The sequence below is a fragment of the Ambystoma mexicanum genome, chromosome 8 (assembly GCF_040938575.1).
Source record: "Ambystoma mexicanum isolate Mex_15411 chromosome 8, UKY_AmexF1_1, whole genome shotgun sequence".
Taxonomy (NCBI): Eukaryota; Metazoa; Chordata; class Amphibia; order Caudata; family Ambystomatidae; genus Ambystoma; species Ambystoma mexicanum.
The window spans coordinates 1,471,038,752-1,471,110,840 of record NC_090929.1 but is presented as its reverse complement, the minus strand read 5'-3'; positions in this window follow the sequence as shown (position 1 = coordinate 1,471,110,840).

The following is a 72,089-nucleotide window of genomic DNA, read 5'->3' as shown; positions in this document are numbered from 1 at the left end:
AGACCTCTCCGCAGCATTTGACCTGGTCGATCACTCTGTTTTATGCACACACCTATAAACTTCAGCTCACTTTTCCGTTGAGGCCATTACATGGATTAGATCTTTCCTCAACGGCAGAACCATGAGGGTTTTGTCACCTACAGCTGCAGCAGACCCCACACCTATCACCTGTGGTGTGCCACAGGGCTCTTGTGTCTCCCCCACTTTGTACAATATATTTACCAAGCCCCTTTTTGATGATTTGGATCATCTCGGTATCACCTACACGAATTACACAGGTGATACCCAGATCCTCCTTCCGCTTTCTGGAGATTATGGGAAGGATTTGGCCTTGGTGCATAGAGTGTCCATCATCATCCAGGCATGGATGGCCACACATAGACTATGCCTGAATGATGATAAAACTGAACTCATAATTCTAGGTACTACCACCAGCCTAAAGAAATTAGGCCCTGTCTATTGTTCTTTCATGATTGATGGCAATAGTATTAAAGTGGGACAAGAGGTCAAAACACTAGGCTTTTACTTGGACTCCATCTTCTCCTTCAACATACAGGTGAATTCCCTAGCCTCTTCCTCAGCTTACACGTGCAAACTGATCCGGGAAGCCAAACCCTTTCTGTCCGACATAGCTGTTTGACCCTCGCTAGAGCCCTCATGTCCCGCCTGGACTACTGTAACGCTCTCTATCTTGGGTCCTCCAAAGCCACTACCAGTAAACTGCAAACTCTCCAGAATAACGCTCTTAGAGCGGCACTGGGCATCTCCAGAAGAGAGCATATTACTGTATACTGCCAACAGAATAATTGGCTTTCTGGCAAAGACAAAATCCCCCTAAAAACTGCCTCACTCACCCACAAATCCCTCAATAACGCTGCCCCCATCTATCTGATCGACAGATTCCATAGACACACTTCCCTGAGACCCACAATAACAGCATATAAATACTGCCTTTCTTTCCCCAATTTTAAACGTTCCACTATAGGGGGTAACAGTTTCCCAGTGAAAGCAGCTAAACTGTGGAACTCTTTACCGCCAACCCTCAGAGTGGACTTTCCCTATCAGAACTTCCTATCTAAGGTCATTTTATGGTTGAAAACGTAGGCTTCCCAACACAGCCAGGCACCTAGTCTTTCATACTCCTGCATACTGTACTGCCGATTGCCTATACTTATTGCTGCCTACTTGTATATGTGTACTGCCTATTACCTGTACTTATTGCTGCCTACTTGTATATATGTATATATTCCTGATATTACTGTGTGTTATATATTCTTGCTGTTGTAACTAAGCCTCGCAATCTCATGTAAATGTTGCACACTGTTACCTGAGGGTATGCTCGCGCATTACAAATAAAACAAACAAACAAACAAACAAACAAACTGCAGCTCCTCCGCCTTTGCTCTGTCCCTGCTCCCACTTTGTGCTGTCCCTCCTACCTCACTTGAGCTGTCGCTCCATCCTGTTTGCACTGTTGCTCATTCCCACATGTGCTGGTGCTCCCTCTCCAATGCACTGTCACTCATTCCCATGTGCACTTTTTCTCCTTTCCCATTGCACTGTCGCTCCTTCCCGTCACACTGTTGCTCCATCCCCGTCACACTGTCCCCCCTGCCCCCTTTTACTGTTGCTCTTTCTCCTTGCACCATTGTTCCTTCCTCCTTGTGCTTTCTCTCCTTCCCCATTGCACTGTAGCTTCTTCCCCATTGCACTGTTGCGCCTTCCCCCTTGTGCTGTCTCTCCTTCTCCACTTGCTCTGTCGCTCCTTCCCCCTTGTGCTGTCACTCCTTCCCCTCTTTCTCTCTCACTCCTTGCCCCCTTTCTCTGTAATTTCTTCCCCGTTGCTCTGTCTCTCCTGCTCCTTGCTCTATCACTCCTTCCCCTTGCTCTATCACTCCATCCCTCTTGCACTGTTGTTCTTTCCCCCGTGCGCTGTTGCTCCTTCCCTCCTTGCTCTGTTGCTCCTTCCCCCCTTGTGCTGTCACCAGTTCGCCTAGTGTTTTTGTTCCTTCCCCTATTTGCGCTGTCACTCTTCCCCCCCACCCCTCATTTGCACAGCCACTCCTTCTTTCAAATGTTGTATAATGTTCCTGTGTACTGTTGCTGGCATAACTTTCATTGATTGAATTTTTTTATTCTCCTTTGTATTGTCATTTATTGCCTATTCTTCCCTCCACAGTGCTTCCCTCAATCTCTCCCATGCTGTCGTTTCATCTTTGTGTGCTGTCAATCCTTATTCCTTCACTCCGTGCTACATTTAAAATGCAATAAACAACCACAAATGCCAAAACTACTAGCTTTCCCAACGCTTGTGTACTTGTGCAGCTGGCTGATGTGCTCTCATTACCCTTGATAACTTTAGAAGAGCGAACAGTTATTTGTCCACTAACCGAATAATATCTGACAAGCCATGCCTTCATTCTGAAACAGTGACCGGACAGTGTGTAATGTAGATGGAACAGTAGGTTGTGGCCATTTCCTTTGCTGAATAGATGTTTCAGTATTGTTGGTAGGTATTGTGTAGGGGACCGAGCTCTGAGTGGGCACGGTTCTTAGGAATTGTAGTCCAACACATCTGCTGGGGCCCTGCCCTTATTTCCCTTGGTTGCAGGGGGTTTTCTGCCACCAGGTACTCATTATATCCACAGATTGCCTAGTGTACCCATGAGTAGTAATGTTAAGCAACATGAACATTTGTTTACAATTCACCTATTCTGCAAATGTGGCCAGGTAGTGCATATAGCCAGTATAATCCAGAGGGGATAGTTCAAGAGAGCTTTAGTCTAAAACATCTGGAGAGGACCAGGTTGCTAGTTCTCTGAATTTAACTTGCTATTGCACCTCCAATGTACAGTAATGTTTATCATTATCAACTGTTGTGACCTTTTACTCAGAGACAGAGATGTAGAGAACAGTGTTGTTTTTGATATTTATGAATATTGATTCAACAAGACTGCATAAATAAATAAAAACATAAATGAGTCTGCATTCATCAGTGAGGTGTCCCATCTGGGGGGGGGGGGCCTCTGTGGTGTGTCAGGGAGAGTTTTGGGAGTTTTAATGAATGATTTGTGTTAACCGAAGGTGATGACAGAAGGGTGTGCATGACTTAGGCAGTATGAAGGTCGAAGGGGTGTGGACGTACATAATTGGGGAATCAACGCTGGCTATGCATGTCAATGGAGCATTCCTAAGAATTAATCCATCTTGTTTATAAAGTGCTTGTTGAGATCGCTGATTAATCTTGCTTGAACAGAGAACAGAATCAAGGCCTATTTTGTGGTCCAACTCATCAAAGCAGACTTTTATGAACTGTTCTTGATGGGCCTCATTACGACCTTGGCGGAGGACCATGGCGCTATTAGCACCATGGTCCATGCCGCTAAGGTCCCAACTCCGCCATGGTGGATGGCGGAATTACCGCCCCATTCCAAGGTGAGTCGGGCCGTAATTCCCCATTCACCAATGGCCCCTTCCCCATTCCCATTTTTGCCCCATAGGGCATAATGGGAATGGGGAAGGCGATAATTACGGCACCGTAAATTACGGTTGCCGTAATTATCGCCAAGGTCCCTTGGCGGCATGGTTTTTAACGCCTGCAAAAAGCAGGCGTTAAAAACACCATCCTGCAAAGGGACCTCGGAATCAGGCGTTAAGGGTCGGCGCCGTTTACGGCGCCGTTAACCCCTTAACGCCTGACTCGTAATGAGGCCCGATGTGTTTAAATAAGTGTTTGCACAGAATGCCAAGCATCTCAACCAGGGAAAGTTTGTAGATGGTAACAATGGCCTGCTCACCCTCTGGGGCTCAGAATGGGCAGCCAGGCAATGGGTTACTTATGCTCTTCTGCCTTGAAGCCATGGGATGGAAACAAGTGATCTTGCCTGTCATGGGGAGAAACCAGGGAATCGTACCTAAAGAGGGGATAACACGGGCGCCAAAGTTCAGTACACAGAGTTTCATGTGTAATCTCATTTTCGGTTGTGATTACCAACATTCTGACAGGTCAGGTTTCATTGTGATAGGGAATTGTGATAATGCAATTACCACTAGTGGTAATGTTGTTACAGCCTGCGCTAGTTTTACCACCAGCGTTAAACCATCAAGTGATTTTACAGTAACAGTATGTCTGTGATTTTCTGTCAATGGCCATATTTAAATTCCAGCAGTAATATTATCACTTCTTCCAGTAGGAGGCCTTATGGAAAAAAAGATGGACAGAATTCAGAACGTTTAGGAGGAAGAAATTACCAATCTAGCGGCAACAAATACACATGATAAAGCAGACAATAGATTTAAAATGTAAGTGTAGAAAATGTAATTAAAAGGAAATAGACTGATGCTAAATAATGTAATAATACTCACCCCATCCACTCTCTGATTGAGGTGGCCAGGGCCCTCATGTTTGTCATGGGGACAAAACAGAGATCCTCATAGTTGGCACTACAGATACGCTCAATAAGCTCCCACCACAATACAAAACCTTTACCATAGATAACTCCACCATCACAGTCTCAGCAGCGGTAAAAACCCTAGGAGAGTAACCTTGACTCTTCACTGTGCATGTCACGCCAGGTTAATGCTATAGCCTCCTCCACCGCACTCACCACTAAGGTGATCAATGCTGTTAAGCCCTTCCTCTCTACCAAAAACTGCCTAGCCATAGCCAGAGCCACAGTAGGGACTAAACTAGACTACTGCAATGCACTTCTCTGGGCACCTCGGCTAAAAACCTCAACAAACTTCAAATCACGCAGAATAATGCTCTCAGGGCAGCCCTGAGGATTCCCAAAAGGGAACACATCTCACATGCCAGGAAACATGCACATTGGTTACCGGTAAAAGAACGCATACATTCCCAAAACACTGGCCATCACACAGAGGTGCCTATCCTCCGATGCCCCACCCTACCTAGCAGAAAGCATCACCCGCAACCCTTCCAACAGACCCATTAGATCTCACCTGACTAACCAGATCTACGTGCCGGCCTTCAAGAAAACCAAAGCTGGTGGGTCTAGCTTTCAACACATAGCACCCAAAAACTGGAACGCAATACCCACAACACTAAGAAATGAAAATTCCTACACTGCATTCCGCAAAATGCTGAAAACCATACTATTCTGCTAGATTCAACCTATACGTTGTAGCTACGCTGTTCAACTGTAGTTATGAACAGCAGCTCGACCTACATAAACAAATGCATGCTGCCAACACCAAGCCTGTGGCTCCTTTCCAGTTTTCACAGGGGCAGCTGCATCCTGGCTAGTGCTAAATCCAAAAACGATCAAATCCCAGAATGCATCCTCAGAGCAGCTCACACCCACTCCAATTCAGTGGTGTGTTTCCAGAGATTATGTTCAAGAAATGATACTGATATACGGGCCACACTCTGTCCACTTGAAGACTCGTCCAACATGAATATATAAAAAACAATCAACTGGGAGCCCCCTCGTCTCTTTCTCTGCTGGTGCTTCAAAGCAACTTTGGTATGCCTTGGCATGTACTAAGGAACCAAATAAACAATTTAATGGAATCATTAAGACTTGTTGCTTCTACAATATCTTTCTAGGCAGTTTCCTACATTCCCTGCATCTTCCAAAAGGAAGATTGCTGCTGCTGCTGCTGCTGCAATTATAAATACAAAATAGGATTATGTCCTTTACCTTCATCAACGTCTGTCACAAAAGCACCTGTCATGCCTAGAAGTAGTTCAGGGCTCTATGGACCTCATTAAAAGTTTGACAGTAACTCAGCAGTAGTTTCACTGAATTACCACACAGCACAATTGTATTACCATCAATTCCACAGTGTCAATGACACATTTTTCTTCCCTTTGTGTTGCCACTTCTAGGGTCACAACCATCATCTCCACCCGTTGTCTCAGAGACTCACTCCCCTGAATATCTCATAACTAACGTCCTAATTAGATAGCCTTGTACGTGTACCGTATATCTTGTATTACTCTTAATTCAGACTTTCCCTCTCCTGAGGTCCTAAGAGCCCCTCATGGTGCCACGTCAGGAGTGTCAAGTTCCCTGAGTTAAATTCTGAGAGGTATACAGATGTCTTTAGACCTGCTACGAGCAGGTAGCGATGTTGCGTATCTTGTTTCCCAATCTTCACAGTATGACATTCATCCCAATCAGTGTTTTAATGTTGGGACCGGCACCTTACCCCAACCTCTCGCTTTCAATGATGGCAGCACCACCAACGTCATCCATAGTAATCTACTTTAAAGAATCCCCACTCTCTCGAGGACAGCTAGCAACCAAGTCATAGGTGTGTCCGGTTCTTGCTGATCCATCATCTTCCCCATGGCCTACGCTATTTGTTTCCATAGATTATTCACATCTTGCACTGCCACGCCATGTGCATAAAGTCTGCATTCTGTTGATGACACTTAACACATTTGGAGGCCCTATTGGGATAATACTTATGGAACTGTGCCGGGGTATAATACATTCGCTGTACATTTTTCAATTGGGTCAACCTATACCCATTATTCATGGATAGTTTCCTTGTCTGAGTACATGCCGTCAGCCACTGCCTATCAGTGTTTTGTACTCCCTAGAGCACATTGCCACTTTTCCCTATCTCTATCTTCTGTGTTTACCCTCAACTGCTTAATCATCTTTTAGTCTGGAGTGCCTAGGAGGGCCTGTGATATACTGTGCAATCGGGGTTGGCACTGGTTCCCCCGGTAAACAAGGCCATACTGTCTGTATCTCCTGTCTCAACCTGTAATATAAGAGAACAGTGATGGCTTTACATGGTCCCCATTCCTTCAGCTCTTCTATCACTAAAAACCTTCCTTCCGGGAACAAATCTTTCATTCTATTAAGGCCCAATCCCTTGAAGTGTGCTCTAAATATCTTCCCCTTTGTCACAATTATTCCACATGCCCCATAAATTGAGAACTCAGGGGTGTATAGCCGGTCTCCCCCAATAATCATTGCCATCTTATCCCATGCGAAGCATGTGGCTTCAACCGGTTGTATTTCATTTTGGGTAGTATGAGAGAAGCCCCAAAGGATCACCCTGAGAAGTTCTGGGTGGATTGTGGTCTTTTTTATCCCCACATGTGGCATTTAAACCGTGGGAGCCCACCCCATACTGCATATTGAACCTGTGCCGCAGATAACAAATATACATATCAGGGAACACCAGTCCTCCCCTTTCATACAGCTTAGTTAGTATGTCATACGAAACCTATGAAAAATATATAAAAGTTTGGGAACCAGTAAAATCTTGGTCAACAAGAGCCTGGCTGCCTGCACAATAGGGAGAAGTATCAATGCATCCACCTCGTGCTATATTTGCTCCAAAGTCTTTACATCATTTTCAGCATAGAGAATCTAGATATCCATAGCTACCAACACGCCCAAATATCTAATCCCCTGGGGGCACCATCTAAAGTCTGCCATTATGTCTTCCCCCGTGACAGCAGCCGTCAATGGCAGTACTTCAGACTTATCCCAGTTAACTTTCAACCCCAAGAATTTCCTGAATTCTTGTACATCCTGTACAAGAGGGAGCAAGTTGTTCTTGGGGTCCTTAACATAGAGCAACATATCGTCTGCATAGAGCGAGACAATATTCACCCGAGTGTATAACTTTATGCCCCTTTGCGCATGCTGTTCCCCGATGTAACAGGTCAATGGCTCTATGGCCAGTTTAAAGAGAAGGGGCGAGAGGGGGCAGCCGCGTTGAGCTTATCGGGGGCTGGTCAGAAACATGGCCCTAGGGGAAGGCTATAGTAGTCATATCCTTTGTATATAGACGTTGCCTAACCCTGACCTATGCAAGACTTCAAATAGAAAAGGCTATTCAACTGAGTCTAACGCGTTCTCAGGGAGGCTACTTTAGCGGGTACTGACGTGTTAATATTATGTATGAGAGCAAAAAGTCTCCGTAAGTTATTCTGGGTTGGTCAATCTGGGATAAACATGACTTGGTCTGGGATATCTAACACCGGCATATGCAGTTGTAATCAGTTTGCAAGCAGTCAAGCCAACATTGTATTATTTGTATTTACCAGCGATAGTGGTTTGTATGAAGCACAGTTCTTTTGATCTTTCTGGGGCTTCAGTAAGACGGTCACAAGTGCAGGCCACGTATTCACTGGGAGTACACGCCTATCCAAGGCTGACTCATACATGCCCAATAGCTGAGGGACAAGGTTATCTGTGTGTGGGCTTCTTTATATCGTCTGCTGGTAGTGGGGTGTTAAATAATGTAGCCTGTTCAGGATCAAGCAACCCCAGGGCAATCTGGTCCAAAAAGGAACATAATTCAGTCATGTCTGCCTCAGACTGAGATGGAGAGAGGGATCTATAGTAGTACCGAAGTGTCTTGCTGATGTCCTCATCCTCTCTTACTTCCTCACCGATCTTTGACTTAACCTCAATAATATCCACTGGTTCCCGTTCTTAAAAGATGGCCCAAGCCAGAGTCCTGCTCAGCCAGTCCACCTCTCCATACGCTGCTGCCATTGCTTCCCTTGCTATGTATTTAGCCTCTATAGCAGCTAAACCTACAAATTCCCACCTTGCCTCCTGGAGCCCTTGAGCTATCACATCCCTGCCAACTTCTGTTTGCCTGTTCTCCAACTTTTTTATTTCATCTTCCAGAGTTCTGAGGCTAGCTCACTGAGCTTTCAGGACCCCTCCATTCCTTGACATACAGCTACCTCTAATACACACTTTAAAGGTCTCCCACACTACCCCCAGGTCTTGGACTGAGCTTACATTATCCAAGAAAAAATTGTACTGTACTGTTTTATCCCAAAAGGTTGGGTCCTCTGGTCCTCGATTCTTAAACCGCCAGCGTTTGAGCCTAGATCGTGGGACCCCACTAAATGTAACCACAACTGGGGAGTGATCAGACAGCATTCTTGGAAGTATCTGCACATCCTCTGCATGCTGAGCCACATCAGGGGTACCCTTGATGTAGTCTATCCTGTATACAGAGTCGTATACACTTGAATAGTATGTATAGTCCCTCTCCAGTGGGTGTTTAAATCTCCATACCTCTACCAGCCTGTGATATTCAGCAATGCTTCTCCATGTCCCAACTGCCTTGTGGAGCTTCACTTGGGTAATTCTATCCGATATCAAGAGTGTGAGAGAAATTAAAATCCCCCACCCACAGTAGCTCGTACTCTTCAAATGTATGCAGATGAGCAGAGCAATCTAGAAAGAAACCTGGCAAGTCCATATCCGGTGCATATATATTTAGAAGTTCTACTCTTTCTTCACGCATTTCCCCCACAATAATGTTATGTTATTGGGCATTATGTATGCAGCTAGGCCGATTTTCATGGGGTGTAGATGTGTTCTTAAGACTGTTAAGGTGGTCATGGATGTGTATAAGTATGTGTGCAGCTACGCCAATTTAATCGAGGGATATAGCTGCACTCTATCGTTTGTTGGTGCAAAGGGAAGAGTTAGCATGTTGTTTTGTTTCAGTGTTTGTGTGGATTCGAGGGGGTCTCTGTTCCTGACAAGTTTCACGTTCCTGTCGAGGGGATGGTATCTCCGTTTGGGTTTGGCTTCTTGGCTAGGTCCTCCCTGTGTTTTGTTGGGTCGGCAAATGCTTATTGTGGTGTCTGTTGGATGATGACTGCCAGTTCTGGCCTAAATCATATCGTTTTAATATAGGTGCTGGAGAGGCCCTCAGTCGGTGGTTCTGCTAGATACATTTCCAGATAGCTAGGATTAGCAACGATATAAGTGCGAGTAGGCCCTCAGTATGATGGTTTTCTCAAAGATTTCCAGATGAGTATGAACTGCCAGGATGGGTATCTCCTGGACCGATGGGGAGCCTAAAATATCGACCATCCCTATCTGTTAGCAAATCATGCAATTTAAAGCCCAGAGAGGCATGGATATATGTGGCCACCCCACTGGAGCTTGATGACAATGAGGTGACATGTCTATGTACCCCCATCCCTGTGCCCTGTGGTATATTTCAACCCACTAGTCCAGGCCCTCCAACATTCCTGTGCGCTGCTTGCATCAGGAACATCAGAATGGCCACCGGAAAGCATGCTGCTCGCTAAAAACCACCCAGAAGTGTGCAGTAAAAATCTGAAAAATAGGCCGCCATCCACTTTTGCCTATCTCAGTGGTAACACAGGAGACCACTGCCAACACCCATCATTTGGCTGCCCAAAAAGCAAGGCTAATTGCAAAAGAAACACAGAGCTGTGCGAAAATCCGTTTTTCTTGGTTGTCAAATTTGCAAAAATCATGGCTCACAAACCATCCAAAAGATCGAACCTCCTTGGGGGGTGTTAAACATCATTGTACTTCAAGAATCCACATAAATACAATATCCACAGAAGTACACTTATCAGAAGAAAATCCACATTGAAGATCACTTGCTTGGAAAATTACGTTGAAAATGGGCGCAATACCGTTACTCACCTCTGTCAGAAGCTGGCGATTTCTAAAACCTGTCATGTGTAAAGTTGTACATTGAACTCAAAGTATGCCAAAGAAAGACTTGCTATCAGAAGCCTAAGATGTAGATAGAATTCAAAAATATATTTTAAAGATGTATTTGTTAAAAATGTAATTTATATTTTAGGACAAGACAATTTCAGACATTGTGTTTAAAAGTTAAAGTTAGCCACACTGAGCTTCAAAGACATTCCACACCTTCTCCCAAACAAAGGAATCTTTTCCCCTGTGCTCTGCTGAGTATCTGACAGGCAAGTGTGAAAGGAATTGGGAGGGGCACTCTTGCATGTTGCTCTGAGTGTAGACAAAGGACTCCCAAGAGCTGAATGAAAATGCTAATTCGGGTGTGACTGACACCACTGCCCTGGCATGTGACTCTTTGACTCAGCCAAGCCTTAGAGGCGGGCCAGACTGAAAATGTGGATTTGAAACTAAAGTAACTGTATGTTTTGGGAAAAGACTTATAAAATATTGTGCCGAACTGACAAAAATATGAAACTTAGAGATTATTAAAATGAAAAATTCGCTCACAGTTTAAAACTAATCTGGAATCTGTGCGACATTCAGAGACTGAACCACGAAAAAGTTCATATTCTAGCAATTGTGATTATGTTAGGAACATGAAAAATTACAGGAATATGCCCAGAGGGTATGTGTACGCAGGTGTAAAATATTGTACAGATCCGAAAATGTGTAACCAACCAAAAGCGCGAAAAACTGTCATTGGTGAACCAAAACTCGTAGGAACATGAGACTTTGACAGAAGCGTACCTTATGTAATCTGTAATGTAAATATGCATTATCAATAAGTTTGTGATATTGTAAATATGTTTTTTAGGAAAAGCAGATTTTCTGGTTAGACACAAAGGGGAGATTTTTTCTGGACCATAAACACTGTGTCACTCTGACACATGATGACACCTCATCACACACTGTTCCTTTCTCAAATCAGGAGAGGGGGAATTCTCTGACCTATCAGATCCTTAGAGGGTTGGGCATTGTATAATCAGCCTCCCCACCCCTTTGGAAGATGGATAATTAGGGACTGTTGAGGACCTCGAGACACACACTTTCACTCATCACTGATCTACCAGCGAAGCGCTCTGCAGGAAGAACCCATCTCCAGAACCATACTCCAAAACCCTGAAGCAGAGGCCTAACCCAAAAAACTGAACCCTTTTCATCAGGCCTTTAAAATCTAGCAACCTGATTTAACCCCTAAACTTCCACTGGGCCTAACCTAAACCATTCAACAGCCGGGCTGAGCTGTTTGCTGCTTCTGGCTTAGAGCTCTTGCTAGAACCCAAGATCCAGATCAGTCCAGGAGAGCTGTAACCCAGAACCTGTCAGAACCAGTCCAAGAGGCCGTGCAGACCCAAGTGCCTTGCTGAGAACAGAACCAAGCGCCTGAGACCTGACCGGTGGTGAGCGAATCCCAGCCAAACCCTTGACCAGATCTTTGACAGGCCCATTCCATTCCAAAGCCATAGCAGTGAGTATTTAGTATAGAACTGTCCATAGGCATCTCTTACTTTAAAGTAATCCTATTCAATCCATTTCAACCTATCCAGAATTGCATTATAGAATCTTGTGTCCATCCTGAATCCTTCTCATTATACAGTCTGTGATAATTGTGGTGATAATCATCTGTGCGCTGATATTTTTCTGAAGAAAGTCAAGTGTCCTGGCACACAAAAGTCAGAGCGGAAGGCGTCCTGTTCTGGTGGCTGTCCCATTGGGTATCTTGCACTTTCATAGCCCCTTAGTATAAGTCCATCTTGGTTCCTAATCTTTAAAGCACATCTTTCATTTTGAAATCTTGATTCTTTTCTAAGAAAATCTACCTTGACTAAAACCTCTGTAACTTTTGAACCGTACGTCCTAGAAACAAAATTGAAATGTCATTTTGAAGCTAATATCCTCAGATTTCAAACATTTCCTTATAGTTCTTCCATAATCGCATTTCTTACACACGGAAAAGTTGCCACGAATTTGCATTTGGCTCAATTTCACTCCATATAAAATAGCTATTTCTTGATTTCAACTTCTGAATTTCGTTTTCCATCTGCTAACCATTCAACAATAATTGCTAGTGTTGACCTGAACCAATCCAAATCCACTCTTACTAGTTCTGAATCTCATTTAAAAAATTTAAATCATTTTAGCATTTTTCCCATCCAATTCAAACCACAATTCAAAGCAATTGACCTGTTTAAAATCATTACTGTTCTCTTTAAGCTTGCTGGGGGGAAGTGGGATTGAAACTGCAATTGTTGATTGTTATTCCTGACACCTGTGTGCCCCCATTCCATCTCTTCATATTGCATAGTGAGGGGAGTGAGTAGTCACAGCGGAAAGAGTGATAACATTGTCTTTGATTGAAGTCATGTCAAGTTTTATTTCTGTGTTGCATTTGTTCCTATCATTGCAATTTCTTGAACACATACAAAGTATTCTCTGCTTCATTGTCTTCCTATTCCTACTCCTAATTGATTAAAGAGATTGTTGATATTGTGAAATTACCCATTGCTGATCATTGCATAATTATTCATAATTTTGATATAAAGTTTGATATATATATTGTTCAATCCTTCAAATACATCTTTTAATTTGCAAAACAAACCTCCTTCTTTGTTCAGTGAGACCGGGGGGATTCAAAGAGAGGGTTGTTATATAAGGGTACATCATCCAGAATTAAAAGAACTTTTGACATAAAAATATATAAATAAGGGTTTCCATTGGGGATCCCATACTAGGCATTGACTTAGTTGGAGTGCTGGATTGAAATCACTTACAGCCCTAGGCACTTTGTCATATTGTCCCAAGTGAGTCGCCGTTGCATGAGTAACAGTATTTGATGTCTTTTCGCGTAGTTGATGATCTGACAAAATATTTTATTATTTGTGAACCCCATGATATTCCATGTCAGGGTCTCTATATTAGCATGCCTTGTTCCGATATCCCCCTCCCAATGATTCTCTGGTTTACCTTTCCTCCCCTTACATTGTGATCGTCCTCCTGAAGGTCTGTGACATCTTTTTTTCACCTTCCTGCTAACTGTGTGCTCTGTGCTTAAACATTTAAACAATCCCATTCACTTCCCTCCCGCCTCCCATGTCTGAAATTGCAACATACCTGCTACATTTCCCATCCTATAATCCAAACTGTTAACCCCCAAATTGCAGTTAATGCTCTCGGGTTCTGTGCTCACATACTGTCGATCCACATCTTGGCTATGGCTAAACATCATTCGACTTCCCCACCTTACACCCCCAATGGAGATGTTACTAACTCCACCTGGCATAGAGATGACCATCATGAATCCTTTTCAATAAGTCTTTCTATCACATTCAGCGAGGGGGACAATTGTTGGGACCTTGTGGGACCAATCACTTCTCTCACAAATTTCTTTGCTGCCCTTGGATTGGTGAAGAAAATCCGTTTTCCAGCTTGCACAACTCATAATTTCCCTGGGTATAGCATGGCATAGTGCACCCCTTTTTTTGCAGCACATTCTTAGTCTCTTGAAACATTTACCGCAGATCCTGAACTTAATAGCCAAAATCAGGAAAAGTCCTTAAAGTAGCCGATCTGTATTTTAATTCCGCCTTCTCTCTGTCAGCCTTTAGCAGGAGGTCCCTATCTCGGTAGAAAAAATGCAGGCAATGATAGAGTGCTCCAGTGCACCCGGGCAGGGGGCGGTCTAGGCACAAGTCAACGATGAGCGCTTTCCACAACAAAATCGGATGACACAACAGGATTAACTAGGACCTTAAGTAGCAGTTGTTTAATTACTCTCTCCATGTTGTCTATGGCAGTTGATTCTGCGACCACCATTATGCACAGTTATTACTGTGGGACCTTCCTTCCAGGTCATCGTTCTTAGCAGCCGCCTTTTTGACCAACTGTTGGAGCTGTGCAACTTCGCCCTGCAATTGCGTTATCTTGTCCTCACCCTCGCTGATTCTCTGTTCTGCCTCTGTCATTCGTTCACATAGTTTTTCTATTTGTACATCAGAGATATCAACTTTACAGGTTAATGTGTCGGTATTCTTCCCTAGCGTATCTGTATTACCTTTTTTTTTTGTATTTATTTATTGGTTATTTGCAATGCACACTATACAGCAAAATTGTGTTTCAAGATGCATCAAGAGAAGGGGGGGTATAACATTAAAACAAAAACGTCCTTAAACAATCTTAAAACATTCAGAACATGCAAGTGCTATAGCGTGAGAGCAGGTGAGAGGAAGGGGAAGAAAAGCAAACAAAAACATTCTGACTAGGTTGTGAGATGATTTAGAATGTGCAAAGGCTGAGCATGAAAAAGGGGGAAGAGGGAGAGGAAGAGAAGTGCACGAGGAGAGGAAGGTGAACAGACATGATGACAAAGATGCAACAGTAAATAGGCAGCAGCAAGGAGAGATAGTGCTGCACAGAAAGAATGCCAGCAATCAATACAGGAAATTACAGTTTACAACATTAAGTGAGCAGCAGCGAAAGTGAAGGGCTGCAGAGATAGAATACCAACAACCAAGGCAGGAAATTAAAGTATAAACATTAAGTGAGAAGCAGCGAATGGGAAGGGCTGCATAGATAGAATGCCGACAATACAGGAATTTACAGTATGCAACATTAGGTGAACAGCAGCAAAAGTGAAGGGCTGCAGAGATAGAATGCCAACAACCAAGTCAGGAAATTACAATATACAGCATTAAGTGACCAGCAGTGAAAGTGAAGGACTGCAGAGATAGAATGCCAACAACAAAGGCAGGAAATTCCAGCATAAACATTAAGTGAGCAGCAGCGAAAGTGAAAGGCTGCAGAGATAGAATGCCAACAACAAAGGCAGGACATTACAGCATAAACATTAAGTGAGCAGCAGCGAAAGTGAAGGGCTGCAGAGATAGAATGCCAACAATGCAGGAAATTACAGTACACAACATTAGGTGGGCGGCAGCGAGAATGATAGGGCTGCAGAGATAGAATGTCAACAACACTGCAAGAATTGTAGTAAATGCGCCAAACCATGCCCTGCATTGAGGTACATCAGATGAAGGATCAAGGAATAGGCCTTGGAAGGAATAGCAGAAAAGTACATTGGAAAGTAGGTGGCTGCCGGTAGCAACAGAGAACAGAGTCATAAATTAGTGGTAGGAAGTTGTTGTAGGGAACCAGGAGCGGCAAAAAGGAGAAAAGAAGCAGGCTGGGAAAGCAGGGCACGCAGTCACTGCAAGTGCAATGCACTGCGCTTACCTAGAGAACATAGAGTCTGATGCAGCTAGTGGCCAAGGCACAGGACTTGCAGGACATCAAGCAGGCTGTCGGAGACATGAAGGGGGGGGCAGCAAGGAAGTAGGGGTCAGCGGCACGGCACACCGGCCACGGCTGGACAGGCCAGACAACAGTGAACAGAGGCCTTGTGCGTGGTCCTTAGGCGAGGGACTGGCTTCGCTGGCCACTATTCAGGTTGGCTTTGGAAAAAGGTGAAAGCAGCCAATCTGAAAATGTGTGGGGCGGGCTCTGTGTACCACATACAAAGCCAGCCAGAGCTGGAAATGGTGGTGGCCATCTGAGTGTAGAAGAAGGCATCAAGGGAAACAGTTGAAGCCCAAAGGTTTTACCTGGTGAGTGGATCGTTGCATCACTTGGGTACTTCAGGCAAGGCAGGAGATGAATAAAGGCAGCCTTGTGACCACAGGCCAGCGCAAAGGAAAGAGGCCAGACAGCAGTGCACTGAGACCTTGTATGTGGGCCAGGGGCCGGCTTCGCCAGCCGGCTCTTCTGGTTGGCTTTGGAAAAAAGGTGAAATCAGCCAATTGGTGATTGTGTGGGGCGGGCTCCATGTACCACGCACAAGCCCAGCCAGAGCTGGAAATGGTGGTTGCCATTTTAATGTAAAAGGTATCTAGGAAACCAATTGAAGCCCAAAGGCTTACCTGGTGAGTGGATCGTGGCTTCACTCAAGTACATCAGGCAAGGCAGGAGATGAAAAAAGGCAGCCTTGTGACCACAGGCCTGCGCGAAAGAAAGAGGACAGACAGGAGTGCACAGAGGCCTTGTGCGTGGGCCTTAGGCCAGTGGCCGGCTTCGCCTGATGGCTCTTCGGGTTGGCTTTGGATTGCATGGGGCAGACTCCATGTACCACGCACAAAGCCAGCCAGAGCTGGAAATGGCGGTGGCCATTTTAATGTAGAAGAAGGCATAAAGGAAAGCAATTGAAGCCCAAATGGCTTACCTGGTGAGTGGATTGTGACATCACTTTAGTACGTCAGGCAAGGCAGGAGATGAAATAAGGCAGCCTAGTTTGTTTGTTTGTTTATTAATTTGTAAGGCGCACCGAACCCGAAGGTAACTGGGCACAATGAGTAAAAGAATACTTTAAGCTTTGGTTACACAATGAGAACAGGTAAACAGAAGTAATACTATAGGAGGGGGTACAGCAGGATTATACAGTGGGTAACACATAATGGATGACATCAGCATACAAAAAGAAGTAAATAGAGCAATATCAAATATCATTGGATCGCAACCAGTTCAAGGTATTGTGTCTAAAACTGGAGAAGGATTGGTCTGCTCTCAGTGATAGTGGTAGGGCTTTCCAGAATTGGGCAGCATGCACTGGGAAGCTATTACCTCCCGATTTCTTTAGCTTAAACCTGGGTATGTTCAGGCAAAAGGAGTTAGCTGCTCTAGAAGGGTGGTTGGAGGTTTTTCTAACTATTCTCTCCATTTTGTATAGGGGTGCCGCATTGTTAAGGCACTTGAAAGAAAGTGAAACTGTTTTGAGCAGAATTCTGTGATTTGTCTTCAGCCAGTGGTGTTCTCTTCTAAGTTCTGATATGTGTTCTCTATTGGGTAAATTCAGTGCAGTTCTTAGTGCGTTGTTCTGTAGGATTTGGATTTTGTCTAAAATATACTTGTTGGCACCTAGATATAGGGCGTTACAATAATCCAATTTTGATAGTATCAGTGCGTTGGCAAGGATGATACAAAGGCTATTGTAAATATATTGTACATGGTAGGCGATACACATGATCCTTGTGGAACGCCGCATGTGGTCTGGATAGGGTCTGCAGATGCTGATGGGGAGAAAACTCGCATGGTTCTATTGTTTAAGAATGATTGGACCCATGCTATTGCCTCCTTTGAGAAGTGGGCAGACGAGGCGAGGTGTTTACAAAGGGATTCATGTTCCACCAAGTCAAAGGTGGCCAACAGGTCGAGGAGGAGTAGCAAGGCAGTTTTCCCTTTGTCCTTGAGCTCATCAATTTGAGTTTTTAAGTCGATTAATGGCATCTCCATGCCATGTATGGCCTAAAGCCGGATTGGCGGGAGCCTAGTAGATGGTTAGTTTCAAGGTATTTCTGTATTTGCAGGTATGCTACTTCATCAATGATTTTAAGGAGTAAAGGCACCGTTGTGATGGCCCTATAGTTCGTTGGGATGGAAGGGTATAGTGTCTTTTTTTTTATAAGACCCATGATTCTTTAAAATTAGTTGGGCCAGTATTAGTTGCGAAGGAAGCATTAATTTTGAAATGAACGGCCCTAGGTCTCTAGCTGCGTCTTTGATTATTTTGGCGGGACAGTTGTCACCATGGCAGTTTGAGGGTTTCAAGGAGGAGAGCATTTTTTCGGTTTCAAGGATGGACACGTTAGAGAATCTGAATGGTTCTGATGAGCTGGGGAATACAATGGGACTTGTAGATTGTAACTTGTGATTGTGTAGGGAGGCTTTTTTGTTGCCAATCTTATTTTGGAGTAGTGTTATTTTGTTTGCTAAGGCATTCTATATGCTAGTGCACCATGGTTTGTCCTTGGGCACGTTGTCAGTGGGAGGAATGGGGGATTCCATTTCTCGTAGAATCAAAAATATTTCCATGGTATTGGAACTGGCATTGGTAATTCTTTCATTATAGAGGTCTTTTTTGGTACACAGTACATATTATTTCCTTTTTATAGTTATTTGCAAAGTTGGTCAGGTGTAACTTGTTTTCATAAGAGGGGGTGTGTCGCCATAAGGTTTCCAGTTTTCTTTTTAGTGATCTAAGGGCTTAAGTTGTGGAGTGAACCAGGCATTGAGATGTGCAAGCTGTTTGCTTCTATGCATTTTGATAGGTGCAATAATGTATAAGGCTTGGTAAGATATGTGGTAGTAACCTATCCACTGTGAAACATTTTTTTGCTCCTGGTGGGAAGGGGGGGTGCCATAACTTTATCTTTGGGCAGCAGTCAGCTGGTTGCTAGGGTGAAGGCAATCAGGTGGTTGTCAGTCCATGGTTGCGGAGTTATAGAAGTGATAGTGGTTTCGCAATTCAGGTCAGCCACCCAGTCTAAGGTCCTTCCTTTGCCATGGGTCAGTATAGATATTCTTTGGGTCAGTCCTTGTTCTGAGAGCATATTGACCACAGGCCTGAAAACAGTGGGACATATTAGTAAACCATTGCACCATGACAAGCGCAGTTTGGCAAGTTATAAGAATCAAGGCAAAAATTGTCCTTGTCCAACAAAAGATGCATGTTCACTGCATTTTTGCACCAGGGCAAAGTTTGCCCTAATGCTAATACAATTCTGTATTATAAGTTGTTTTGCAGTTGAAATGGGAGTTAGGAGGTGAAATCTGTCCCCTCCTCATTCTTCCCACTCCGCCTGCAAAACCTCTTCATTTTAAGATTGCATGGCTCCATGCAGGCGTACGATGAACGGATTCCTATGAAATTCATTGGAAATGTCTGCAAAGACGTAATTTCCGCCAGAATTTACATTCTTAAGAAAAGATAGTGACAGTAAAGAATAAAAGTGATTTTGCCTGTTTTTACTATTTACTTTTGCACTCTGTTTTGCAAAAGTAGAACATTATATTCCTGGGATCGCACAGCACATAAGTGCTGTTATTTGCGGTCCCCTGCATGCAATTAGCATTTTTTTTTAAATGTGCCTGTAGAATACCAGTGTTCGCAAAACATGACTACTTTCCAAACATTCTGTACACTACAATTACAAAACCCTGTGAGCATTCAGTTACCAGTGAACATTATATTTAACAAACCTTTGATTTGTGTTAACACTTTGAAACCTAATGTACTTTAAAACATCATGTCCTTTACAATAGTTATAATTTGTAAACCATTACAAACAACAAAACAGATTAACAAAAAGCAGTAGGTTCAGCACTAGAGAGGCAGAGTAGTCCTCACCCTCTGCTCCTGTGATGCGGTGTAGCAGCATGGCATTGTAAACAATTAGTTTTGCATGTAGCTTACACTGTTGTAAAAAGCATGCTAACATCGTTTACGCTCATCTAAATGTGTTGTAAACTTCAAGTGAACATTCTGTTTGCAAAATGTTTACAAATGCTTTGTGAACTCTTAAAAAGTTCAGGTTACGCAATGGTTTACACATTTGGGAACATTAGTTAGTAATCATTTTAATTCATTGTTGCTATATGAAGTGTGAGCTACAGAAGCTCCCTCATTCATTCATACGTTTATATATTTATTCATCTATGTTTAGGCAGTCATTCAGAGGTCAAAGCCTCTGAAAGAGCATTCTGACTTAGCTTATTTTATTACATCGGGTGATGGATAACTGAAAGAATCCCTAAGCCTACATTAATTTTGCACAAACAATGTTTGCAGATGTGTGCTTGCATTAGCGAAAATGTAATTTGCATTAGCACTATTGCAATTGCACATGCAGAAGCAGTGTTTGCAAAGGTGGAAAAAGTATTTGTGCTCTGAAATTTTTTCAGTAAGCCAGCACTAGATGTTCTTTTCTACTGGTCACTAAGTACTAACACAACACTACTTTACATCTTCCTACCTGCTACTTCCAGACCATTCCCATGCTTCACTACTGATCACTTCCATTCAGTTCCCTTTTTTGTTTTATTTTTTTTTTAGTTTTCTAGTCTTAAAAACCGACTTCCATCTCACTGTTGCCATGCACACCTGGGTAAATGTATTATACATTTTAAAAAATTACTCAAACTATAGAAATATGGATAGACTATAGAAGAACAGGGAACCAAATTACAATTATTCTGATGTCTAAAGCCCTGGATATCAGCCAAGGCAAACCTATTAAAATTCCACTGGTGGGATGAGAACTTGAAAAGGGCCCGGTTAGTGGCTAGTTTCAATATTCAGAACAATTTGATGACAACTGTAATAATTGACCTGTTGAAGAACAGAACGCCTGCTTGATCTGAGAAGATGTGGGTGGAAAGAGCAGTCTCTATTGGGATGCATATTGTGCTGATATAGTGTAATGAATTGAGGAATGGCTGGCTGAGGAGACCAACCTGGCAATTGTGTTAATGGTCATTATAAATGGGAGACACAGTAGAGATCTCCTGAAGAAGGTTTGTGTCAACTACCTAGAGGCGTACTACTAAAAGTGTGAACTTTTTGAAAAATGTTTGGCTAAATTAAAGATTGTCCGGCTGAAACTGTTGTGCTATGATTTTTGGTTTTTCTTAGTGAGTTGTAGAGTTGTTGATGAATCCACATGTGCTCTGTAATAAACCCTTAGATGGAATATAGCTTTCTGCTGAGAGTAGCCCATCAGCAATGGTGTGTATGCACCCTTTGCATCCTTTTTTCACATTGTTTGTCGTTCTCATGGGCCATCAGTGAAGGGGCTAGATAAGGGAGGGCTGTGTGATGCAATGATACCATGGGCCAAAAACAAATATATGGGGTCCTTGCTTAAAAAAAAAAAAAAAAACATTAAAAAAAAATATATATATATATATATATATATATATATATATATATATATATATATTTATAGGGGTCCTGCCTCCCTCCTCCAACTCCCTCTACAGTCATCCTCTTCCCCTATCCACACTACATATGGTACAGGGCAGAGAAAGTGCTATATTTCCCATGTGTAAGGCCAGAGCAGTGAAACTAGACTTCCATATTCTATTGGAATGATGTCATAAAAGGAGGATACCCCATTTACAAATATCTTTTTGTATAATGGCTTTATAAATAAGCTATACACAACAAATATCCTAATTAAAAGAAGCATGTGTATCTTCCAATGTGTGATGATCTGTTGAGAGAATCATACATAGTTAAACCCCAGCACACAACGGGACTTAGACGGAACCAACCCCTTACGCCCATCATATTTGCACTTAGACAATCAGATTCTATCACACATTTTCAGCTCTCATTGGTTCTTCAGGTGAGGTAATCATTTAGGGTTCCGCAATGTAACACATCAACACTTATTCAATCATCTCAAATATCACTGCTCCTTGAAAGGGGGTAGTCATTTAGGGATCTTCCACAGAGCACAGTATACACACTAAAGATTCCCAAACCCTACGCTCAACCCAAAATCTCCCCCAAGCATACTGATGTGTACATATCTCTACTACAATATCGCCAAAAAAGAATGGCCCATGTCCACCGTTTACCACTAAACCCATAATGCTGGTTTAATTCACTTTTCTACCTTCTAGATCAAGCATATCTGGGGCAAGTGCTTACATGGTTCTTTTTATCGTATGCTATGTGATGTTATGTTAAAGGTTCTTATTCCATGCACTGCTGCCACCTGGGTGGTCTCTTGGCACCCTGGCTGATCTGTAAAGCAAAGGGGGAGGCGGGTAAGTTAGTAGGACCAAGTGAGAAAAAAGAGCAAGAGAGCTGTGATGTGCTGTTGGCCGCTTCAGTTGGAGGCCAATGAGTTGGTCTCTGGCCCAGAACTAGGTCCTTGCTTATGTGATGCCAGTGCTATTGAAATCCCTATGCATTTGTTTTGATTTTGCATAAGATTTCAGGACCTCCGAAGGAGGTTCTTGTCACCACTCTTCTGGAAGTTGTGTTTTTCCCATTGCAGAGTAGAATGTTTTACCTATATCTGTACTGAATAGTGGATACACATTTAACGGTGGCTTTGGGAATATTTGTGTACAATGTTTCAATAGGGGGTTTATGCTAGGTTTGCTCTTTGTTGACAATAACATTTATTTAGACCTTATTGTGTTTTCAAAATCCATCTTTTTAGTTTGTTAGTCATTGAACTGACTGATAGAATTTGCCTGTGTCTTTTTTCAAGCTCAATTATTTTGTATGTTCTTCTTTAAATATATTTATTTTAATTACTTGTGGCAGTGTATTATTTTTTCTTTCTTAGCGCATTGTCCTTTAATCACTGTAAGAATATGCATTGAACGATGTCTGTGTATGGTGTGTGGTGCTTGGTCGGATTGCACATCAATGTGTTTATAGGCCAAGTACTCAAACCTCTGACTGTGTAGGACGTAGCTTCTGCAGTTCTGCTACTGCCTTAATTCTGTTACCTTTTAGCTGGCAGTGTCGCCTTGCAACCTCCCACCGTAGACGCTGCTGAGAGTTCCAATACAGGCTTTGCGTCAAGTAACAAGAATTGTGTCTTTGCTGCATTGTGCCAGGATGTGTTCTCCACGCAACAGGTCTTCTCTGAATCCCCTGCGCTCCAAACAGATAGAGAGTGGAGAACAAAATGAGCTTAATACACATATGCATCCCCTTCTGCAGTAACCCCTACTGAAGTTCCCCTCACCAGGCCAAATTCACCCCTCGGTAAAATCTTGCTTTGCCCTTGTGTCAACACTGAGCCAAGTTAAGACATCATAAACGTACCAAAGAAAAAGAGGTGAATTCATAAAGTCACAAGAGCAGCTATGCTCCTCGCTGACGCGCGCTCCCATCTTCCCTCGCCTCCTCCCCCGTCAAACCACAAATGACGAGAAATCTAAGCAGGTGTGAACAGTGCATTGCTAATGCCAGCCAGATCATTGTCAGTACAAAGTAATATTTTAACAAGATGTAGTATTAAGAGTTCGTTTTGAAAATTGTATTGCCCCTGCCAAGTCTCTCCCAAGTCTCTTCTCAGTCTTGAACGACACCATTCCTTCTCACCATCTACCCTTTAAATAACTAGCTCCAACGCCGGGCAGGTCCCCCCTGGCTCCGGGAATCAGACTCTTAAGCCATCCAGGCTTGGCCACGCAGGCTCATAAATCAGATGCAAGTCGCAGCTGTTTAGCCTGTACTTAGCCCATCTACTTACCCGGATAAGCCCCTGTAAGCCTCTGCTCCTTCAGAGCCAACCTGGTGACTGCAAGTGATCCAGGTTCTCCTCCTTCTCAGAAGTACCCCCAAGAATCCCTAGTGAGGGGCATTCCTGAGTCCCAATATTCCTTCCCACTTATGGCACACCGCGAGGGAGCGACGCTGTTTCCTTTTACGCAGCTGACTCGTCCAAAGGGGCATATAAGAGAATTTTCCTATGACTGGTAAACATGTGACCGCGGGACACAGTTCCCATCGGGATCTGTTTTTTACTGGGTATCACATTCTGCCCAATAGGCTGTCTAAAACTATTTGGGCTGCTATCGTCCTATTTCTGTTTTTTTTTCCACCTCTCTCTCTCTTTAATGTGGGCAGATTAACTACCTGTAGGAAAAACGCACACAGCTCTCTCATTTTATATATATAGCCAATTCATGGAGTCAAACATTTTGAGTGTTCTAAACAGGTGTTGATACATAAAAAGGGTAATTACGAAGAGTTCTCGTGCAGCTGGAAGCGATAAGCTACAGTAGCCCCTTAGGCGGAGGAAATTAGGTCCGAGGAGGGGGTGGCGGGAGTTGTATGGGTCACTATTTTTATGCTTACATTTTTATGTAATTCTACTGCGTGACACTTTGGTGGTCACTTTAAGTCATTTGTAAATAGCACAGAGAGGACCGGTCACGCTTGCCCTTACATGTCAGCAGTCCTGCCAGTGCTATTTTGATTGTTTTCAGCATGGGCATAAATACAACATGGACATCCGGTCGCTCCCGAGTTTCCATACTGTTTAACATTTAATCATGAAACTGATCATAAATGCTGGCCACAATCTCTGTGCATGGTGGATGGCATATCCATCAATCCCTATGCATTACGCATGCTCTTTGCTAAATTCAGAGGGGTTGGGGATGCTTGATTATTTCATGCATGGAGTGGATGGGGCGGGTCAAAGAAGTGTTTGAGCTCTACCACCCGCCTGCATGTATGAAATGGTTCCATGTCATTTTGCCGATGATAATTAAGTTGAAATAATTTACTTTGAAGTAATGACTTCGAAAAATCACTTTGAATTTCTTTTTTTTTAAATGTGCCCCCCAGATCTCTCATTCCCCTACACTCCAAGCTGTAACCCTACTCCAGGGGCTGTAACCCTACTCCAAGCCCCTCCACACCCCTTTCGACCCCTTAACTCACAACTCCCTATATAATTGGAAGTGTTTTCGAAGTAATGACTTCAAAGTCAATTACTTTGACGCAATTATGTCGGAAAAACCACGGGATACCGTATGAAATTCATGACAAGTGCATGGACCATAAGTAAATTGCGGAAGCTGTCTCTGCCCTACATTTCTATCCACTCCCCACTATGACAAGCCTTGAAAATATCCCGTTTTTAAGGTGTCAAATTGGATTAGTACACCAGGGCAGAGAAGTGACAGGTCACATTGAGGCCAATGCAGGAAAACCCTGTTAGTAGCCATGGAATGATACAAGTGTTGCCAGTCATTCAGTATGCCAATCATTTGGCAGAAATGGACCTCCTTGCCTGCTTTCCCTCTTCTTGTGCCCCTCAAACTCCTCCTGTTCCCACTCACCTACTCCGCCACCTCATCAATTCATCTCTTAATGTGGCACTGGATAAAACAAAGCTGATGTCAGGCGTGCCATAGTTTCTTTCTTGCCAGCTGGGGATTAGACAGCTGCGGATGGGTCAGTGTCTGCACAGGACATGGAGGAGGCCAGGTGTCCTCAGCTGGGAGACAAAGGGTAGACGTTGAAGCCAGCACAGAGTGTTCAGCTGGTCTTAACAGCAACTTAACACAGTGTTCTTGCAATGTCACTGTCTCCATATGTACCTCAGAGGGTATACTGTCCCAGGAGGATAGCTCAGCAGCAACATGCTCGCCTTGGAAGCAAGACGACACGGAGCAACACAGGTTCGATCCCCAGGACCGTGCTTAGAAACCTCAATCTATTAAGCGCATTATAAATAACCTGTCATATCATATAATATCATACCATATCATATCATACTGACTCATCCAGGTGGTGTATGCTACTTCTCAACACCCTGCTGACAGAAAAATAGAACAGTGAGAAGCTTGTTCTGCCCGAAGGTGCCCTTGACTTTTCTCAACAAAATGGCTTCCGTTCATAGTCTAGGAGCGCATTTAGCTGTCAATAAACTACTGAACTTGTAAAACTGTTGGTAGCTCATTGGATCTACGGAAAGAGCTTTGTACTTTCAGAGGAGATCAGGTTCACAAACCTGTGATCACCAATAAACAGGGGTCGCTGTGTTCCTGGTGCAGGCTAATCAGCGCAACAAACCTTGGAAATAAGGATACAATCTCGCAGCGATTTCCCTATGGTCGGCTTCACCGGAATCAAAGAAGCACTCCACCGATCAAATTTACCAAAAGTAACACGCATATGTTTTCCCTTTCTCTCTACTCGGCAACAGCTGGGAACAGAGCTAAATATGATTAATTAGCACAGTAAAAATCATGGACACAATTAAGATTTATGTTAGTAGGAGGGTGGGAGCGATTGGGGGAGCGCAAAAAAATGAGGCCCGCCAGATTAGAACTTAATGCTTCTCCGTGCTAAGAGGCATAAACAAGCGGCTCATGCCAACTGCGCCCAAGCTGGCGGAAGGGGCTGCTTTACACCGCTGGAGATCATATGTTGAGCACAGAGCCATCTGAAAATTCATGGACATGATTTACTGCCGCGCGCTTGCCTGCCAGGCTGCAGGCATGCCAGCGCAGCCATTTATTTCAATACTGGCCACAAACAGGGCAGGCAAACATTGAAGAGAGATGGATGGGTGGCGGGCAGCTTTTTTATTATTATGTGGGGATGTGGAGACTTAACCTGTTAAAGTTTGAAAGAGATTCTTTTGTTTTTCATTCATTGCGCTATTTGGGATATTGAAAATTGACGTATCTCTTTACTTTGTCACATTTACTCTGCCAGACATCCATTTGTCTAAATTCACTTCGCCAGACATGTATTTAGTTATTGCAGAGGGAGATCCCCTGCACCCCCCTTTTGTTCCCCCTATATTCTTCACCCCAGCCACATTTTGAACACAAACCTAACCTTGCAATATCCATAGTCACATCCATTACCATCTTCACAACGTGAAGATGCAAACAAAGTAAAGGCATGACAAAGTAAATGCATGACAAAGTAAAGGCATGACAAAGTAAATGCATGACAAAGTAAATGCATGACAAAGTAAAGGCATGACAAAGTAAATGTATGACAGCATAAATGTCTGGCAAAGTGAATGTATGACTAAGTAAGTGTATGTGGCAAAGTAAAGGGGGGATACCCAAGTAAATGTCAGTATGGACACAAATGTAATCTCTGGTTTTTCCAAATTGGTGCAGCTAGCGATCCAGTGATGCCTGTGAGAATTGCTGTGTTAAGGAGGCACAGAGGATCACATGATTAATCAGGAAAAATACTCAATGATGGAGGACTCATGTGCACGTCAAAACCCAGCTTTATTCAAACAACAAATCTAAGCTCAGACAACATACAAGCATTTCCTCTTGTAGTTCTCGTATTCCAGACAATCATAAGCTAGTTTTGTTACATAATTACATCAGAAATGATGTCACATTACATTATAAATTCATGAAACCTACGGAGGATTAGGGTTGGTTACTAAGTCGAGCTACAAATAGAACATTTAAAGGTTAGAGGGGGGGCGTGGCTTGACGCCAACGAAGATGGCGGTGTAGCCTGGCAGCTCCGTCCCACCGATCATTAAATTCGGCATTTCCCCGCATATTCTCCCTCTTTACTTACCTTTTCTTCTCTGCGCCATGATTCGGACCACCCACGCGAACTGCTGAAGGAAATTCAGCTTTGCTCCACGTTCGTCTTCGCCGCGTTGCGAGCTCCAGCAATCCAGCTCCGGGGACCGCCGCAGCTGCCTTCCGTTATCCGCCTTCACTGAAGTAAGTGTCGGCGTCACGTGAACTGTGACGCGCCGGCTGCGGCCTGGTCGGCCCTCCCTCTCTTCTTTGCTTCAAAAGAGCCGCCTCTGGTGCCGGTGAGTAACTGCACTATAAGCACAGTTTCCCTTGAGGAAAAAAAGAAAAAAAAAAAAAAAGGATTAAGAAGTTCAGTACTGTTTAAGGAGAAACTCCACCACCATATGCCACAATATACAGAGACTGTCTAATTATAAACAATATTTCTGCAATACCCTTCCACACAAATAAGACCCAGAGCATCTCATTATCACAATTTCTGAGACTTTTGTGACTAAATAAAGGGAAAAAAAAAAAGAAACATTGAAAGGAACACTGTTTTACTTCGCAGGATCTCTACCACACCTTACCACTTGTGAGACACAACCCTTTCTATTTTTGCTCATATTTGGTCACTTTAAATATATGTGAACCATGCATTCAACATGTTGGAATACGCATGGAACTGGGTATAACTACAACTCTAAATAGAACCTTACTGTAACTGGATACCCATATTAACTGGAAGCTTCCTACCACTACAAGGCTTATAGCACTCTCAACTCACACCTAAGTTTACGCCTTATTATTCAACAGTGCTTCTATTAACCTCCTGCATCAGGAGTAGTACTACCTAAATAATATGGACGTAATAATTGTAAACTTCGGTACATAGAACCCCACGAAATTGCTATTTAAAGTCTCCATATATATGTGCTTACCATCACAAGCCCTTCTCAAAATAGCTTCTATTTGAAACGGAACCTACTATTGCTCTACATGTAACAACTTTCTGCAATTCTCTACCTTGCATCATTAATATTGCTAACCAAGCTCTTCTCAATTGCTCATATATCCATATTTTGCAGCCAATATCATGGCGGCCAACAAAAAAAACAATACTTCAACTACCAAAGAACCTAATACTCTCACCGCCAACCTCAAGAGACCCAAAAGTGACTCACCTCCTCCGTTGGGCATCTCGGACCCTGCTTTGGAAGCCATTTTGGCAGAGATTAGATCACTCAAACCCTTCATAGAGACTACAAATTTAAAATTACAACAGTTGGACGACAGATGGAGGGGTTTTGAGAATAGAATGGATGAGGTGGAGAAGAGAGTGGGTCTAGTAGAAGAAACTACATCTAAAGTAACACAACTGGAAAATGCAATAAAAGAACTTCAAAAACACAATGAAGATTTGGAAAATCGCAGCAGACGTAATAACCTCCGCATCTCAGGGCTGCCAGAGGGATCAGAGGGAACTAATACCATTGTCTTTTTGCAAACATTCTTAACAAAGCTACTTCACTTACCCCCTGATCTAACACTTAATATTCAACGTGCTCACAGAGTCGGCCAACTACCTACTTCCACCTCTCCTCGACCTTCGTCCAGAACAATGATCTTTTATCTTCTGGAATACTCCCAACTTCAGCTCATTATATCTGCAGCAAAGGAACGTAAATCCCTTATATGGAATGGCTCTAAGATTTTCATTTCACAGGATGTTGCTAAAAGCACGGCCCAGCGCAGGAAAGTATTCTTATCCTTTCGCCCAGCCTTGAAACAGCTCAATATACGTTATGGGCTATACCACCCTTGTTCTTTCAAAATAACATATGAAGGCCGTACCAGAATGTTTGAAGAACCAGCAGACCTAAAAGCATTTATACGATCCATCAATTCCGATAACATGGACACTACCTCGCCTGCAAGTACCTCCTCCTCTTTTGTTACATGAACGTTTTACTCCCTTTCTCTCCTTACTATTACAAATTTAATGCCATGATTATCTCCTATATATATGACGTGGGACGGGTGGCCTCGTGACGTCCATCTTCCATCCTGAGTCGCTCTACTTCCCTTTTGACGACTCAGCGGGTGACACCCTTCCCTACAAATTGAAACTCCCCCAGCCTCCTTTTTTTTCCCAGTCTGATCAGTGTTCTATTCCATATCTCCAAGCCATTAGGCAACCGTTTATGATCAGACACCCCAACCCTCATCCTATTACCTCATGTGTCTTCCTAATGTGTCCTTTTCTCATTAATTTGTATTCAAAATATTGTTCTTGGGCACTCATTATTTGCATCTATATGGTTCACAAATGCTATTTCAGACACTGTTCTAGAGCACCTAACATTTGCATGTATATGGTCTTATATTATCGCTATGCTATCATAACATTTAAACTGTTATTATGATTTTCAAATGTGTCACATGGAACATTAAAGGCTGCAATAATCCCATCAAAAGGTGTAAGGTCATCTCGCATCTCAACAAACTAAACCCCTCCATAGCTTGTATACAAGAAACACATTTATCTGTTAGAGAAACACTGAAACTGAAGTCCCGTTGGATCAAAGAAATCATTTCTAGTCCTGCTGTTGCTAAAAAAAATGGGGTAGCTATTTTAATCAGCAAGAAACTATCATACAAAGTTCTCGACCAAGGTGCGGACACAGATGGCAGATGGGTTTGGGCTAAACTAAATATAGATTCTACTGATGTTACCATTCTGAATATTTATGGCCCCACCAACCCAGATCCCAAGTTTTGGACCACCATCAAACATATGATACTTCAAAAAAACTTTACCAATTTAATTATGTGTGGAGATATGAATCAAGTCCTTGATCCTTTTCTGGATAGAAAATCTAGCTGCTTGTTCAAAAATAATAAAACACACAAATCCTTTTCAGGATGCTTAGCCGAAACTGGTCTTATTGATACATGGAGAATATCTCACCCTACTCAACTTGACTATACTTTCCACTCTTCCCCACATAATACTCTCTCTCGTCTTGACTATATTTTTTCCACTAAAAACCTTACAGGTACCATTATAGATTCCAAAATAGAAAATATAATTATTTCTGATCATGCCCCTGTTTGTACCTCTTTCAGTCTTTCTGATGTTCGGAAACCGTCATCTCGGTGGAAGCTTAACAATTTTCTTTTACAAGACCCTCAATTCATCCTATCCGTAGAGTCTTTTGTTCAACAATTCTATGCAGATAATCAAGACAGAGACACTTCGGTAGTGAATAATTGGGATGCCTTTAAAGCTGCCTTGAGAGGTCACATCATGGCTTACTCTGGAAAAATGAAAGCTCTACGCAAAAAACACTTAGATGACCTTTATTCTCAGCTAACTACAGCCGAACAACACTATTATAGTGTTTCCAACCCTACCAATCTCCACAAAGTATTGACTTTACGCTTCTCAATTAATAAAGAGATCACAAATCTTGCTGCAGGGACAATTCTTAAATACAAAACGAAAATATATCAAACATCCAACAAAGCTGGAAAAACACTGGCCTCTTACTTAAAAACCAAAAAGGAACAATTTTTCATATCCCACATTAAAGACTCTTCAGGCAATGTGCATCACCATCCCAAAGATATACTAAATTGTTTTAGAGACTTCTACACCAAACTATATACTCCCGAGAACTCCATTCCCCATAATAACATCACGTCCTTTTTTGATAATATTAATAGATCCTCCTACCCCCAAACTGATTTATCCTCTTTAGACTCTGTAATTACTCTTCCTGAGATTTCCAAAGCAATCAAAGGATTGGGTAAAAGCAAGGCTCCAGGTCCAGATGGCCTTTCCACAGAATTCTATGATAGGTTAGCTCAATCTCTCATACCCAAGCTTCAAAATCTATTTTCTTACTTTATATCCCAAGAAGCATCCTCAGGTTCCTTCTCAGAAGCTTTGCTTATTCTATTCCCCAAACCCGATAAGGACCCGTCATTACCAGGTAATTATCGGCCCATCTCTCTAATAAACGTAGAAAGTAAAATCTTTGCAAAAATCTTAGCCAACAGGATCGAATCCTCCCTTCCTTCTCTTGTCAAACCTGAACAAGTCGGCTATGTTAAAGGGCGCAACATCTCTTCCAATGCCAGACTCCTTCTAAATGCTATCCACCTATCTAATAAAAATAAAAAAGATAAACAGGGTGCAGCGGTTATAGCACTAGATGCTGAAAAAGCCTTTGACCGAGTCAGCTGGGACTTCATGTTCCAATCCCTCCGCTGGCACGGATACAGTGACAAGTTCATTTCTCTAGTCCGTTTACTTTACTCATCCCCAAAATCTTCAATATGTATTAATGGTCTTACCTCCCCATTTTTTTCCCTCAGCAGAGGTACTAGACAAGGTTGCCCCCTCTCACCTATTCTATACATCCTCTCCTTAGAACCGTTAATAGAACTAATCAGATCCAATAACAATATTCCAGGTATAGCAAGTGGCACATCCCACATTAAAATAGCTGCTTACGCTGATGACATCCTTATTCTCATCAAAAACCCCAAAACACACCTCCCATATTTACTTGAAGTACTATCCCAATTTAGCTCAGTTTCAGGGTACAAACTTAACAAAGATAAGTCAGAAATTATGCCCCTCAATCCCTACTGCTTTAAATATGACATAGACCCCTTTGGTTTTAAATGGTGCAGCTCCTCTATTAAATACCTAGGCCTTAGATTTGCTCCTACCATCCAAGACACCATTAAACAGAACACACAATCATTACTAGATAGACTTAAGGAATTAACATCCAGATGGTCCCCCCTATATCTGTCCTGGTGGGGCCGACTAGATACGATCAAGATGATGTTATCACCAATAATTCTATATTATCTACAACTCTTATGTGTTCCGATATCTCCTTCCTTTTATAAATCAATTTACTCTATCCTACTAAATTTCCTATGGGGGGAGGGCAAAAGCAAAAGAATAGCCTTAACCAAATTGAAGGCACCATATGACAAAGGAGGTGTCAGGTTTCCTGATTTCAAAGCATACCACACTGCCTTTCTTTTGAAGCAAGCTAGATATTGGTTTGCCTGCCCCATAACGTCAGACATTGCCACATGGTGTACCATAGAGAAACTGTTAATGTATCCTGTATAAATCACCGATCTCATTTATATATTTAAGCACTCCTCGCTGGCTATATCAGAACCCATTAGAGCCACAATATCAGCCCTCCAACTCTTTTTATTCACACAGACACACTCCCCAAAAAAATGCCTTTCTCCTTACCTATGGCATAACAATAAGATAATGATTAAGAATAAAACCCTAAATAGAAAATCCTGGAAGAAAAAGGGTATTAGATTTATACAACAAATCATAAATAAATCATCTATCCTTTCCTTTCAGCAGCTTAAAAATCAATTCTCAATCCCCAACACAGATTACAACTTCTATAATGAATTAGTTAATTCTTGCTTTGACGCTCTCCACAGCTCCTCCAATGATATTCTGACTCCTGATGCCTCAAGATTGCTACATCTTACTATGCCCACTGACACAAAGGCTTCAAAATTCTACAACATCCTTATATCATCCCTGAAGTTGTGCTCGATACGCCACAAATGGGAAGACGACTTTGGCTATGTTTTAGACGATTACACATGGACTAAGCTCTTCTCTAGAATCAAATATATTTCAACATCAGCAAATAACTCCCAACATTTTTTCTTCTTTATACATAGAGCTTTCATTACACCAGCCAAATTATTTCTATCCAATATTAATGACAATGACAATTGTTGGACTTGTGGAGCTACCCCTGCATCGTATGAGCACATGTTCTTCTCATGTCCCCATACCCTTAAGTTTTGGCAACAAATATGGAAATACCTTACCTCTATTTTCTTCACCGATATACCACTTTCATTTATGAATATTGTTTTAGGTAGCCTGGCAGTTACCACCCACTTGCCATATGATGCTTCCAGGCTCTATGATCTCTTTATTTGTTTGGCTATGAAGAGTATAACTGCCAATTGGAAAGACTCTCATTCCTTATGTATAAGAAGCTGGTGGAATAACATATGTCTCACGCAAAAGATGGAAATGTGCATGGCAAACAATCTTAACTCTATACCTAAGTTTAATGCTAAGTGGTCATTTTTAACTCGATTTCTGAACCATTTTAATGTAACCACGCATGGAATGTGACTTCTCCAAATCTCTCACACTCCTTTGATGTTCCCAAGATTATTATATGCGAATACTAATCTGGACACTTGACTGAATATTAACTGCATTATATACCAATGTGCCTCTCTTCATCAATACCTACCACCTCCCTTTCTCCCCCCTCCCTCCATATGTCGTGTTCGTCATATGTCAGTCTTATGTTTGTCCTCCCCCCCCACTTAGACATCATAATGCAGAATTTGTTCCATACTAAGTTGTGCACAACACTGTGCTATAGTTCTTATGTGTAAGTTTTCAATTATATTGACAATTTGTTCCTTATATGCTCAATTTCACATTGCACACAGTGTATTTAATGAATTGCTCTACTGGAACACTTCCACTTTACCATTGTTTCATCTATTCTCATGTAAAAGTTTCACTGCATTATGCTTATGAAGTTATGACTATATGATTGTATATTACATACCTTAATAAAAAAAATTATTAAAATAAAAAAAAAAAGGTTAGTGACTTAATTGCTGGATACTTATCTGATGGCTCCACCTGGGCCCATCCTACCTACAGGTAATGTTTCTCACATCATACATCACTATAGGGCTTATTGATTGGATGGCCCTATTCATCATGGGCTGTGTGGTAAGGGAACCTTTTATTGGTTGGCGTCTAGCTTATCAACCTTGGACACTTTGACAGGACGTCAAAATATGAGTGAGACACAAGTGGGGAAGAGACTTCTATGGTCTGCCATATTTCCAATTAAAGAATATCCCTAAACATCACAAGGCGATGAGGACTACTTTATTCTTTGAACTTGGCCTTGTGTGCAGTCTGGTGTCCGTGTGCATATGGAGGGAGTTCTGCACATTTTCCATCTACATTTGGCACATAATGAATAGGCTATGTTTTCCATATCTGGGTCACGTGTTGGAATACTGTGTTTGAGAGTAGATTTACTTTTATTCATTACGGTTTTGGCTAATCCTAAGGTGCATGTCTTCTTCGTGGCCACTCATGGCGCTGGACGACTTGCTGATCTCATGCACCTGGACTTCAGAGGTTATTTGTGCTCCTATTAAAATAGATTAACTGGGGAGTCTACCATGCCTAGTCCTGGGATCTGTTATCTGGTGTCTGCATTCTGCTCATCCAAGACCCCCTTCCTAGTTCCTGACACTGGCTCTTGTTGAAAGCTACTGCTTGGGCTCTGCACAAATATGTGTTTCTGTTGATTCAGCCTTCTGAGTTCTCAGATGCCTTGGGGCCTGTAATGTTCTGAGACATGCTGCAGCGTCCATCTTTGGGAAGATGGCTGCCCAATTACACTCTTGCTCCCATGTTAGCAAACTATATTTGTATATTGTTCATGTTGCATTCACTTTATACATTGGTCATGTTAATGTTCTTCATGTCTTATGGATGCTTTATTGGTATTCTTCATGTCTAAATGCATATATGATCTATTGTACGTGTTCTTTGTGTGGAGTGCATGTTTTCTTCATGTCTAAGGTGTGCACTTCTACTATGTGTGTATACCTATAGTCATCTAGTTACTCTCTATTTCTCTACTTGCACATTCATCTGAGTATGAGCAGTGGGTATTACCTATGTGTTCACCTGCCCCATTACAGCTGCATTCCAGAACACACAGCCCCAATGGTGGTCCTGTTATTGCATGCAAATAACCAGTGTCTGTCACTTATCCATGTGGTGAATCCATCTTATTCTCTGCTATGTGCGCAGCATCAGTAATTGCCAATTGCCAATGGTTTGCAACTCGATTCCTGTGGACTGCGCCTGCGATTTGCACTGATGGAAGAAGCACGTTTTAGATACCATGGTGTGGGAGACACTGCAAGGAAACCGATTCAGAGTTTCCATGCCAGGGTCATGGTCCATGAGGTTAATCAATTGAAATGCAGAAAACCCAGAGTAAGGACCATAATGCCTTTTTCCACCCATTTTCTATTTTTCCACCTAATTCAAAATTAGGCATTCTGTGTGTATGCTCCTGCTTACACCCTCCTTTACATGGTCACAGCATGTAGAAGTGAGTTCATGGCGTGCTGCCCTCTGCACATTGATGGCTTCTAGAACATAGCCGTGCAGCCAAAAGTATGTGGAGATTTGGTTTTCCTGGTCTAACAAGCTTACAGAATCATGAAAAGTATTTTCTGGAAGGATAATCTGGTGTCAGCAAGACACCAGTTATATAGTTTGATGAAAGTTAGAGAGCAGAAAGAGCCATTTTTTTAACCTATGGAAATCTCGAAGGCCGTTGCAGTCATCCAATCAACACTATATGTGGCTTTTCTAGTTGCCATTTGTAGAGACAGTAGTAGGAATTATTTTAAATGAACATTTCTGATACATTCTGTGCTTAGCACTGCCCCGCGCATCACAGCTGTGTAACAACACATGTGGCTCACATTTCACGGTGTGTAGTAAACAACTGCTTCCCATGAAAAAACATCCAGGTATAGGTTGTGATGCATGATGTTCCTTATTTCTAAGCACCTGCAAACTGAGGGAACAATTGCATTGTATTGCCATGCTGCCACAAATAAGTGGGATGTTAAACAGGCCGTGAGATCACATCTCTTCATTGGGCTCCGCTATGCACATACTTGTTTTGTCCAATGCTGGATTCACAGATCTGGTTCCAGGCCACTCACCCTACGTACCACCTTGCAGATGACCTATCCTCATAAGCCATGGAAGTTGCTCTCCACTGCACTACATCTAGAACTTCCTATGGGATTCTCCAATGCCAAGCTTGCCTCCGTCTCTCGAGATCATGGTATGCTGGGAGTGACACTGAGAGCTCACCTTTGAAAGGACAAAACTCACCTTCAAGGGGGCCAGCTCAATATGTTATATTGGAAGCTAAAAAAGTAACATTGGAGGAGCGTATTCTGGGAGCTAGATCCTGCACTAGAGAGCTCTCCAACATATGAGGAGAGCTAAAGGGGAAAACCCAGGAACCTCCCCTGCAGGTGAATGACGCATGGTGTCAAAAAATTCACGACTGTTTTAGGCTTATGGTCAAACAATATCAAGGGACTATAGCATCAAATTCTTCTTGCAATTTGCTCTTCCTCTGCAGCAGAAATCCTGATCGCCAGTGGCGATGAGATAAATAAGGAAGAGGTATTTTCCTTCAGGCAGGTTACAGTAGAGGAAATGCTGTTAATTGTTGAAAAACAAAGGCCTACCACTTCTAAGGGTGACATGTTCCCTGTAACTATGTTTATAAACATACTTTTCAAGCATAGCTACTTCTGTTGCAGCTATCATAAATTGTTCCTTCTATGAAGGGGTAGTTCATGAAGGTAGTAAAGAAGTCTGGATAACCCCCATTTTAAAATAGGAAGGGGTAGGTCCGCAGGACCCCATACATTACTGCCTCATAACTAATGTGCCTTTTATTCTGAAGATTAGAGCCAAAATTGCCTGCTCACAATACGACACTTTCATTCAGGAGAAAGGTATCTTGTCCAGTAGACAAGCCAGTTTCTGGAAAAATCATGACACAGAGACTGCGCTTATAGACATCAAATCAGTGTTATCTGGGATAGTAGACCAAAGCAGAGTAGCTATGCTGCTGTTGTTGGACCTGTCTGCTGCATTTTATCTTGTTGATCATGGGAGGTTGGCGGACAGGCTCAATGAAGTGGGCAGATGCTCCAAACCAGCTGTTGATTGGTTTAGATCCTTTCTGGGACCCAGGAGGGCCAGGGTAGCCCATGGAGAGTTTAAGTCAGAGGCCATCCTCGATTGTGGAGTGCCCCAGGGCTCTAACATGTCCCCATTACTTTATAATATTTATTCCAAGCTTTTCTTCGATCTCTTGGACAGTATGGGGGTTAATTATGCAAACTGTGCTGATAACACGCAGAGTATCCTGGAACTCACAGGTTCCTATGAGGCAGACTCCCGGTTGGTCTCCAGAGTCTTTAATGCAATTAAGGCCTGGTTGACAGATAATTTCCTAGCACTTAACGATAAAAAGATAGAGATTCTGATTGTGGGCAGCGTGGCCAAGCTTAAGTCTCTTGACCCTTGTTATGGATCTTTTCAAGTTGGAGGGGCCACTGTCCAGGTTTTTAGCCAAGTCAAGACCCTAGGAGTAGTCTTTGACCGCAACCTTCATTTTGACAAACATGTCGCGCATATCAGTTCAAGCTGCGACTATACTATCCATCTGCTATGGGAGATCAGACCCTATCTCTCAGAAGCAAATCGAGCTTTAATAGCTACTGCGACTATCAATTCGAAGCTTGATTATTGTAATGGACTATTCGAAGGTACCACAACTACAAACATAAAGAAACTGCTAACTATCCAAATCGGAGCAGTTACGGCTTTCTGCGGTATAAGGCGCAGAGACCATGTGACTAACGCTCAGAGGAAGTGGCATTGTCTCCCTGTTTTTCAAAGGATTCTGTTTAAGGTCTACTGCTTGGTCTATAAGGGCCTTGCTTGTACTGCACCTCTATATTTACAAGATTGCATTAAGAGAATGCCCCTTAGACGAACCCTTCGGACTAATGAAAAGGACATTCTGCAACAACCACGCTTCAGATTAAAAACATACGGGGACCTCAGCTCCAATGCATGGGGTCCATAGGTTTGGAATTACCTCCCTTTTTCTCTCAGGCAACTGTCGTCATACGCTCAATTTAGAAAGTCCATCAAAAACAGTTTGTTTGATGGTGGAGGTATTTCGATCACCTTCTCTGACCGACCCACTGGAATCATGGATCCAACAGCATCTTGATCCAATTTAATATTTTATGCTGACTGTTTTGTCTGTTCTTTATTGTCTGTTAGTGCTCTGAGGCCTGCGGGCGAGCTAGCGCTTTACAAAAATTAAATAGAATAGAACAGAGGGCAAGGTGGACATTGCCTGCCCATGTGATCACTCTAACAGCTCTAGATATTGTGTGCATTTCGGTTTGCCTTATTAGTAGGTGCTCCATAGCACAATTTGCTAATATGAGAGAACAGTTTACAATGGCAATTCAGGAATCTCAAGGTTAATTGCCATTGTGCACAACAGATTCATTTTGCACCAGTGCAAATTTAGTATTATTAATTTTCTCTCTCTTTCTGTTAAAGCAAGTAACTTTGTATAGGTTAAAGGCTTTATACCTATGTTTGGATATATGGAGGCTTATTTTCAAATAAGGAACAATTGTATCAGGTTGATAGGGACAGGGAGGGCCTTCAAGACAATGAAGGCCAGAGTGTATGAAGGGACAGGAATGAAAAGGGGGCAACACTGGTGACATGGGTGGAAAGGCATTGCAAAACAGAGACTACAGCTGTAAGTAAAGTTAAGCAATAGCTTGACGTTAAATGCCAGGTTGTTAAGTGATGCGCGTGTAATGTCTTGTGGTTGATGCAATAGGGAAATGGTAGCCAGAGGAGTGACTGTGTGAGCAGTAAGATGTGTTTTGTGCAGGAGGTTTGGTAAACATGTTATGGAACACTATGCTGGATGGCAGCTGGTAAGAGCTTGGTGTAGTCAAGCCAGGAGTTGATTAGTGACTGAAGGAGGATTTCACTGATATTAGCTGTACCCAGCATATCATACACTGACCTGCTCTCTCCCTCTCTCTCTCTCCATCTCCCTCTCTCTCAATCCAAAAGGGGTGCAGGGTGTAGAAGCATTCCCTGAGTTGTTGAACAGCCTTGCATTTGGAGACATACATTGTCATCACATGTTTCCCACAGGAATGTTACCAGAGGGCTTTTTCCCAAACTGATGAAGTAAGGCGGATAGGGTCTGCTGAAGGGAGCTGTGCTGGGGATCTGACAGAACATAAAAGGGGCAAGAGAAGCAGGCTTCAGGGTGCACAATTTTATTTGTTATTGTCTGTTGTTTTTATTAATTATTTTCTGATACAAGGTTATCATTCTCTAGTGGAGAGTGTGGCACAATCCTATTCTTTCAAAATAAATACTGTTATGCGACAAGGTAAGTGGACAAAGAGCACTAATAAGGTCCTTGGCTACTTTGCATACAATTAAAGGATTTGGATGTGAGAATAACATAACTGTAATATCTGTCACTTCATTAGGAGCAGAGGGCAGCCCTGCATTTTATTTCCAGAGACAATGTTTCCTATCTCATTTGAGAAGAGGCTTGCAGAGTATTAGACAAGGGTGGGTTGGGTCTCAAGGCAAGAATCCCAGCGGCACAGACATCCTTACTGAAATATATTCACAGGATGCGCTGGCAGCCCATGAAAATGTGGCATGTTCAGTGAAGTGCTCATTTACCGCACCTTTTCCTTACTGGTAAAACTGTGCGGTGTTCATGCGACACCTTGTTTATATAGACATGAGGTACTAAAAGTTAGGGTTTGGGACTAGAAATTGCCTTTATGTGTGATTGCACTCACGCTTCACTTGGTAAGGATATCATTGCTAAGGCCAATGGGCATGTTCTCCTCCAAAGGGGAACATTAAAGTTTCTTCATCATATTCTTTATGTTGCTAAAGTTTAATTTAGGGTTCTGGGAAAAGCAGTCACATTTCAATACTTTGTTGTCTCCGTCATATGCAATTGAAACTTTGCTGCATCAGGGCGGAGTGCGGGGGGGCACTGTTGCACGGCTCGTAGATGGCCGCTGCTTGAGAAAGCTCCGATGGAGGCGCAATCATCCGGCCGTGTTACCTGGTATTGAATGCGGCCACCTGACAAATGAATACCGGATTGCTGTATCGGATCCTCTCCTGCACACGAGGGTACCGAACCGAACCTGGTGCGCGCCAAAGATCCTGCCAAATTGATGAATCAACGTCTCTGAAGTGGCCGGGCTGTAGCGCGCTAATCGGCCCATCTCCCCTCTAGAGGCAGTTGGTCCACTGTGTATATCGCGGCTCACCTGCGGGGGAGTTGCTGACATTGGATCGAGACTTGCCGGTGTCTGACCCAGTGGGTGATCTGGGCACTGTGGTGTGCCCTGGTTGCGCTCCACACCTGTGGAGACTTCGGATCCTGGTTCCCTCCATCTTCCCGATTGGCCTTCTATTCTGGAGGGCCTCATGGCAGTCAGGAGCAGCCCGCTGGACTTTCAGCTACGCAGGATCCCTCTGGCGGCGGACGCGGGCTCCCCCGTTGTGGAGGCTCTCTGCGCGTGATTCCGTGGGGCGGCCTGTGGGGAGCTGGGGCGTGGCCCCGGAGCTGCGGAGACCTTCCTGACAGATTATGGGCTGGGACCGTAGGATACTGGCCCCACGGATCCAGAACAGAACGTGATCCGCTTCATATGGCGGCTGGAAGGGGAGCCCACAGCTGAGCTGGTGACACAGGTTAGAACCCCTCTCCCTTGCTGGCCGGTTGTGCTGAGCCCTGTGGGGACACCCCCCCCCACTGTCAAGGACTTTCCGGTGCAGTGTAACTTGGCTGGATTATCGCCCCCACACGGTCCTCATTTCCAGAACTTTATGCGTGGAGCAGCTTGGGAGGCCCTTACCTCTATACTGGCACTGGCGGCAGTGCGTTCCTGTGGATGTGGTCGGGGTGGGGTGGTCTAGGCAGTACCACCCAGGTGGTCAAGTGACAACCCAGGGCTTCCACCGAACTGGTTGGTAACATCTGTGATCCGCTGTCCTGGGCGCAACGCCGATACTGAGACCTATGTGAGGGGGACCTGTATACGGACTGCAGCATTTGACTTTCTGTTGTGACAACACCCCCCTTAGGCTCCCTTTTCTTTTCTCTTTCCTGCATGGCTCTACACATAGTTCCATATAAAGCTTCGGCTCCGCAGTGAGTGGGGCTATGGGTAACCAAAAAAAACAATCAAAGCTAGATCAATTCGCCAGAATGGATCGCAACATTATACCCCAGAATCCGAATCAGGGCCTTCCCAATTGGATATCACAACGTTTAATCATACACTGTTAGCGCTCAAAAGCAGTACAGATAACCTAGGTGCTAAGATTGATTCCCTAACTTGTAAAGTTGATGTATCTGCAGTTTAGATCGACAAATTATGTGGCAGAATGTCAGAGGCGGAGCAACGGATCGGCGACGGGGAGGACAAAATTTCTGAACTCTCGCGTGAGGTTGCATCACTACAGCAAACGATTAAGAAGTTGGTGGCGAAAAATGACGACCTCGAAGGAGGTCGAGAAGAAACAATATAAGGATTACGGGGGTGTCGGAGTCCACATCAATTGGAAATATGGAACAGTTTGTGGAGAAAGTGCTCAAAGACGTCCTGGATGACCCTCCCTGTCGCCCTTGTTCATGGTGGAACGAGCCTTTCGCTCATTGGTGGCTAGACCACCCTCCGGGTCGCCTGAGAGAGCTATTATTGCCCGTATTTTTAACTAATGGGACCGCAACGTCCTCCTATGGGTGGCACGAGAGAAGAAGACTCTGCAGTGGGGCTCTGCAACGATCAGGCTTTTTCCGGACTTTAGACAACAAGTCCAGGACCAGAGAAAGCCCTTCCAGGCTGTCAAAAATGTTCTAAAGAGGACAAATATTTGTTATTCCATGATGTACCCTGTAAAGCTCAGGGTGGTGTATCAAGGGAAGACTATCTTCTTCACGTCTCCCGAGGCAGCTGAACGATTTGCTTTTGAACTTCCAGATCCAAGTAACTCTCCTTGCAGAGCCTCTGGCGATGGCCGGGAGTGGGGGAGGGGGTCAGGCTCTTCATAGAGAACTTCTTTGAGGTCCTTATTGTGTTTCAGATAGGGACTGTGGTGGCGAATACTAGCTTACCCAAGGTACTCGGAAGCCCAATCCTGGTTTTCATACGTGGATATGCACCTCCATCACCGGGATGCACGACGGCTGCCGGCTCCCCCCGTGCCCAACGGCAAAGTAATTTTCACTAGGGATGTTGTTAACAGTGTTTGGGGTGGGGGGTGGGTATCGATGGCCAATAGGTTGGTGTTTCTGGCGTGGATGGCGGGTGGAGGGGGGGGGTTAATGGTTCCTCTCAAGTTGTTTCACAGGGTTACATGGGGGAAATTGGGGGGTACCTGCTTACAGTGGTTTAATACTTCCGGCTCACACCGCACGTTTTATGTGTCGATTATTTCATCTTGCCCCTAGCCTACTGAAGGTCTCTTGTGCAATCATTGTCTGGGTCCTGGCCATAAGTTGATCTCCCGAAAGAGGACGGAGCGTCCGCATAGTAGGGATATTACATTGCTTACCTGGAATATTCGAGGATTCACCAATGGGAAAAAGGCCTGCCTTATTTCAAACTATACTAGGAATCATTATGTAAGCGTCTTTTTTCTCCAAGAAACCCATTTGGGGAAAGAACATAAACTCCCAAGTCTTGCTGGGTGGGGGATTCACAGGTATGGGTTGTCATTTACTACTCCCTCCCGGGGAATGGCGATATATATTCATCGGGCATTACAATTCAAACTACACAAATTTGTGGCAGATGAAGAGGGGCAATTTATCCCGGTAGCAAGGGAAATTGCAGGATGGTCTGTTCTTTTCTTAAATATCTATGCCCCCAACTATGATTGCCCTGAATTCTTCCAGACATGCTCTGAGCATCTTCGCACTTTCCCGGGGTACGAGGTGGAATGGGAAGGGGACTTCAATATAGCATTGTCATTGTCGCTTGACAGGTCTTCCTCCATACAAACCACACAGTCCCGGGCAGCCCAGAAATGGCACTCTATTGCTGCAGACTTCGCACTGGTTGATATGTGGCGTTCCCTTCACCCGTACAGTTTTGAATACACCTTCAATGCGGCTGTGCATGGGAGTTCCACAAGGATTGATTATGTTCAAATGTCCCCAGAATTAGCCAGGGTTGCCAGTAAGGCTCTGATATTGCCCCATACGCTTTTTGCCACTCACCAGTCTTGGTACAATTCTCCAGCCCCGTGGCCCCACCTAAGCACCGTCGCTGGAGATCTCGAGCTCGAGCGCTAGAAGATGTGGCATTTCGGGAGGATATCCGTCAGGCTATCTCTGAATTCTTTTTAATAAATGAAGACTCAGTTCCAGATCCTAGGGTGGTTTGGGAAGCGTTTAAAGTATATATTCAGGGTTGGTGTATTTCCTAGGAAGGGGGGGTCCTCAGGAGTATTCGCAGAGCCTTGGTATCTAAAGAGAAAGCCTTAAAAGATATGGAGACTCACCAGGCTGCTCAGGGCGCCTCTGATGCCCAAGAAAGCCTGGAAGCTATGAGACACGAGATCCGGATGTTAATGGATAGTGAGGATAGGTTCATAGGTGACCCTGTCATGGCCGCAAAATATGGGGAGGGAGATCGGCCAGAATGGGCGGTTAGGCAAGAAAAGCATTAGGAACCTATACTGAAAGTGGAGACATCAGCGGGGGAGTACACCAGAGACACTGAGGTAATAAATGAGGCATTCTGACAATATTATGAGAAACTCTATACGGCCCAGTTTACGGTTGGACACAACGTAATCAGGTGTTACTAAGAGATGCACTGGCATGGTTAGATCCAGAGGAAGGAGCGCGGCTAAACATCCCCCCACAGACGAGGATTTCCTTAGGGCTATCCGCTTCCTCCCCAATGGCAAGGCCCCGGCAATAGATGGTATTACTGCTGAATTATACAAAGACTTTCCAACCCCTCTTATACCTCATCTGCTTAAGATGTTTGAGGAGGCTAGTACAGCGGGGGTTCTCCCTGAGTCTACTAGAACCGCCCTTGTTACCATCTTGCTTACACCTGGTAAAGACCCTAGGATGTGTACATCATATAGACCCCTTTCGTTAGTGAACACCGACAATAAAATTATCGCTAAACTCCTGGCTGATAGGCTTTTGCCCCATATGCCAGCCCTAGTCCTTCTGGACCAGGAAGGATTCATACCTGATCGTTCTACGCAAAACAATCTACGAAGACTGTTTACCATGATGCATAATGTGAATCCGGAGGTCCCAATCGCGGTGGCCGCTTTGGACGCCAAGAAGGCCTTCGATTCGGTTGAGTGGCCTTTCCATTTGAAGTCCTGGGCAGGCTTGGGTACCTTGTATTTACATGGGTGCGAATGTTATATACGGCTCCTCGGGCGCTGGTGTATACCAATGGTAGGCAGTCCTTCCCTATCTATCCATCCCGGGGTACCAGACAGGGCTGCCCATTCTCCCCAATCCTATTTGCCCTAGCGATAGAGCTGGTGGCATGCGCGCTGAGGCAGTACCATGCCCAAAGGGGAGTGACACTTGGTAAGCACAAATCTGTTGTCTCTTTATATGTCGATGATATGTTGGTATACGTTAAACACCCACGAGATAACCTGAGTCCAGTGGTGGAGGAGATCAAGGACTTTGGAAAACCCTCTGGCACACGTATTATTTGGTCAAAATCAGAGATACTCCCTCTTACCCCCGGAGTCTCCCCGCTTGATATTGGTGATTCCTTTGCTTGGTGCCCACAAGGTATCTGTTACTTGGGCATTCGGGTGTCCACATCCCCCGTTAGGCTTTACGAGGATAACTACTTGGTGGCATTACAATACTTGGAACATAGGGTGGACACCTGGGTGCGGCTTCCAATCTCTCAGGCAGCCCGCATATTATCTAAGATGGTGATACTACTGTTTGTCTTTAATAACGTCCCAATATGGCCTCCTCCCTCTTTTTGGGTCTGACTATGGAGCATGATGAATAGGCTGATATGGGCTGGGAAGCAGGTGCGCGTCTCACTAGACACGCTATGTCGCCCGAGTTTCCAGGGGGGAATGGACGTTCCTGACCTCTTTTTGTATTATCTAGTGGCCCAAGCTCATTACGTGGTCTGGTGGTGGTCCCCTACAGTGGACCTTCCTCACACGGGCTTGGAGAGGGCGATCACCAACCCAGATGATCTCAAGGGGCTTTTGTGGGCTGCGCGGGAATGGCAGGAAAAATCAGAAGTGCAACCGATGGAAGTTACACTCAGGGCTTGGGATTGGCTCGCAAAGTGGGTGGGACAGGGGCAATGGTACTCCCCCGCTATGTCCTTGTATAGTGCCCGAGGCTTACCTCTTACCCACGAGCCGATCTTCATACAGCACTTCACCTGATGCAAATAGAGACACTGGGTGACATCGCCCAAGAGGGTAAATTTATCTCGTGGGAGGTTCTCAAATCTAAAGTTCACAGTTACTTTATTTTCGTCTACGGGAGGTGTTGAGGACTAAACGGCTGGATTTTCCACATGTTCCTCCCACTTCTCCACTGGTGGAATACATAACCAACCCAACCTCTACCAAATGGTTAATTTCGACTCTATATGGAATGGCCCGTACTCTTCTTCCCCCAGATCCATATCGAAGTAGGGCTCGGTGGGAGGGTTGCCTGGGGTACTCACTAACAGATGAGCAATGGATCGATGCTTGCACACAGACTAAATCTATATCTAATAACAATAGGTTCTGCCTGATCCATTTCAAACTTTTGCGCCAACTGTACTATTCGCCCCTCAGTCTCCATAAGATGTATCTACATAAATCCCCCAATTGTACGAGGTGCCAGCAGACATCGGCAGATTTCTTTCACATTGTATGCCTTTGTTCGCAGGTGCGTCCACTGTAGGAGGGTATCGCGGAGGCAGTGTCTGAGATGATAGATAAACCTGTGCCTGTCACCCCTGAAATTTGGCTGTTAGCAGTGGTCGAATCTGAATCCCGGAGTGAGATGAGGCTGATAGGCATGGTGTCGGTGGTGGCCAGGTCCCTGGTGGCACGTGCTTGGGGGGCAGCCAGGGCTCCCTCATATCAACATTGGTTAAACCTTATGAAGAGTTGTGAACGTAAAAAGACTGTACAATTTAACGAGCCCCCTGGCTAGCAGACCCAAGGACTACTGGGTACCCTTTCGGAGCTTTACTTCCAAGGACATGGAGCTGGCACATGAAGCAGGAATGCTAAATACCTTTGGCACTCCAGGAGGCTTACCAGCTGAGTCTGCAACACAATTATCTCCTTGGCGTGGGATAGCAAGTGGCAAGGTTGCAGGGCAGGACACTACTGGGTTGGGGCCTTAATCCTTCGATGTATGGTGACTGATGATGGAACTGTGTACTTAATCGGGGCCTTAAGGATGCAGAGCGGAATGTCACGAGATGAATATGATGGATGTAAGCGGGTGGGGAGGAGGGGGGGTATTTGGGTCTCTGGTTGCCTAATTGGTTTTTGTAATGTTGTTGTTTTTTTTGTTGAGCAAACTAATAAAAAAAACATAGTCCAAAAAAAGAAAAGAAACTTTGCTGCATCCTTTCCAGGGTGGTTATCCTACAACTATCTGGCAAACAAACTGCAAGCAACTGTGGGTTCCCAGGGACTCACAGTTCCTCCATCATGAAACTGCAACTTCCTAAATGTGACCTGTCCAAGAATGCTTATCAGACTGCCTCCTCTTCAGTTCACTGGCTTCAGAATTCTCTCACGGTTTTGCTCCATCTCCTTCCTTAACCTTATACTTTTGCTCTTCTTTTTAAACCCCTTTCTTTAAATGATCTTTCAATAACTAAACCTGCTCTTCTGCTGTCTCCTCTTTTCTATTTTTGTTTTTCCTTTTCTGGTATTTTTATTTTGCATTATATTTTTATTCTAGTGTTCCTATGTTTTTGCAAGAATATATATTTAGGTTTGATGTTGGATTAATTGTATTGTAGAAATCATGCCTCAGTCGGAAGGGGGGCATACATAACCGGTAATGGCCCGCCAGCTGGAGCCTAGGCAAGCCTGACCATGTACACACCCCTACTCGGGCGGAATAGTTATTCACACCCTGGAGTTTGCCTGGGGTGGAAATAGTTGAATTTCTTTCTCAGCAGATAAGTTACCAGCGTATTGCGCAAGCCCATCTGCCGAAAAAAAAATATGACCACCATGATGTAATTGTAAATAGTCTCCACTGTACATATTTCAGGTTACCAGTGCTTCTGTGATCTCATACTATCCTGCGTAGAACGCTTCCTTTGGTACCTATTAGAAGAATTAGAATGTAGAGACATTAGAATTCTATTGTAGGAATGAATGAGTGGAAGTGCTGACCAAAGGGAGAGAGCTGCAGCCTTACCTGAGTTACTGAATAAAGCTTCATCAACCTCTCCAGTTGTGTGGACATTCACTTGGAATATAATACACCACCATTGGAAGAGGGACTTAATCCCTTTTCTATTATCATGGTGGCCGCAGGCGGGAGGAGGGCCTGGACCATAGTACGAAGTTCTGGTCCAGCAGGTAAGTGGGGAGGGAGGGAGAGGGTAGGGAAAGGGAGCAGGATCTATTTGGGGTGGGGGAATAGTAGGGACATGGGGAGGCAACAGGAAGATGGCGTCACCCGCGGAAGGGCCTCTGGTGGCTGTAAAGAGTGGGTGTACACACTGTATTCTCGCCTGCTCTTCCAGCCACCTGTTTGGCTGATGGCCCTTACCCAGGTGCGCATATACTTTTTTATTTTCCATTTATTTGTCATATCGATTTATTAAATTGCACTTTTGCATTTGATGGTTAAGTGTTAAGCTATATGAAATAGTTTCATAAATAAAACAAATAATTAAGAGTAGTGGTAAGCCAGTAAGACTCGAGGCCAGGACGTAGCTTGCACAAAGCTGCTGAAATGTGTATCCATCCCACCTAAACAGGTGCCAGGCTAGGCCCAATCCCAGGCAAATTCAGAAGCCAATTGCAGTTTAGTATATCACCAATGCAGACTGATATCAGTCAGCTTTCCTAGTCCCCCAGTTCAACGTCCCAGCTCAAGCCCACAGGGTCAGTAAGCTATAGATGGTGCAGTGGAGTAGACTACCGTATCTAATCATGTATCTGTTTATAACGTGCAAATCAACATTGACAACAGATTAATATCATTCAAAAAAGGAAATTGCTGCCCTAGAATACCGGAAGATACACATAAAGATGTACAAAATAGTCACAGGAGAACGTTTCAAACGTCTCCAATAAGGATGGGATATGTGAGTTAACATTACTGATTACATTTATGAAAGGGTGATATGTATCAATACATATCACTATGTATCAATATTTATTGATACATATCACAGACATCAAAAGTATGCCAAGGCGTATGAAAGGATAACCTAGACAGAGGTCCACCTATTCCTGTCCTATGTCAATCTTGAACAAAGAGCAAAGGGTTTATACTAACACCCTCTTCACTAGACCCCCAGGCATTAAACTATTTCGGTTTCTAGGCCACAAGGGTTGTATTGAAGTTGCTAGAGTTTGCTGCCTAAAGCTGTGGCAAGAACATCTTCTCACAAGCTGCACCATTGCCATAGAGATTTTTTGGCAAGGATTACTAGGAAACTAGAAGGATAGCCACACAGTAGACACCACAGGAAGTACAGTTGTGTTTATGAATTAAACATTTGAGGCAAAGTATCAAAACATCTTTTGGTTGTGCGTGTGCATCTCTTCACTTGTGCCAAAAAAAGTTGTGCCTTACACTCAAGGGGCATACGAATGTGCACATAAGTCCCTTTTCCCACCCCCTATGCATGTAAGAGGGCATGTTGTTATAAACTAAGCCACCTTCTACACAGAAGCAGGAACCACCATAAGGTAAGTTTACATGTAGGTTTATTCTCCAGTTCTTAGGTAGAGAAAGCACTGGGACATCCATCCAGCCCAGCACATTAGTTCCAACTGACACCAGTAGAGCCCAGCATTCCAAACCTCCACCAACACTCCACATAGAATGTCAGTGACATCACCACACCATCATAACACACACACCCCATAAACAGGCCCCAGCATAGATTATGACACGTCTGTACTTTTCAGTGCTCATCCCAAATACACAAATGGGGTGCTCTTTAATATGCGCAGAAATGGGCCGCATTCCACCTTGCCTGTTTGAAAGAAGGCAGAGGGGATAAGCAAAGGATGACAGTGTACTTTCTAACCCTGTCACGCAAATTTCTTTAAGTGTGACAGCAACGCTTTGAACTGCTGTTATTACACGTCCCTTCACTTGCATTAATATTCCCCAAATAGGGATAGCAATGATTCTCTGTTTTGATTCACATTTCATAATGAGGGGGCCCTTTAGGGGCCCATCATTGTTCTGAAAATGGACAAAATCTCCTGTGGTACCCGCCAATCCCTTCATGGGGTTAGGGAGTAGATTGTGAGGGTGATGTGTGAGGGGCTGAGGGGCAGAGCTAGTTGGAGAACAATGTGGGATGTTCCCAATGGCAGATGCTGGTTGATTTGTGCAAAATCAAGTGCATTTTGCAAACAAGAGTTACCACCAATTTGACAAATTCTGTGATAGTAATTCAAACATGCAAGCCTTCTGTGAATATAATGCACCCTGGGTGTGGTGCTCATTTCACCTGTCACAATACTCACCCTAATAGTAAAATGTCTGCAAAGCACAAGTATGACTATGAAGCATTTCACCTTTTGGGCTTGGGGTTTCCTGGCAAGCAAAGAACTACTTTTCAATGCAGCTTGGAAATCAATTGAACACCACCTCATGCCGCGAGAGTCCGTTAGTGCACATTGAAACAGTACACAGCACAGCATATCGTCAGGGACAGAGAACTACTTCAACATGGGGAAGGAGTTTAGGCCTCTGACCCCCTCAGAATAGCGCTTCGGCAAGACATTCTTTAAGGAAGCACAGCTCTGTCTTGTTCCAGCCCACTTCCCACCTTGTAACTGTCACAGTGAAATGCACTCGCAGCTCCTACTGAGCTCTGGGAGTCTGTCAAAAATAAGTGTCACTTTTGACCTGTACTTTTCTTAAAAGGCTAAAGTTTTAAAAAAAGAGCATGGTTTGCGCTTTTTTAACTTGTACCACTTTATTATAATCTAGTCCTTTGTGGCAAGCAAAGGGAAATATTGCTGCATAAATGCAGTATATTTTGGGATTGTACTACTTAATTAAAAATATAGATATCTATTAAGCCTACACTGTTCCATTGCCAATGATCTTAGTGTGCACCAAATTAAAAATACATTCTTTGAAAGAAACTTCCTTCATTTAAATCTTATGATATGTGGATCTTGGGAAGAATACAGCTGTAGGCAATGGATATCAGAAACTGGCATTGAATTGTCCTTCACCTAATTAAAATGACTCGAAGATGAGTAAAACGGAATATTGTCTGTTTTTTAGGGATATTTCAGAAATGTTGTGGACATTTAAAAATTGCAACGTTCTGCTTTTTGTTGCAAATCAATCAGATCGAATTAATCATCAACATTGATGATTAATTTGATCTGATAGATTTTTTTACTATCATCTTTATGGAATTAATTTTAATTGAATTTGATTTATTGTTGGTTATTAAATTCAAATGAGGAGTCCTTGACTACATATTTCAGGACCCAGTGCATTGCACTTTTATATGTTATACACATTACATACTTCTCAAATCTGAGGAGGTTGTCATTGTGTTTTATGTGTTCACTTTTTTGATATATATTTTTGCATTTTTTGTATTCAGCAGTTCTGCACATTTCATGAATTATGTGTCTATAGGAATTCTGTTTTGTATTAATCTTTGGATGCATGTTGATTTGGTTTATATGTTTGCTTGTGGTATATATTTTTCAACCTTTACACACTCTTGTGATTTATTGTCATTTTAGGTATATCCTCATGGGAATTGTGTGTAAATCTGGAGTGTGAATACTCAGAGATGGCCGGTTTAGTATCACAAGATGGACGCCCCGAGGAAGTGAGGAGGCAGATGCCATGAGGTGATTGAAATTTTGGCTACAGAGATGAAAGAGAGAAGGATAACAGGTTTATGGGATGTTCAATGGGAGATGCCCATTCATACACAATCTATAGGAGAAAAAACGGCAGCAGGAACCTTGGGAGGTTGCTTCTTCGGGACCTGTCACATTAACTAGCTACAGGAGGTGAACAGTTCAGTACATAGAGGAGCAGCAAGTATCGCAATCGCCAAATTACTATGTGCCCTTAATTAGAGGAGCAGGGAAGTGACAAGGAATGATGACCCACAGAGGAAAATTGAATGGTATCAGGTTCTGCACAGGGCAGATTTATGAATTGCTAATGTCAAGAGACAGGCTAACAAATACAGCAGTAGGTCGAACAAGAAGGTGCAAGCTGCAAACATGGCTCTTAAACAAAAGAGAAAAGGGTGACAGATGTTTATACAGTTGTGACAAATCAACTTCTGGGGTCCCAGTGGTGAATATCGGTTTCTAAACCATCTATCAGCCCCACACCTCTAATACACCATAAGGGATCTGAATGAAATAGAATAACAAGCAAATTGTAAACCTCCTTGTCCAATTTTGGTAACGTGGACGGAACGGCAGGCTTATCTCTGAAAGGTTGTGGATCATTGAGTAGTTGCAACACAGCAAAAATGCAATTATTACCCAATGACAAAAGGAACTGTCCAGTCAAGGTTGTATCAAAAATCTCTACTTTATTTATATCACAACAGACAGTCCTAGCAACACTACGAAATACAACCCACCTGTAAAGAAATGCAGAAGACAGACAATTTCAAAGAAGGAAAAGGGATGCACTCTGGATACTGAGAGGAGGGTAGTCGGTATGATTAACAACCACAACAGTTTAGGGTTTCTTGGCTTCAGCACAAAGGGAGCAATGGGTCTTAAAATGTCTCTAGGGTCCTTAAAGGAAGGGCCAGGGTGACAGAACCACAAAGTACCTTACGGTGTAGGTTGTTCTTGGTGCTCAACAGGGTCGAGTTGGTTGGAGGGCACTTTTTTCAGGCTTCTGTGACAGAGTTCGGGACAAGAGTCAGCTGCAGGTATCAGGCGGCAAGACAATTCTGTGAGCAAAGCCAGATGAATGGCTGCAGGCTGGCCTACAAAGCAGCTCTGGATCAGGAATTGTCTCAGTGCTGATCGGCAGTTCTGAAGCACTGGTTGAGACGTCACAGATGTTTTTAAGCGACGGCAGCTTGACAACTGTAAGCGTTGCCATCGGTTGCAGATCGAGGAACTCGACTGGCTCGAAAAAATGTCCTTTAAGGCAGACATCAGTAGATGCTCTTTGAGGCACTTCTCCCAGATTCTTGAATGGGCTTGTGTCGTCCTTTTGCTGAATGGCCCATAGCTGTGGAGTGTGTTTCAGGCAACTGCCCTGTCCTTGGTTGTAGGGTCAGAGAACTTCTGCCACTTCCTATCAAGGGGGTTTGCTGCAGAGTTTAGGAGGACATGCTGCTGGGTGGGTACTAGCCCCCTGAGTTCTGTATCTCCCTCTGTTCCCTGAGAGATGTTTAGGGAAGTGATCTTGCTTCTCTCTTTGATATCCGGGCTTCCTTCACTGACAGAAGCTGTAAGGCAGACTGTACCTTCAGCCAGGGTCCAAGGATGAGTTCTTCTTTCTTACTTCTTGTGAAGTCTTCAGATGATCTGCTTAAAGAGAGGTTCCAGCCCTCTTTTAAAGCCAAGTGGGCCACAGTGATTGGCCTGGGGTCCCTACCAACAATCTCCTGTATGTGTGAGGTCATAACCAGAGTGCCTTGTAACTGGAAAAAGGGTTAAACCAGGAACAAGGTGTGCCCCAGAATTAAAATGGTGGAAATCTTCTCTCAGCAGAAAGATCGCTGTCCACACTCCCTTGTGATACTAAGTCCCACCCATCTTCCTGTCTGTTGTTCATCAAAGAGTTTTTCCGGTTAAGGGTCCACCCTATATGTTCGCTGTAGAAGCAGCAGTTCTCCCTTTAAGCTGCGCCGAGACCAGACTCTCTGGCTCTTGCTAATCTTATGAATGGGGTACCCTAGCTGTCAGTCCAGAAAAAGTAGATACCCCTCAATGATGAAGGCAATGTATTTTGTTGGCCGAAGACCAACCGTCTCATGTGTTTGGTAGCAGAAATACAGACCCATAAACTATACTAATGTGCAGCCATTTTAATGTGATCGAGATCGCCATTTTGTTTTCTAACTTCTCCTCTTGCCTTCTGTTAAAACTGCTTGCTGAAAGCTAATTCTGCTCCACTGTTACATTATTGTTCATGCATAGAGCAAGGTTGCGAGATATTTGTTGAAACATAACGCAGGCAACCCAGACAGAAATGCCCGGCCTCCTCCCTCACAAATCCTTGGAAGTAAGCAACAAGGCATTTAATCATTACGCAGGTGCCAGCCAGTCTCGCTCATGCGGTAGAAATGGTAGGAACAAACAATTAATGGCTTGAATTATGCTCTTCTTTACGGCCCCCCTTTCCTGAGTCCTGTAGAGCCCTGGAGAGTGGGCTGACCCCTAGTACACGAATAGAAACTAAAAGATAGCGAGGCCTGGAATGTGTCTCTCCCCTACACGCAGCTTGTTTTCAAAAACAGGAGCAATATGTTCTTTAAAACAAAGAATTGTGTCTGCAGGCTCGCAAAATTGCAAACTGTTGCTAAATGAATGTTTGAAGATGTCATATTCGTCACAATTGTCAATCATCGAACCCAATTTGAAGAAGATACATTATGGGCGGTATTGAATGTGTCACCGCTGATTGTAAGATCCTCCCCCACTTGTTCCATCATGTATATTGTAAAAGAAGGAAGGCGGAGAAGAACGGCGAGGATGAGACGGTCGAGCCGGGATCAAGAGGTGTCCGGGGCGCCCCTGTGAAAGTGATGAGAGATTCCTTTGCAGATCTGTACACAACTGATCCCTGATCGACGTGCCCGGCCAGAAAACAAGGAGGCGAGGGTCCCGAAACGAGGCAGAGTGAGCCAAGATACGCAGACACGACGTTATTGGTTGCGTCAGTATACGGACAAATTGCGTCTTGAAAGATGACTTGAGTGATCAGGTGAGTCGTGCCCCAATTCGAAGTAACCCTGATATTGGTTAAGAGTTGACTTTGCAAAATCAAACACCCAGTGTAAGGTTGATTAGCCAAAAGTAAGGTTAAAACATGCCTAGGGTATTGTCCACCTTAGCGGGATTTTTCCGCCGTGGTAGACAATCTTAGGAAACTGGCCACGTTGCGCCACCTGAGGGGATGCTGGCGTATGAGATGTATGTGAAATATGGTGTAGGGGCAATAATGTTTTGTGAGATTTGGCATAGGCAAACCAGAAAGGAAGAAGATCTGCAATGGCCGAATCACGGAAGTTTTGAGATTTTGAGGATAGATTACTTGGAGAAGGTGTTGTTGAAAAAGAAAACATGTCCTGCAGCATTCGATATTCTTAGAGACTGGAGGAAGGAAGCTATGCTTCGTTGGAAAAGCAGAGAGAAGAGTGCGTGCAGGCATAAGTCGAAGGCAGAAAGAGTGAAAGAAAAGCAGGAGGAGGAGTGGGATGATAGTGTGAGAAAATCAAACAGACGTGGTCGGTTGAGCATAGACAAGATATATCCACAACACAAGCTGCATTCATCAGATGAATTAATAAACAAAACATTAACTGATACAAGGCGAGGCCCAAAGAGAGAGACTAAAAAGACCGCACCAGTGACTATTGCTCAGTCCCCTCCAGCTGCTCAGCCCCTCCCTACTGATGAAGCCCCAGCACAGCCACAGATCATGCAACCAGCGCCTCCTATTAGCCAGCCAGCACCGCAGCAGTTACTACACGTTCCTGTTGTCCCATCTGCACCTCCCTCCCAGGAGATTGCATCTGTCCCATTCACACCTCCAATTATTGAACTTGAGATTACTGAAAGACAAGAGGGGACGGGACAGAGTGAACGCACTAGAGTGACCCGTAGTGCGATTAGTAAGGAGAGAAAACAGGAGTTGCAAGAACAGGCAGAGATATATATGAACAGGAATGATGAAACGTTGACGCTGGATTCAATGTATGACTTCAGGAGGAGCAATGAAAGACAGGTATTGTTGGAATGCATGGGGGAATATTTAACGTGGAGATGGAAACAGTTAATTGGGAGGCTACCGCCGCAACAGTTGAACATGTAGACAGGCTTTTTGAATTTAAGAATTACTTGATGATGCATATGCTGAAATGTTTGCCACACCGGGGTATAGGAATAAAGATATTAATAGAGACAGAAGGGAGGCGGCGATACCATATGTACAGCGGCGATTTTTGCCGTCGTCAAGACAGACGAGTGAAAAACTAAAAGTATGTATATGAGAGGCGTTAAAATGGATTTCAGACTCTAATATTCCCGTAATTGAAATACATGCAATATTTGATGAATACCCCTTGCCAATGAAAAGAAAAGCATTGCAGACAATGGTTGAATATTTGATAAACAAAGATACGGATGATAAGAAAGCCAGTCCCTCCGAAATGATGGTGGTATATAAGAGAGCACTAGAACGCGGAACAGGAGAAACAGCCTTATCACTCGATTTGGGAATAGTAGTGCATATGAGAGAAGGGGGAGGAACAGTGAGTGTGGTATTTCCTATGAGAGAAGTCCCACCTACCTTTGTGCCAAAAGTAGAGACTCATGCAGTGGGGAACATAAAAGCGCATGTAACGAAAGCACATTATAGAGCACACTATGTGCATGTCCCCTTCTCCAGACAGGAAGTGAATAATATAAAACAGACGGTTCCCGATTTAAGGAAGAATCCGGAGGTATTCTATAAGGAAATACAGTCCTATTTGAGATCGTCCATGTTCACTATGAATGATATATATTTAATTTTCCCCATAGTCGTGCCAGCAGACATATGGAAGCAAATAAGAAAAGTGGATGATGAGACGGCCTATGGTGCCAAATGGGATGATTTAGTAGCAGAAGATAAGAATAGACAAGCAGGTGAAAAACCATTGCAAAATATGGCAGCATTACCAGCACGGATAATACAAAAATTGAAGGAAATTGTTCCAGAGAAAAGAATTGTGTGGGACAAATTAACTGCATGTGTTCAGGGCAAGGATGAGTTATCCACAGATTATTTTAATAGATTTGAGGAAGTATTTACCGATTTTAGTGGACAGGATGTAAGCACAGAAGCAGGTAAAAGACTATTTGTTGATAAGTACGTAAGAGGGTTAATACCTCCAATTAAAAACTTGATAAAGACATCAGAAAGTGCATGGCAAGCAAAGACTTTGGGCGAAGTATTGCATATGGCCCAATATTATGAGAACAGAGTGAATGCAGAGAAAGAGAAAGAGGCGAAGGATAGAGTGAATTTGAAAACAAGGGTACTGCTGCAGCAAGTGGCGGGACACCATGGAGGGTGAGGAAACGCGAAGGGGAGAAGTAATTCGAACATGCATGGAGGGCCTCTGGGATTAAATCAGTGTGCATACTGCAGAGAGAAAGGTCACTGGCGAGCGCAATGTCCACATTTACAAAATAAAAATGGGTATGGTCAGAGAAGACAGCATAGAGTACACCCAGTAGCAAATAGACCGAATAGAAATAATATGCAGCAGTACCAAAATAATCAAGGAAATGGTATCCAGATTCGAAACTAAGCTCAACATCAGAATGCTTTTAACCAAAATCAGGGCCAGCAAAACCCACATAATAGAGGGAAGGGTGGAAATATTTTTGACACCCAACCACATACGTATTATAGTAATAGTAGTGATTACACATCGGATGATGTGTTATTCCCTCAATAGGACAGCCCAAGACAGGGGTCGGAACCAGTGTCTATTCCCGTGAATTAAAAAAGGACCCTACGTAGAAATGAAAGTCGGGAAAAGAGAGCACAGCTTTCTCGTAGACACAGGGGCACAAAAGTGCTCGATAGACCACCACTTGGTTCCGGAGATACCAGTGTCAGGGCACAGGAATATTTCTGTAGGGTTCGCAGTTACCCCAGTAATCAATCCAGTGTCCCAACCAGTACCAATAACATTAGGTCCATTCACTGAATATTGTCCATTTCTCTTAACAGAGAATTGTGGCGAAAATCTTTTGGGATTACATTTATTGAAATAACTGAGTGCAGTTATCCATTGCACTCCTGATGGAGTGTTCTTGACAATTTCGCCACAAGATGTACCAGTGTCTGACTTTCTATCCAAACCTTTGCCAGGAGAATTGAGTAAAGTGCCAATTTGCATATGGGCGATGAATGACAATGATGTGGGATGTTTGAAAATAGAGCCAGTAAAAATTATTCTAAAAGAGGGAGTAACGCTGGCACGTATTCCAGAGTATAAGATTTCGGTAGAGGGAGAAAAAGGATTGAAAAGTATTGTTTCTGATTTGGTAAAATTGGGGGTGATTGAAGAGATTACAGGCAGCACATGTAACAGCCCCATTCTCCCGGTGTATAAGAAAGGAGGTAATGAGATACCGTACCGTTTCAAAATTGATCTGCTCGCACAAAACAAAGTGGAAGACCCTCAATTTCCATTGGTCCCAGACGTCACCACGATTTTGACAATGATACCCGCCTCGGCAGAGTACTTTAGTGTTATTGACTTGAAGACTGCATTCTTCAGTATTCCAGTACACAAGGATAGTAGATATCTATTTGCCTTCACATTAGGAGGACGATCATTTCCATTCACGCACATTCCACAGGGCACAGAGAGTCCGGGTATTTACAGCAGGGCATTGAAAGAATAGCTAGATATGCTAGAATTACCAGTAGGTTGTGTATTGTTACAATATATAGATGATCTATTGATCGCTGCTGATACAGAGGAGATTTGTAAAAAAAAGTACTGTCTTATTGTTGACACATTTAGCAGCACATGGCCATAAAGCAAGCTTAAAGAAATTCCAATATTGTCGAAAGGAGGTGGCTTATTTGGGCTACCTACTTTCGAAAGAGGGGAGAAGACTGACGCCAGACCGAATAGAGAGTATTTCTGGTATGCCTATTCCAAAAACACAAAAAGGAGTCAGAGCTATAATAAGCCTGGCTTCTTATTGCCGGCAGTGGATTGTGAATTTTGCATTGATTGTGAAACCAATGGTGGTATTGACAAAAAAGGATACTGTGATGCCTTTGCAATGGAATGAAGAATGTCAAAGAGCATTTGATCTGCTCAAAACTAACTGCATTGTGTTCTGCTCCAGTTTTGGGCACACCAAACTATGAAAACATTTTCAGATTGTTTGTACATGAGAGTGAAGGCTGCGCGTTGGCTGTTTTGACACAGGAACAAGGTGGAAGAAATAGGCCATTCAGCTATTTTTCCTCCGCGCTGGACCCTGTCGCGCGCGCACTACCATGTTGTTTGGGAGCTGTTGCAGCATCTGCTGTGTCAGTGAAACAAACTGAAGGAATGGTGCTGGGGCACACCTTAATTTTGATGGTGCCACATGCCATAGACGTTCTATTAAATAGAACACAGACGCAACACCTCACATCTGCTAGATTGACTAGATACGAAATTGTCCTCTTTGCGCCACACATCCAAATTATGAGTTGTAGCGCTTTGAATCCTGCAGAATTAATGCCACTGCCCACGGAAGAATTAGGTGTGAATGAATCACCTCCACATGATTGTTTAATGGTCACTGAGGAAGAAACGAAAGGAAGAATGGATTTAATTGATACACCACAAAAAGAGCCAGATGGAGAACTGTTTTGTGACGGCTCCTGTTTTAAATTACCTGATGGCACATCAACTGGTGCCTATGCTATCACTACATTAAAGAGTATTGTAGAAAGCAAAAGAATTCCCTACAATTCTGCACAAGCCGTGGAGATAATAGCGTTGACCAGAGCCTGTGAGATTTCTGAAAATCTGAGTGACAGCCAATACGCCTTTGGCGTGGTTCATAACTTTGGCCGACTCTGGGCTGAGAGGGCTTTCTTGACATCACTTGGGTCCAGAATTCAAAATGGCCCTTTGATTGTACGATTGCTGTCTGCTCTTACGTGTCCAAAGCACCCAGCAATAGTGAAATGCGAGGCGCATAAAAAGGTAACATGTAAAGTGGGAGAGGGAAATGCATTTGCAGACAGGATTGCGATGCAAACTGCCACTGATTTGAATAACAAAATGATGACAGTACAGTCTGAGGAAGTGACCGGCATGATAGAAAATGGAATTGCTACTGTCAAAGAGATGCAGGCAGAAGCCACTGCTGACGAGATACAAGGGTGGGCTGAGGGCTCTGAAGAATTAGATCTAGAAGGTTGCTGGGTAGACAAGAAGGGTAAAAACTGGATGCTGACCAACTCCTATGTAACTGCAATGGTCACAATGGCCCACAGTCCTACACACATTTGTGCTAAAAAGATAGTCCAGCATTTAGCCACAGTATGGCAGAACAGGAACATAAAGAAAAATGCAGAGAGGCTGGTACAAAACTGTATTACGTGCTTGCAACACAATGTGGGGAAGGGAAAGGTGACTCCAACAGGCAGTTTCGGCCCTCCCTCTATGCCATTTGAGGTAATCCAATTTGATTTCATAGAGATGGAGAGGTGCCAAAACTTGAAATACGTCTTGGTGACTGTGTGTGCGTTTAGCTAGTGGGTAGAAGCATATCCATTAAAAGACTGCACCGCCATGAGCACTGCAAAAATAATGTTAAAAGAATATTTTTCATGTTTTGGTCTGCGCCGGGTCATATGGTCAGATAACGGCCCGCATTTTGTAGGCGCAGTAGTATTACAGATTTGCGCTGGTCTCCAGATTGACAAGAGATTCCACTGCTCCAGACACCCAATGAGTGCTGGTCTTATTGAACGTCACAACGGCATATTAAAGGCCAACATAAGTAAAATGTGTGCAGGAAACAAGTTGAGTTGGGTAGACGCATTACCACTAGCGTTACTGTACATGCGCACATCTGTGCAGGCAAGAACTGGGCTCTCCCCATATGAAATTGTGATGGGGAGGCCGGGAAATGTTTGGTGTGCGCCACAGCTGAAACGATTGCGTGAGGTAGGACATCCTGTGCTTAGTACTTATTGTAACATTTTAATGCAGAAATAGTGTTTGATTCATCAGCAGGTGCAGGAGGCTTTACCCATCAGACACACTGGTCCGGGGCATTCGCTGGAACCCGGAGAATGGGTTCTGATCAAGAATTTTGAGAGAAAGACATCGCTTGCCCCCAGATGGCGTAGACCCTACCAGATACTTTTGGCAACACAAACTGCAATCCGCGTAGACGGGAGAAAGGCGTGGATAAATGCAACGCATGCTAAGAAGATCCTATCGCTGCTGAAAGAACTGCCTGATCGAGACGACCAAAAAGAGACAGCGGCCCCAGGAACGAAAGAAATTGTTGCCAGTACTTTGCCACAAAATCTGTCTGATCCTGAAATAAAGCCTAAAACGAAGCCTGGAAAAAATGCTATAAAGGAGAAAGGGCAAAGAGTGCCCCAACGTTGTCCAGCAGAACCTGCATCACTGCTGGCTGACACGAAACCTGCATCATCACTTTGGTGCCCACCATTATTCATTGAGCCGCAGCTGGAAATTAAGCTTGTGTCATCACTTTGGTGCCCATCATCTGTCATTGCTGACAGATGATGGCCACCAAAGTGCCCATCATCTGACACGAGGCCTGCCTCAACATCCTGGCGCCCATCATCTGTCATTGCGCCGCAGGCTGACTCAGAGCCTGAGTCTGGAAGTGCATCCACACTATTCATTGATCACGCGATACCAGGAGCAAGGTGGTATAATTTACGGCCTCGGAAGAAGGAGTGATCAAATCTTCATTTCTTTTTGATCTTTTGTTGCCTCTGTTTCCTATCACGGATGAAGTAGGAACCGTAGGCCTAGGGGAGAGCGGCGTGAGGGTTGTGCAAATCGGACAGCTCAAAAAACGCAGTTCCCCGGTGCTAAAAAAAAATAAAAAAGAAATCCATGTGCACATCACCCCTTGCGAACAAGAGGGGCTCATATGGTAGAAAGGCAATTGATAACTTGTCTGGAGTTCTTTGAGCAATGTGCAGATGCACAGAAATCTTGCCCAACGTATAGCAAATCCAGGCTGCTGAGAACTGGTAGAACAATCTGTTGACATTTCCGAACTTATTGACATTCGAACAAGTGGAACGAGGAGATATATTCACGACAAACATCGTTGAAGAAGAAGGACAGCGAGAGAGAAAAAATGCCGGAACCAGCTTTTGCCCCCTCCCGCACCGCTGCTGATAATGAGCTAGCTATAGAGACTGGAAAGTTACAGAAAATAAATTGCCGAAAAAATTGTATGCTGACCCTAACAATAGTTATGTGTGTTATGAGCATATTAGCCCACTAATGACAGCATCGGTATTATGGTATGTAGAAGCAATACACCCATTAGAAGTGTTCTTACTGATAAGAAATATCTCCACTACTGAAAGCCCGGTCCATGTGATTACTTACACCTTGTCCCCAATGGAAGAGAGGCACAGGGAAAGATATGGTAATAATACATTACTGCAAATAATGAATATGACACATTCAATTTTGAGAAAGAATAATTGTTGGGTGTGTGCCCATTTGCCACAGCATGGTGGCAAAGAAATAGGCTGGTACGTGCAGCCACTGACATTGAGTTCTGCATGCAGTGCATCTCTGAGTGCATTATATTATGGGAAATGGAATAAAAGTGAAACAGGTCAATTAGATTGAACAAATATGAATGAATTTGAGAAGATAATTATGAGACCTGTAGGTTGCTCTATATTTCATAGAGCACGAATGATTACGGCAAAAGCTATGCCTAAAGCTATGCCAGAAGATAGATTGTTTGTCCCCTATAAATCATCTGTAAACACGTTTCATATGAGATTAAAAGGAAATAAAGATGCAGTGCCCCCTCCTATACAGTGAACTACAGTCCACGTTCTGTTCCTTTTTGCTTAGAGAAAAAGGGCTCCTATTCAGTCGGGACATTCACTGGATGTATGAATGTAGCGATTCTTGATAGGGAAGTAGAACCAGTGTATGTAGGTAATCCTGTGTATTTTATATGTGGAGAAAAAGTGTATCCGTGGTTGCCTAGAAACTGGGGAGGTACTTGCTATTTAGGACTTTTGTTCCCACAAGTGTTTCTTTTAAAAACAACAGATTTAGCCAAACTATCTAGATCAAGGCCACGTAGAAGTAATGAAGGCGGATTGATTGCAGAAGACATAGCAAAATCATTTGTACCATTGATGGCCCAAGCAATAAACTCGTATAACATACGGCAATTGTCCAGAATATTAGAGAAAACAATAAATGGAACAACAGATATGTTATACAACATGACGCTGGAGGAAAAAGGGATTAAATTGATGACACTTCAAAATAGAATGGCTCTTGATGTAATTCTGGTTGATCGTGGGGGAGTTCGCAAAATCGTGGGATCAGCGTGTTGCCTATTTGTAAATGACTCCTCCCCTACGATTTTTGAAGCGATAAGAAAGTTGCACGTCTTGAGCTCTGAACTCCATACCCAAGAAGGGAGTTGGGATATAGGCTCCTGGTTCTGGTAAATATTATATTCATGGGGATGGAAATTAATTGCAATCATAGTAGCTCCACTACTGAAAGCCCGGTCCACGTGATTACTTACACCTTGTCCCCAATGGAAGAGAGGCACAGGGAAGGATATGGTAATAATACATTACTGCAAATAATGAATATGACACATTCAATTTTGAGAAAGAATAATTGTTGGGTGTGTACCCATTTGCCACAGCATGGTGGCAAAGGAATAGGCTGGTATGTGCAGCCACTGACATTGAGTTCTGCATGCAGTGCATCTCTGAGTGCATTATATTATCGGAAATGGAATAAAAGTGAAACAGGTCAATTAGATTGAACAAATATGAATGAATTTGAGGAGATAATCATGAGACCTGTAGGTTGCTGTATATTTCTTAGAGCACGAATGATAACTCCAAAAGCTATGCCTAAAGCTATGCCACAAGATAGATTGTTTGTGCCCTATAAATCATCTGTAATCACGTTTCATATGAGATTAAAAGGAAATAAAGATGCAGTGCCCCTCCTATACAGTGAACTACAGTCCACGTTCTGTTTCTTTTTGCTTAGAGAAAAAGGGCTCCTATTCAGTAGGGATATTCACTGGATGTATGAATGTAGCGATTCTTGAGAGGGAAGTAGAACCAGTGTATGTAGGTGATCCTGTGTATTTTATATGTGGAGAAAAAGTGTATCCCTGGTTGCCTAGAAACTGGGGAGGTACTTGCTATTTAGGACTTTTGTTCCCAGGAGTGTTTCTTTAAAAAACAACAGATTTAGCCAAACTATCTAGATCAAGGCCACGGAGAAGTAATGAAGGCGGATTGATTGCAGAAGACATAGCAAAATCATTTGTACCATTGATGGCCCAAGCAATAAACTCCTATAACATACGGCAATTGTCCAGAATATTAGAGAAAACAATAAATGGAACAACAGATATATTATACAACATGACGCTGGAGGAAAAAGGGATTAGATTGATGACACTTCAAAATAGAATGGCTCTTGATGTAATTCTGGTTGATCGTGGGGAGTTTGCAAAATCGTGGGATCAGCGTGTTGCGTATTTGTAAATGACTCCTCCTCTACGATTTTTGAAGCGATAAGAAAGTTGCACGTCTTGAGCTCTGAACTCCATACCCAAGAAGGGAGTTGGGATATAGGCTCCTGGTTCTGGGAAATATTATATTCATGGGGATGGAAATTAATTGCAATCATAGTAGCAGTGTTTGGAATATGTTTGACTTGCTGTTGTTGCATACACTGCATACCACTAATTTGTACTGAGAGAAGTGAGGAGTGTGTACATATGGTAACTGAAAAACAAACTCTTGGCCTAGGTAATAAAGATACACATGAAATGAGAACAGTGAAAGAATTCATGGCAATAAATATCGATGACAATGATGATGAATATAGTAGCATGCAAAGTTCAGAATCCGATACTTGGTCTGAAGAGGATGCAATGTATGGATGAGGCATTTGGTATACGGCCAAAAGGAGGGTTTGTCAGTCCAGAAAAAGCAGATACCCCTCAATGATGAGGGCAATGTATTTTGTTGGACGAAGACCAACTGCCTCATGTGTTTGGTAGCAGAAATACAGACCCATAAGATTGACTAATGTGTGGCCATTTTAATGTGATTGAGATCGCCATTTTGTTTTCTAACTTCGCCTCTTGCCTTCTGTTAAAACTGCTTGCTGAAAGCTAATTCTGCTCCACTGTTACATTATTGTTCATGCATAGAGCAAGGTCGTGAGATATTTGTTGAAACATAACGCAGGCAACCCAGACAGAAATGCCCGGTCTCCTCCCTCACGAATCCTTGGAAGTAAGCAACAAGGCATTTAATCATTACGCAGGTGCCAGCCAGTCTCGCTCATGCGGTGGAAATGGTAGGAACAACAATTAATGGCTTGAATTATGCTCTCCTTTACGGCCCCCCTTTCCTGAGCCCTGGAGAGAGGGCTGACCCCTAGTACACAAATAGAAACTAGAAGATAGCGAGGCCTGGAATGTGTCTCTCCCCTGCACGCAGCTTGCTTGCAAAAACAGGAGCAATATGTTCTTTAAAACAAAGAACTGTGTCTGCAGGCTCACAAAATTGCAAACTGTTGCTAAATGAATGTTTGAAGGTGTCATACTTGTCACAATTGTCAATCATCAAACCCAATTCGAAGAAGGTACATTATGGGCGGTATTGAATGTCTCACCGCTGATTGTAAGATGCTTGTTTTGTATATATGTAACTGATGTAAAATTCTCGCTCTCTTGCTTCCTTCGGGGTCTGGAATCACACGTCGTGGGGCGTGAGACCCAGTTGGCCAACTGAGACTATTTGCTTTGCGATAAACCCTAGCATTTGGGAATACAACCTTGTGTCTGGCGTATCAGTTCATGTGTGGTGATTGTGCCTTGTTTCCATACGCGAGGGCCCTAGGGGCCACATCATAGCGGGGTGGCTTACTGTAAACAGCTGTCCCAAACATGACCGCTCCTTGCCATTGATACTGATGGCGGGAGCTGGCCTCAGGTTGACACAGTTACAAATGAAAGGTTGTTGGGTTTCCTGTCTCCTTTGTTAACCTCTGCAGACAGGCCCCATGTGAGCCTGTTTGAAGTTCCCTCTATTGGTAGGTTAATCGCTGCCACCAGCTGCAGGGCCTAACAAAAGAGCAAGGTGGATCCATGGAGCATTTGTTAGATAATCAGGCTGTCTATGGCAGGGGGAAGCTTGGTCCTCCCCCTTCCTGGAGATGACACAGTGTTCTCCTGGCTGTCACATTCCGACTAAATATGGCAGGACAAACTGTGCACCCAGAGTACACACGTCTATGCATTTGTCGTGAAGTGAACATAGGAAAATGTGTGTGGGTTAGCCCAACACATTTTCCTAAAGTTGATCTACCATCATTCCAATTAATTAAACATTTCAAAAAGCCCATGCGAGTGCACACCCACCATGCCGATGGCCTAATTCCTCAAAACAGTTTTGTAAACATTCAGGCACACAACAGGCACACATCCTGTAAATTGGGAGATCAGACAATCTTCTCTTTATGCACCTCGAGTTCTGGTGTCAACTCTCTAGTAATAGGCAAGAGTGTATCATTTCTGGGGGCAGCCACTGTTATGATGACACAGGGACATTTGCAGGTTCCAATATTTGGCACGATTGAACCAAGTCATCCTTTAGTTATGTGGATATTAGAGAAAAATACTTGAACATATGAGTGGTTGACAGATGCGAAATCAGTTTCCAAACACAGAACCGAAGTTATGTGAGCACGGTTCGTGTATACGCCGGGGCGAATCTTAAAGAGCGCTCCCAATGATCAGAATAATTCTTGTCGCACTACACGTGTGAATGACGCTGTGCAGATACAAATCTTTACAGCAACAGTTTTGGACGGCGATCGTTTTTCTAATCAGAAGAAACTCCTACCTGCCGCATACGTGTAACAATTGAAAAGTAGAACGGTCATTGTTGAATTACAAAGCAAAACATGCCTGTGGAGTTCTTAAGTCTGAAAACCCGGTGTTGGAAGGGTGAACATGAGAAACCGATGTTTTATGGCACAAGAGTTTCCCCTGATGAATTTCTATGTACTATTCTCTGACTCTAACATGTCGGGATAATGAATACTGTTATATTTAGCAAACAGTTAGAACAGAACATTGATTGTCTATTTAAGTTCCCCAAAGAAGGAATCTGCCAATGATAAGAATTGTGGAAATGCTAGATACATGAATTTTTGACTTTATCATGTGTTAGCAGAGTTGAGTGTCATTTGTCTATGACCATTGTTCCTCCTATTGGCGTTCTCGGTATAAATATACTTGAGAATGATATTCTTCCGGTTACTTAGTACCAGTAATTTTTTATTATTGCTGAAGTTTATATAACACGATTGAATTTTCTTATATATGTGTTTTTTAATGAATTTATTTAATAAAGAAATAATGTGTTTGTAAAATGGTGTGTGAGGTTATAATTTAAGTACTTGCACTACTATTATTGTGAGCTTGTTGAACTATGTTATAGCAAATTGCTTTTACGCATTTGGTTTTCACTTTTGAGCCACCTCCACCATGTGGGGTCCCTTGTGGACACAGACCATTGTAGGGGATAGTTTAGAGGTATCAGGATTTCTTTGTAAATTAGTACAGTTGTTATGAGGGCACGGCCCGACCTATTTAAACATCCTCAGTCCTTACAAGTTTATTGGGTGACAGATATATTACCCATTACCATGTTAGGTTTTTAAACTGCATAACATACTTTTTGAATAATTAAACTTGTGTTTGGGCAGATCGATATCCAAGTCCAGGTGGGAGTTTAAGAAGAAGAAAGGCAAGGCAGTGTAGTGACTGATTATCAAATAGACACAGTGTAAAAGTAAAACAAAGCTGCACTAAAGGGTGAACATTTTCTTTTGGCAGACAGCTAAAACAATCTATTTACCAACAGTGTTTAGGAAATGGCATCAGGAATGGCCATGTCTATGTGCACACTGGCCTGACTGGCAAGCAGAGCAATGGGTAGATCATGGAACCTAACCATAGTATGTTGGTAGGTGGGCAATCTCTGGGATAGTCAGACGTCAGACAATCAGTTAGACTTTAAAGGCATTTTACAAACACTTGTATAAGGGTAATTTATGCAAATAAGAGAAAAGGATCCCCAATTTACTGGAAGAAGGTAAATTTCCCTGGTGATCGACAGTTGTTTTAGCCGACCTAAATCTCTGAATAACAAGCAACGAATTTCTGAGCACCATAAAGGGTAGAAGTAAATAATTGGACAGGAAGTGTATCATGAAAAAGCAATTTCATAAGTGACATGACTAGAAATTACACCCACCATGCCTTTGCCATATCCTTAGACCTGCACAAAAAATGAATATTGACCTAAATAAATACTCTCTATATAGACCACTATCGTTATTGGACTGTGGCGTCAAAAGTCTTGCAAAAATGTCAGCGAGTTGAGTAGATTGATAATGCTAAAAACCCTCCAGCCTGACCCATCATGATGTATAAATGCAGAAACTACATATATTTATGGACCAATTCAAACAGCTAAACCAGCAAATTTCAGCCTCATATCACCTATATTAAAACAAATCAAACTAGGCTGGACTACTTTCCACTCCAGTGTTTAACCATGGAGGATTTTACCATGCTTGACAATCTAATTTGAGAGGGATTCAAAACTTTAGCTTGTGTGGTGAGACAGCAGCACTCTCAATCATACTATATAAAAGGCCAGATGTATGTTTGTCTGAAGCCGTCCGGGCCGCTTCCCCTGTTCTCATCGCTAGAGAGAGCTGTTGCTTTAAGCATACAACAATACGACTTCAAGTTCATCTTCCTGGTGAACGAAATGTGTATTTCAACAATGATAACAAACAATTAGCTGCTGAAAAGGCCCAAGACAGAGATACCAATTTAACAGCATACTTCACGTTGCAAAAAACAATGGTTCTTAAGGAGAAAAGTTGTTCAAAACTACAGTGCACTTATTAACCATACATTGACACACAGTACAAAAGAGGGCTTAACTCTTTATCGCCATCGAAACCGGTCGACCTTTCGGGTCATGAGGGCCCTCATGATCCTGATGATATCTCTGACAATAATTTAGAGATACTAGACGAAGAATTTAAACTCTAACCTCATGCGGTAAGTGTGAGCTTTTTAACATACTCAATCTGAATGAGCCTTCCTTTTAATTAGTCTCCTTTATGAAACAATCCAACTGCATTAATTGATTACACCACCAAAGGGCAGAATAGAATACAACACATTTTTTGGAACCGGGTTAGCCTCCTCAGTGACAAGTTGTTATCTTCACCATTTTGAGCTGTTTCGTCAGAATCCAATCCACAGTTCTGCCGTTTTCGCAACAACTGGTTGGATTTGTTCTTTGTGTATGTCTAATTGTTCTGAAATGTACATGCCATGGTTGTAGAACATTAGGGACAGCTTCTCCTTACTATCTCTGTTAGATAGGCATTGCATCACACGCCACCTAAGACGAGGCACCCCCGGTAAGGACAGGGTGTTCTTCCCCATGGTCAGCTATGAGCATGGTTGTCTCCTTTTGTACTGTGTGTCAATGTATGATTCATAAGTGCACTGTAGTTTTGAACGACTTTTCTCCTTAAGAACCGTTGTTTTTTGTTTTTTGTGATAACATATTGTCTTTAGTTAACGGTTAAGGAACGCAACTGTTCTTCCGTAGTTCTTTTGAATTTACCCTGTTGTTTTTGCATATACTTCACGTTGCCTACACTAAGAAAATGTATACATAAAAAAAACATATAAACAGAAATGTATTTAACTAGGCACTATTTATCTAACAAAATAAAGTATGTTTTCTTTCAATGTACTTATGTATTATGTAATTATTCATTGTAATATTTCTTGGTATGTGTTATTATATCAATACTATCCATCATGTACATTTAAAATTTTATTCGACTTCAATTTACTTTATTTTATGATTGCATGCTGCATGTGAATTCTACCACTCTCACATCCCTCAACATTATATATTTGAATCCAAAACCCATAAGTCGAATCCAAGACAGTGAGGAGCAGATACAACAATTGGACGTATGCACTATGTTGAACTTTTAACAGATTCTGTGAGATTTTGATTGAGGTTTCTACTCCTGCACGAATAGGTTTTTTTCTATTGACATACATTACATTATAATACATCACATAATGGATTTACACTTTCAAAATGTCTTGCTTTACACACATTAGCCCGTGTTCACAGGCTTTTCCACAAGTAAGGAATATAACTAGGCACAGAGACTAGTTTGGTAGCACTGCATGCTGATGACATCTTATCCACTGTGTCTGGGCTGTCAGGGCTGAGCAGATTTCAGATGACCCTTCTCTAATAAAATAAAGAAAACTCTTAGCTGTTTTAGGCAACATTCTGCAACATTCTGCAGATGTGTGGCTGTGGTTTCTTGGATGGGTACACAGATTAATTCAAAAGTAATGGAGAGGTCCTGGCAACCACAGACAGTGGGTTTGCTAATGTCAGAGTTGTCTCATGGTGTCCACTGGTAGGGTTAGATACTCCCCAAAGGGCAGCTAGCACTATCAGTGAAGACTGGAGAGGGTGTATATAATCTGTGAGCTGCTCAGTCACTCATTGTCTTGCAACATTCCATGTTGAACAGGACCCTTCCACCGTTGTTCTCAGTTGGAACCTGGAGTACTTTCTCTCACACCACATGACGGTTCTGCATGTGCTACTTCTTCCTTCTCCCTGTTGCTTATGTTGATATTGTTGCTCTTATTTCCATTTTTCCATGTTCTGGTCCTCCAGGAATTTCAATGCTGTCTTTGGTGAACTGAACCATTAGCACAAAATGAATATGAATTCTTGTTTCTTCTGTCTTTGAACCCTAAATTAGTTTTGATTTCCTTACAAATGTTGTGCCTTTCTAGTTAGGAGATACAGTCTCTATCTTTCTGTCTCATTATCCTTTTCCTCTTTAACCCTTATGAGATCTGTTGTTGATCATCAGATTCTTCACCACTGAAGAAGTGACAAGTGAAGGCTTAACATCAGAAAAATCTAAGAAGCAAAATAGTTTTAATTCCCATCTCGCTAGAAGGCAAACATTGCTGAACTGAATATACTCTGTATGATAGAGCAATGCAAGAACCATGACAGGGTTGTGGCTTGTCACAGATGGCACAACCATCACTCGAACCCTTAAAGGCGGTTCAATGGTTTTTATTAAAAAATCAATGGGCCCTAGTACTGTCACTCTCTCCCTCTTGTCCCCCAACACCTCCTCTCTAGCCCAGACATCCTTAGCCCATGGTTAGTATATAACAATTGTTTCACCCTCAGTATACAAAAAGGGTAAATAAGCTATTGCGTTTAGACTAAAGGCCCTTGGTTTTATCTCTCTAATTTCCCTCCAGGACTTTTGAACTTTTCCTACTCATTCCAGTGGTTAGTTTTCTATACAGATAAACAATATAGCCTTGCAAATATGCTGCTTGAATCAGAATTTTTGTTCATGCTCACTCTCTGTTGTCTCTTTTCGTTTTCCTCTTACAACTTCACCCACCTCTATCCATTTCTCTGACCACTCCACTCACCTGTCCCTCAAACATTTCCCTTTAGGTCACTGCCTCCATCCTTGGATGTTACTACTTACTCTCTGCTATCACTATACCATCCTCCACTCCACCACTCCCCCCTCCATTCAACTACTGCCTCCTCCAACTACCACTCCTCACTCCAACTACTACTACTGCTCAAACACCCTCCTTTCACTCAATACCACTCGCTTCACATTCACTTGGTAAGCTCTCTATCCTACTAACAATTGCCACACTGACATGCACACTCACAAAGTATTACCACTTGCCATCACTAGCCACTACATCACCTTCTCCAGAAATTGCCTCCTCAATCCACCCCAATTTCCCTCCTCCTGCTGGTCTCTTGGTCCACCACCTCCATCTCCTTTGACCTCACCCAAACCACCCACACTCCCTACTTCTTGTAACACCCTTTTGTCCTCCTCCCCCTTCCAGAACTGGGCCTCCCTCCCTGCCAATATGACCCTGTCTTCCCCTACCTCTACGTGGTAGAAGCAGGAAATGTTAAAAGTAATATGCTAAACTAAGCCCTGCCCACTTCCTCTATGCAGATAGGCTGTAGAACTGCAATGGTTGCCCGGGAAGGAAAATGTTACAGTTCGTGTAATGGGGCTTTGTTACTGTGCTCCTGCAGGTAAATCCAGGTGTGGGGAAAGTTTGCGTCCCCTAAGATTGTCCCTGGTGGTTTAGGGCACAGAGAGTTAGCAGTGGTGTGTCTCTTGTGGCTCAGTAGGGTCTTTCACAGTACTGTTGGCTGCTGTGTGATGTTAAGTCGGGTGGTGCACACTCTTTTCCCAGAGCAGTGTTCCAAAAACCTGAGCATCTGCCGGGTTCCTGTTTGGAGCACGGCTGGAATTTAAGGGGGTTTTGCTCTCTGCAGCTCTTCCTTCAGGATATCGTTAGGATTTCTAAGACAAACAGAAGGAGTCTGGTAAGCATTTATTGCAAGAGGCACAAGAGGGGGGAAGGAATTGGGGCCCTTACTCTACTGCCACCATCCACCTGAGGGGTAGGACTGGCTCTGAATGTCTCCCCGGTAGGCCTCCTACCCCTATCTGTTCTCTCGTGACAAGGCTAGGGTACTAAACCACATGAATATATGCCTGCTTGGCCTTGTAGTATACCTCTGGAACATGAATGACCTATGGAAATTCCAC